At 34.7% G+C, this 72089-nt stretch overlaps 5 protein-coding genes across 5 annotated transcripts; 1 reads left to right on the top strand and 4 right to left on the bottom strand.

Moving 5' to 3' along the window:
• Positions 1-637: 637 nt before the first annotated feature.
• Positions 638-4123, bottom strand: LOC109022260 (ACT domain-containing protein ACR8-like). Its single transcript, XM_019005121.2, has 7 exons — positions 3591-4123; positions 2852-2897; positions 2622-2736; positions 2378-2445; positions 1722-2288; positions 1508-1612; positions 638-1412 (listed from the first exon to the last, which is right to left on the bottom strand). The coding sequence occupies exons 1-7, from the start codon at positions 3668-3670 to the stop codon at positions 1050-1052; spliced, it is 1344 nt and encodes a 447-aa protein (XP_018860666.2). The 5' UTR covers positions 3671-4123; the 3' UTR covers positions 638-1049.
• A 17502-nt stretch (positions 4124-21625) lies between these two features.
• LOC109020759 (protein DETOXIFICATION 56-like) lies at positions 21626-23493 on the bottom strand. Its single transcript, XM_019003280.2, has one exon. It carries the CDS (start codon positions 23171-23173, stop codon positions 21653-21655), a length of 1521 nt encoding a protein of 506 aa, XP_018858825.2. The 5' UTR covers positions 23174-23493; the 3' UTR covers positions 21626-21652.
• A 17840-nt stretch (positions 23494-41333) lies between these two features.
• On the top strand, positions 41334-43048 carry LOC109020760 (AT-hook motif nuclear-localized protein 24-like). Its single transcript, XM_019003281.2, has one exon. The coding sequence runs from the start codon at positions 41907-41909 to the stop codon at positions 42786-42788; it is 882 nt and encodes a 293-aa protein (XP_018858826.1). The 5' UTR covers positions 41334-41906; the 3' UTR covers positions 42789-43048.
• A 2851-nt stretch (positions 43049-45899) lies between these two features.
• Positions 45900-57374, bottom strand: LOC109020762 (kinesin-like protein KIN-UA). Its single transcript, XM_019003283.2, has 19 exons — positions 56906-57374; positions 55712-55812; positions 55498-55620; positions 54579-54764; positions 54209-54430; positions 53948-54101; positions 52544-52693; positions 51941-52029; positions 51429-51632; positions 50506-50652; positions 49348-49482; positions 49096-49227; positions 48850-48985; positions 48645-48737; positions 48285-48410; positions 48052-48177; positions 47056-47199; positions 46712-46840; positions 45900-46617 (listed from the first exon to the last, which is right to left on the bottom strand). Exons 1-19 carry the CDS (start codon positions 57099-57101, stop codon positions 46457-46459), a joined length of 2754 nt encoding a protein of 917 aa, XP_018858828.2. The 5' UTR covers positions 57102-57374; the 3' UTR covers positions 45900-46456.
• Positions 57375-67168: 9794 nt separating this feature from the next.
• LOC108990868 (zinc finger A20 and AN1 domain-containing stress-associated protein 1) lies at positions 67169-69102 on the bottom strand. Its single transcript, XM_035694028.1, has 2 exons — positions 68765-69102; positions 67169-67987 (listed from the first exon to the last, which is right to left on the bottom strand). Exon 2 carries the CDS (start codon positions 67961-67963, stop codon positions 67439-67441), a length of 525 nt encoding a protein of 174 aa, XP_035549921.1. The 5' UTR covers positions 67964-67987; positions 68765-69102; the 3' UTR covers positions 67169-67438.
• Positions 69103-72089: the final 2987 nt, after the last annotated feature.

Genomic DNA, 72089 nt, shown 5'->3' with positions numbered 1-72089 from the left:
CAGCATGCTCTGGATCATCAGCTCTAAATTATTCGACCATAGTCTATAAACATTTTGAAAAGCTATGTCAGCGACGAATCTTAATCTGACACAACTTAATGAAATAAAATATACAAATATTTACATCATGGACGGCCTACCTAAAACCAAAACAAAAAATAAAAATAAAAATCCTTATATATATATCATGCTGAACAGAACAACAAATATTTCATTACAAAACATGATGATGTCTATTCACTTCGATCGTTACCCGATATTGACTCCAGCAAACTGAAATTCGAGGATATTTTTAATTTCTTCCTTCACATCATGTGAACATTTATGAGGTGCATGACGACGGTGGTCGAATTTGATAATTCACGTGCTAGTTATGAGTCCCAACTATATAACTTCCGCATTTATAAATGTCAGCCTATTCAAATTTGAGTAATAAATTTTACAATTCCCGAAAAACTTCAACAAATTAACTATGTGATCGGTAAAATTCTTCGAACTAATTAGGACCTCCAATTTTTAGAGATAAACAAATCCCAAATGATAATTTCAATCTAAGAATATATATATATATATATTATTTCCAACAAATTAAAGAAGCCCGGCCGGAGAGCAAGAAAATTTAATTAAAATATAAATAGGATAAAAAAAAAATGAAGTCAACCATTAGAAAAAGAAGTCATTTTGTACATGTTTGAGCTGTATGAAACAAATACCCTATTAATATCTTCTACCTAATCCTTTCACTCTCCATGCCAGCAACACCAACCCAACACCCTTTTTCTTTTCCACCTTTTCCTACACATGCTATTTCAAAGCTTCCTTCAAATAAAGCAAAGCATTTAACAATGGTAAAGAGCCCCCTCTTCCTTCCAAGCTCCCAAGTGTCTATTATGCAGCCAACCAAACCCAACCAAATATCCCAACTACCATTCACCAAATCCACCTTCTCTCTTTTTATGTACACAAAGCCCAAACCTGAAGCAAAGAATATTAGGCTGCACTCACAGATTGCATTTTTCCACCCTCATTTAGTTAAAAGGAACCCCTTTTTAAGAACAAGATCTGATCAATCCCAAGTTGTACAGATTCCTTCTCACTAAGCTCCCAAGTGATAACAACACGGCCCCACCGACCCCTACCGCCTGCTCTTCACTTTCTGCCTTTTCGGGACAAGCCAATGGCAATTCCTTAACTTTCAAACTACCCAATCCGATTCTCTGCCTAACAGCTTCTATCAGTTTTGGGTCTGCAGGGTTCCCAATTGCATCTGTCACATAAAAGAAGTTCAGAGCCATGTCCCTTTGCGTTGATACCTCGGCTCTCGTCACGTTAAGCCCATTCTCTCGGAACGTTCTTGTAACATCCGCCAAGAGCCCCTGCCTATCCGCCGCAAATAATTCCAGGCGCACTCCCTACAATAGTAAATGATAAACCAAACCCCCTTTTAACATTCTGCAGGCTCACATAAAACATGACCAATTGAAAATGAAATGAAATAGAACAATACCTTCGACTCTCTTCTTTCGATGGCAGCCTTCAGACAATGGATCACACGTTGCCTTTCTGGTTCAGAACTAATTGGGGTCCCATCTCTGTGCCTAATGTAAAATTCCTGCAACGAAAATTAACCAACAAACTTAACGGTTTTGAAGAGAAAGAAGATGCTAATTGTGAAATAAATGCGATTGCCAAGAATAAATATATTTCTATATTGTATGTACCAGATATGCTGCGTCTCCCGCCGTGTTAACAGTAGCATGGAAAACAACATACTCCATGTCTGTCAGCGTGCAAACAATATCAAAGAGAAGCTTGGACCGGTCCTTGCACTGAACATTCACGACCGAGTAACCCCTCTTGGCCCAATTCTGAACTGTTACAACCGGGGAATCGGAACCCAAATTCAAAATCGGCTTCCTCTCATAGTCACGGTCCGCGAACATCATCTGATGCAGTCTCCTCTCGGTGTGCGTGACCACCATAGAAACAGAGGTCTTGGCGCTCCGAATGTCGTTGTCACCTTTGAGTACGTTCCTTAGACGTGCTTCGATTCGGTCTATTTTTTGTGAGTCCTCAATTGGACACCCCGAGTTGCAGTCGTTCACGTATATGAGCGATGCGATTCGGCCATTGTGGGTCCAAACTTTGGCCTCCACTACGTTGCATTGGAGGTCCGCCAGCACCGCAGATACCTCGGAGAGCAGACCGACCCGGTCCGTCCCGGTTAGCTCCAAGGCCGTAAGGCCGTTATAGCCGTTGGTTCTACCACTGTCAATGGTGCCCATGGACTGCCAAGAAAAAAACACACCGATCAATTTCAGTTCACATGTAATAAAATAGAAATTAAAGGGGGGATAAAATTTAATGAGAAACCTACCTGCTCAATGTAGGTGATAACGCTCTCGTCCGTCAATTTGTTTCCGTTTGGATCAGTTACATGGAAAACTGCGGCCAAAGATGGTGAAAACGTTAACCCATGTGTCAGAATCTTTGTGGGAATGGCATCGACATGTTCTTAACTCAGAAAAAAAAAAGGGGAAGATGCTAGTAAGCTCAAAATGGGTGTACGATTGCAAGGACACCATTAATTTATCAAGAAAGAGAGACGAGATTTTTCTTACCATCCATGAACCATCTTCCATCAGAAGAAATGTAAGCCTTCTTTATGGAAAGGTTCAGATCGGTGAGAACCTGCACGGCCTCCAGTAAAATTCCATGTCTTCTAGCGCTATCCACCTGTTAATCAAACAAAAGCGGAAACGACGATTTAGTCACTTTCTTTTTCTTTTTCTTTTTTGTTTTTCCTTTGAAAATTAAAAGCGTGCTTTTGAGGGTTTCGTGTAAGGCTTACCGTAACCACAGTCGCAGTTGGGCAAACGGCATTGTCGATCACGACCCTGAGCGACAGTGAAAAGGTCAAGTCAGAGACAATACCTCTTTTCTGTGAGATTTTGAATTTCAGATAAACAGAAGTCTTTGAAAAGTCGTAAGAATTTTCGAGAGTGAAGAAAGGGCATGGAAAAGTCAGAAAAATTTTAAAACAATCGTATTCACAGATTATTAATTCTTTTTATCTATGGAAATTGGTTGAAAAAATGTGTGTCGCAAGGATTGAGTGTTTGGGAATGACTTTTCAGGAATTTCATGAAGAGAAGGACACCAGGATGGCAGGAAGAGAGCTGAATCTCTAACGTGTTTCTTAAGCAAGGTTTTCCATAGATAAAGAATTTCATTAAAATAAAAGGGAAAGCAGAGAGTCCCAAGTTCAAATTGTCGGTACCAGGTTTTCAAAGGTATATATTTAACTTAAAAATGGACAATAAATAAATAAATCAAACCGAAATCAAAAGGAAGCTGAAAGGTCAATAGCCTGAATGAGCCATAAGCCGTGACAAAAAGAACCGATCCCCAAGACAGACAAAGAAATCATCGCAAAATCCCAATGAGAGACGAAACCGGACGGATAATTGAACAAAAGTTTCAAAATTAGAAACCCAGATAAAAAAGGCAACTAGCTGGGTGCGTATCATAGGTGTATGTTCGGGACTGAACAAAAGAGGCTGGAATTCAAAGAAGAAAAAGGAACTGACCTGGGAGTGTTCATCCGAGTCACGAGCTTTTCGTATTCATCCACACAAGGGGGCCACTCCATCCCTTTCTCTTCTTTCATTGATCACAGGAAAACAGAGCCAAAGACAAAGTACTGGAAGGTCAAAAGCCCCCGAAGAACCGCTTGCTTGAACACTGTAGTTGGGCGTTTAATATCAGCGTCCAAGAAACCTGTGTCTAAACTCTAAACGACGAGAGATTCGAAGAACCAGCAAAGCAAATTCCTCTCCTCCAAAAATACCGCTCTCTTTGGCTATAAGCGAACCAATGCCCAGATGCCAGATACCCCCAAACTCTCACTTCATCGCCTCCAAACCTTCGACCAAATCGCCATTAACAACCCCTACCAAACCTCTCTCTCTCTCTCTCTCTCTCTCTCTCTCTCTCAAGCGCAGAGCACTCCTTGCCCTTAACTCCGAGCCTCCGTGGGGAGGTATATATTTACAATTAGTAATTTATAGAAATAAATATATACGAATATCTTATGATTTTCAAACCACGCCTGATCCCACAAGCAAATTAAGGGTAACTAACGAGGGTCACGTATATAGGCGCCCTGCCCGAGAGTCTGCCCGCTCTAGCCCAATTCTTATAGCTTTTCTTTTCTTGTTTCGTCACTCCCTCCGTAATCCAACGAACCATTAAGCCACGTGCCTTCAGATCCCTTATAGCGGTGGTTCGAATGTCCAGCTCGGATGCCACGCGAGCTTCTCAAGCGTTTCTTTGCGTGCGTTAGAGGAAAAGGGGCAGCCCTTAAGTGCGATTCTTGATGAACGGGAAGGGTCATCCCACGTGGCTTTAGTGGGTTCCCACCCTCATTGAGAAGACTTTGTAATTACGTTGTGATTTTGCCGACGAAAATTATGATTTCTCACGTGATAACTGACAAACACCGCCTCGTATCGGATTTTTCCTCCTTTCCATTGTTTGTTTGTTTCGGCCGGTTTTTCTTTCTTCTTTTGTACTTCTCGTTGTCTCCCTGATATTTGCTGTTGCTTATAACCGTTTTATTCCCTGTCACTACCCTCGTGTCCCTCTGCTAAACCTCCTGCTCTCCAGTAACAATTAATTAAGTAATTTAGCGCACCGGATTCTGTTTAAGATGAGCATCTGTATTGAAGAAGATTCGAATCCTATACGTTCAAATCAAGTTGTGTTAATGACTGGTATAATTGTATAAAGCATATTCCTCTGCTACGTTAACGACCTGAGGGGACAAATCAGCCCAAAGGAGTAATGATACTTACATTTTTTTTACTGATTTTTTTTTTTTAATTTGAATTAAAAATTTTAAAACATCTTATATACTCTAAAAGAAAATAAATTCACGTAGTCGAACTTTGAGCTTACTAACCCCAGTTGCCAACATTTAACTTATCACATACATCGATCTCTCATGCCCAACTTATTTGCTAATTTCGGTTAAAAGCATGCAAAGAACATGAGAGAATATGATAGACATGTTCTGATAACATGACCGTTTTCGTATAAACTTAAGGAAAATGCTACATGCCCCGTTGGGAGCTCCCGCTGGGGCCTGTAGCATTTTTTTATATATATTTTTTAAATTTATTTTTATATAGATATTTTTAATAATTTTAAATATTTTGAAAAATAAAATAAAAACTATAATATTATTTAAAAATATTTTCTTAATTATGAAGTAGAATAAAAATTAATATTTAATGATTTGTATTTTACTTTCTGATTAAGGAAGTATTTTTTTTTTTTACTTTCTGATTAAGGAAGTATTTTTTATTGATTTGTTTTTTACTTTCTGATTAAGGAAGTGTTTTTTAATATATTTTTTTTTTACTTTCTGATTAAGGAAGTGTTTTTTAATGATATTTTAAATTTATTTTATTTTTTAAAAATATTTATAAGTGTAAAAAAAATCTATATAAATTAAAAAATTACACATAAAAAAGTACATGTTAAGCTCAACGGGAGCCCCCAACGGGGGCTGTAATATGACTATTTTAAATATTTAAAAAAAAATCATAATATTATTAAAAAATATTTTCTTAATCATGAAGTAAAATAAAAAATTATAAAAAAATATTTTTTTATAATTTTTTATTTTACTTCGTGATTAAGAAAGTATTTTTTAATATATATTTTTTACTTTTGGATTAAAAAAATATTTTCTTAATAATATTTTAATTTTATTTTATTTTTTAAAAATATTTTAAAATATTAAAAAATCTATATAAAAATTATTTAAATAAAATATATATTAAATAATACTACAGCCCCAGCGGGAGCTCCCAGCGGGGGCTGTAGCACTACCCTAAACTTAAATACGAGAGAATATTATATCATTAAAACTCATTATTATGCTATATTTGACAAGAGCATGTGCAACAACATTTCCACCTTTGTAAGTGAATGAAGTGAATCATGAAGGTTGAGTAGATAAGATTTTATGTGTTTTCAACCACTTAACCCATCTAGGAAGTATCTTCAGTCTAGGATGATTTTAGAACCGGCTTCGTTTGGTACATAAATTTATCTCAATTCATAATCATAATTTTTTAAAATTTTAACATAAAATATTATAAATAATTTAATTTTTTCAAATTTTAAAATAATAATAATATTAAAAAATAATATTCTAACAATATTTTATCATCTCAACTCAACTCAGCTCAACATCTGAACGCAACCTTAAATATCAAGAGTAAATATGTATATAAAATCTATATTTAGTTTTTTATTTTTATTTTTTGGCAATACTAGGATGCCGTTCTAGTGTATTTGGAACATTATTACGTACGAAAAAAGATATGTAAAATTTGACTGATAACTTTCTTAACTATTAAATAAAAAAAATGTTAAACCATCAAATCCAACCATACAAACTGAACGGCACACTATATTTTTTAGAATATTAATTATTAAGTTAATTATAATATAGTTATTATTAATTATTAAGTTAATTATAATATAATTATTATTAATATTAATTTAATTAGAATATAATAATTATTAATATCTAATAAATGTAATAAATATTAATTTAATTTAATAAGAATATAATTATTATTAATATTAAATTGGTAGAATTATAAAATGTGATATAAATAAATTAAATAAAAAATTATTAAATTAATAATATTTTATTATTATATAAAAAGTATATGGCTAATCGAAATTAAATTTAAATAAAATAAATAAATATAAAAAAAATGATATTGATTAAATTTTAAAAATAAATTTAACTAAATCAATAAAAATGCTATTAGTTCCTTTTCGGTTAGTGGTGTTACGTTCTTAGGCCACGAGGCCAGGCCTTTTTAAATGTTTTCCACCTCAAGTGCCGGCGGGAAGATCACCGATTCCGCGCCAAATTGGACAGTGGTGGGTCCATTTGTTGGACGTGGAAAGTACGCTGGCTGGCGAAATATTCGAGAGGGGAAAAAACAGTGGCTCTTGGCACGGAGGAGAAGAAGGTTGTAAAGTATGAGGAGAGGGTCGGAAATTAGCAAAATAAGATGCGACGCGTGGAAGACAGCTAGGACGTCGGTCGATGGGGCCAGCGATGCAATATAACTTTGAATCTCCAATTTTCTTGTTTGGAAAACCCCGCTTTTTTTCTTGGGTCTCCCCCCCTCTTGGTATTGCTTTCTTGACCGTTAAGACTTTGGCGCCAAGATCGAAAAGCGAGATTCACGTCGGGGGGCGGGAATTTTTGGGGAGAGAGGGTGGGGAATGATTCCATACAGCGGCGCCGCATATCTTTCCGCGATACACTCGGGGCAGGTTTTCTGTAGAGTGATTAAACATACGTTTTGAGTAAACTAATGATTACTACAACTAATCCAAATTCAAACCAAAAATATTTTAAACATGTTTTTGGGGGAATGGGTTTCCGTCCTTCCTGCTTTGGGGATTCAATCGCTGGTTTTGCATTTTCAAAGTCACGATTTGGGATCAAAGCCAGCCGGCATGTGACTTTGACCGATTATAACCGTGGCTCAACAGCGTTTTAGACCGTTTGTTTTAACAAATAAGATTAGACCAGATGATTTAAAATTAAGTAAAATGTTATTAAAATATTTTTTTAATATTTTTTTTATTTTAATATTAAAATAATTGAATTATTTATTTTATTTTATATAAAAATTTTAAAAAATTATAATAATAATATGATATGAATTGAGAAGAATTGTAAAAATAAACAAACTTAACTTTTTTTTCTCTTTCGACAAAGGTTTGGTCTGTGGCAATTTCAGGACATGCTTTTTTGGATGTTTTATTATGGTTATAGTAATCTATTAATAAAAAAATAATTTTAACATATTAATGATTTAATAATTTTATTTAAAGAGTGCTTAAAAATTACAAACCAAAAATATCATTTATTTTTTATAGTAATTGACATGACATCGATTTTGAGTGTCTCATATGGCCATACTACAATACGTGGAAATAAAAAAAAGAACCGGGTTTGAAGATCGTAATGCTATGCACTGCTCTATCTGATCTGCTTCGTAAGGATGTCAATGATGAAAAATGGAACGGGTTGTGTTGGATCGATGATTGGGACTTGACAGGCCCGTGTGATCACTCTCGGACGGTTCATGTTAATTGCCACAAAAGAGCAAGCAGGGTGTGATGCAGAGGCAAGGAGGCCGAACAAGAAGCCCAGAGAAACGTAAACACGAAGGAAAGTCGCAGGTCCCCCTTTCTTGCCTTGCAAGTTTTGTGTTCAACTGCTCTGTTTTTGGTAAGCATTCTGGAAACGGAACCGAGTCAATGTGACTTTAGTGTCGGGTTTCAAATTTAATTTAAAATCGTTGACTCACAGACGAATCGTGTCATACCAAATTTAGGTTTCTAAATTTGTAAGATGCTGAAGAGCCTTGACTCGTTCTTTACTATCAGGGTCGTTTGTTTGATAACTATAATTGGCCAATAAAATAGGGTAATTTTCGATGAATATTAGGTACAAATTTTGCCCACTAATAAATATGCATGAAGGTACCTATATAGGGTTTGACACGTAGCCAAGATTAAGATGTAAATTACAGATCAGGGTTTGAAGTCTCCAATCAATCCTTGTGGAGTCTAGATATTTGATTGCTTTGAGTGGAAAAACAAGCAAATTATGATTGACGAAGCAATTAACCTTTTTTCTTTGTTAAAACATACGTAGCAAAATAAGGTTTTAATGGAATTAATAGCAGTACTTTTCTCGATGTTTTCAAGGTTGCAACATCGCCATCCAACACATCCCAATAGTTCCAACATCGATCAAGTCTGCCATCTGGTGAATGATTCTTGTAAGAATGAACTTCCATTAATGTGTAGCGAATTTAGACTAATCTGACCTGTCTAAAGTCTAAACGCTTTCAAGCTGTCCATGATGTGGAGATGTCGAAATCGAAAGGAGAACAAAATACTCATAAAATCTTATCCTAAACAGCTATAACAGCTATGTCTAGACAGATTGTATGTGTGAGCCTCTATAATCAGAATGACATGTGACGTAAAAAACAAAAATATCCTGCTCGACTTGGAACGAGTGGAAGTAGGAGCCCTAACAGACACATCATTCCTTATTAAAATCGAAGTTTTTTAAGGCTGCAAGTAACCTCCTCCTTTTACAAGCAGTATTTTATATTGCCTTTTGCCTTTCGGTTTGTGCAAAGATGCTATTGCAAGGAGTTCCACCAGCTGGAGAACACCTTCGATCTCCAGAATGAAAAGACCTGCAACATGGTGAATGCAGGTGATGAGTTTTCGACAGGAGGTGAGGAGGGGCTGGCCATTATGGGTCTTTTAACTTCTTGTCAGAGGATGCCTAGTTTATTTTTAGGTATGAGATAAGTTCAAATTAAATAAAAAATTATTAATATTATTTTCATTTTAAAATTTAAAAATTTTAAAAAATTTTAAAAATTTTAAAAAATTATAATGATGACATAATAAATTTTCAAAAATTTGAATTTTAGTCAAAAACAAACCAGCCCTATCTATATCTAACTCGGCCACTTTTCTGACGCCAAGAGGGAGAAAAAAGTTTTGCCCATTGATTTCACCAAATCCCCATTCAAAATTAACTAATCATCATTGGATTTGCCGACCAAAAAAAAAACTGAACTGGGAAAGTGACCAACTGTCTACTGTTTTTTCATTGTTTCTTTGGTTATTAAATAAAAAGAAAATAAGAGGACGATGGAAAAAGCTACAAATAAAAAGCGAAAGTGGAAAGGTCGAACCCTAATTATATCCTGATCTATTGCTAGAAATTATCAGGGTCCTTGAGTTCAGACATGGTAATGACTAGTTTACCTAGTGTTTCATCCTGAAGATTAGATCGATGAACGCAAGGGTGACATTTAGAACTTGATTTTCTCATGGATTGACACTTCACAAGAGATGCTGATTTGCCAGCACTGCAACCAAAAATATATAATAGTGATTTGTCATGTGAAAGGACTAAACTTTCTAGAACACCATGAAAAGTAATCTTTTAAGGTTTAAATCCATTGTTGATCAGTTCTCAAAGTCAATCGTCATTTCCTTATAAGACCATTGATTACTTAATTGAGACTTTGACACAATTGGAATATATGTGATCCTAATGATGCTGTGTTTTTCCAACCTGAAATACAATGCAGGTGGACGGATACAACTAATTTGGATTATTAAACTCCCTCCTTTTCAAAGCAATAGAATCTACACTGAGATTTTCCTTTTCAAACGTCTCCCAGATATGTTTTACGTAATGGATTAAATCAGTCCGAAAACGATTTTCAAATTTGCAGCGCTCTTGAAGCCATATATGCACATTACACACACATATGTACGTATAGATATGACATATTTCAACTGATACAATACATTTCACATACTGCACGAGGTACGTACATCGTTATCATGAATGTCACATACTGCACAAGAGCACATGCGAAGCTGCATGGGGCCCATGTAAGGGATCCGGTTGGTGCTGCACATGCACACAGATTTGCAAGCCTCCTAATAATTTATTTTTTTCCTAATTTTGAGCGCTTTGATGCACTAGTCAAAGTAGCCAAGAAAGATCTAAATATTTGACCATTCAGTCATCACATTCTGATCCAAACTGCTGCATCATATCACGGAAGGGTTGCATAGTACAGCTGGTCGGGTGATGTTTATGGGCAGTGGGCCGTGGGGTACGGTACCCATAACTTTGCATCTGCAACTTTTTCTACTTCTACTTCTACTGTTAACCCTCTAGTAATTGCGGCCTCACCTCCATGCCTGCTCACATGGCGCCACATGATGTTACAGTGAAGTTTTGGCCCCTCCCCGACTTTTCTGGGTATTGATGGTGGGCAGGGAAGCCAGGAAGACCCAACTGGGTTATAGCTTCTGGTCTAAAATATTTGAGGTCCTGGCCACGAAAACCTAGTCGCTATCTGCTTTAATTTATCTGTACGTCGCTTTTCGTCATCTTGGAATCATTAATTCTAACATTCGAAGGGAGATGATCGGATTTGGAGTGAATCTAGTAGGGCACCCCTTATTTCCTTTGCACCATCTGATCAGTGTTTGCTGAAATCATACACAAGTAGTTACATGATTTGCCAACTTTAAGGTTCTCATGGCCAGAGTAGGGCTTTAAGTAATTCAGTCCGGGTCAGCAAAACCGACCGAACCAAAAAGGGACCGAATTGGACTGAATTATGAACAGGTCTGTCTCGGTTCCAAAATATGTGAACTGATGACATTCGGTCCGGTCTTGAGATCTACAAATTTTGGATTGGACTGGACTGAATTGGACCAAATCCCGATATGTATTTTTTAAAAATATTTTTAATAATTTAATATATTATTTTTATATAATAATTATATAAGTTAATGATATAATTTTCATCTAATTTATTATCATTAATTATATAAAATATAAAATAATATAGACTATCAATTAATAATAAATCATAAATTATGTGATAATTTATGTCATTATATATAAATAGTTAATACATCATACATTCAAACATACTCTACTATTTACACTTAATTAAAATACTTAGGTAATGTTTTTTAAAAACTTGAGTTGCAAGCAAGCATGAATAATCTAATACAATGACATTATTTGATAGTCATTAACATTGGCTAGAGCGGGGTGTCGAGCGTAGCTCAAGCAAGCATTAGGGTTTGTGTCTCGCTCGAGCTCACTGTCGTGCGAGACTCGAGCGCACCTCAAGTAAACTCATGGTTAAAGCTGCGCTCGAGCGATAGTTGAGTGAACTCACTGTTTCTTTATTTTTCAGTGAAAAATTATATTCTTAAGCCTCATACACCACACACCATCATTTTTATGATTTTTTTAATTTTATTCTCTTATCAAATGTGTGGTATATGAATTATGAGTAAAATAATTCAATTATTTTAAGAATAATAAAACCAAAAAAAACTTTAAAAAAATTTAAAAAAATAAAAAAAATTATGGTGTATGGTGTATGGGCTTATGAATAGCAATGCTCTTTTTCAGTTCCAAAACTAGTCTCCACCCCAAGAATTAATAATTATGCATACTAAACAGTAAAGTCTAAGTTAGTAAATAGTAAATATCAATATCATATATATAATTATAGTAAAATATATTTTTAATGAGTTAGTTACATAATCTATATTAATAATTCACTTAATTTTAATTTAATAATTTAAATAATTATTTCTATTAATTTATTTGAAAAAAAAAGATAAAAAGATAAAAAATAATTAGGCCGGTCCAGAAAAAATGATGGACCGTATTCACTGAACCGGATCGGACCATTTTACATCCTTAGGCCAGAGCATGCTATAGAATTTGTTTGAAAAAGATAGATAAAAAGTAATAAAAATGCCCTCATGTATGTTATATAGAGTTTGCTGGATATGCACTGTACTTGCTATGCACTCGGATGAGTCGGATCCGCAACCAAGGAAATGAAGAACGGGCTTTAAGAGCATTGGCATTGGCTTCATCAAAGTCATCTTCAAAATTTGATGAAAATTACATATTTTGCATAAAATCTAAGACTTCCTTAGCCAAAACTCCACATTAGATTAGTCATTTGATTCATCAAAATAATAATATAATATTATTTTTTTAATAATATTATTTTTTAATTTTTTGGAACTACACTAACTATATGTTAATTAATAATTTAATTTATATTTAAATTATTGTTTCCCAACTAATTTTTTTCCTCAACTTAATTATCCAACAAATACATTTTTTTAATTAATTTTTTCTTGAAATAGAAAATCAGTTAGAAAAATTATTAATTCTTATTCAAATAGAAATTTAAAATATATAAAAAAAAATCATTCGGTTACACTTTACTCCAATGACAAATGGGAGGAAGAGTGTCAAGTCATTTTGCTCCAATAGCATTCAACTTGCAAGATTAAAACACAATAAAAAATACATTTGCTTGATGAATAGTAACACTTCAAATTTGAAGGATACTATGAATTTACTGTAGCTCACAACTTCCCATCTATCCTTTTGATGAATCCAATGCAGCTAGATTTTGATCAAATTCATCAAATTTTACATTTGGCTAGGCTTTTGATGAAGCCAATGCCAATGCTCTAAGGATAAAGAAACACCTCCGATATCTAAGCCAAATGTGCCACTCAATCTTTCTCATAAAATACAAAGGTGATGTCCGCGTACCTGGCGAGTAAACGTCGAAGGATATATATAGAGTGAGGAGGGACCTCTTTTTAGTTTCGCAATAACCTGATCTCTTATTTGAAACAAAGTCCGGACTTCTCTATTTGTTAACCGGATCTTATCTGATCCTCGTGAGATTTTTGGGGTGCCCTAGCCAGCACGAGTTGGATAAAATCTTCTTGCGTGGGCTACGCAAGTCATTACTACAGTCCACAACCTGTATATGGCGTTCACCTGAAGCCCATCTTTCTGGTCCTGGGCACCTGGGTGGTGTGATTGGGCCCTTTGGGTTAGATAGAGGATTTTGACCCCTTTCATGCACTTAGAGGACTCTCAATGGTTTGTCTATCTTATTTTCTATTATACATCATTAAAACTTTTTTTTTTTTTTTTTGGCTAATGACTTTTACGATATATTGTATATCAACTTATCTTTTTTTTTCATGTCATTTAAATAATAATTTTTTATTCTTTTTAAATATCTCCTCCAACTACCAATAAATTTGCAGGAAGAACCTTTTATCTTTTTATATTTGTTATATATTTTTATATCCAAAATATGTTTTAGATTATGAACAATAAGAAGAATTTGGTTAGATGACGAAAATCAAAGTAAGAGTAAATTAAATAAAAAAAATGTTTACACGTTGGTGGGTATACATATTTATTAGCACTGCTTGGATCTGGTCCTACCTTAAATAAAAGATGACAGCTGGCTTGGCCTAATATTAGGTTCATAAGCTTGGGCCTAAAAAATAACAGACTGTTAGGATTCCATTTCCTCCCTCGAAACATGTCCAATCAAATGTAGCTTTGATTACTGGCCCAAACATATCCAATCCAATTCTCTCATGCTGGTAGCGTGAACTAATAACTGATGAGAATAGCTTCACACACAGGTGTATCCGTTGTTCTCCAAACAACGGCAACCAACGGTAGCCGACCACGTAGGATACACATCTTCACGTTGGTGGAGTGCGTTGCTGAGGAAAACAAATCCCAATAGTCACTTGGTGGAATGTGCAGAGAGTGCAATGTATACTATCTCTGCCATTATTCTTTTTCAAAAGATGCTAAGCAGGGCCTACTTCAATGGCCACTCGGACTGGTAATGGCTTTTAATTTTCATTGTCCCTCAAATAACCAGGCAAAGAGTGGTACTCAACCATCTGGTACTTCACCTTCTTCCACAATTTCTTCCATTTCCCTTCCTTTGAAGAACGTGTCTGATGATTCTCCAATGCTCCAGAAGATAACTTTAAATCTTCACCGCTTTGATGGGCTTCATCCGCCCTTTGATCAACCTAGCAGACAAAACTAAATAAAACAACCAAAGAACGGAACAATGCTCTGTTTGGTTGCCGAGAAAACCCAATAAAAGGAGAGAAAGAAAACCCAATATTCTAAAGCTTTTAATGGTCAATAATTCTTGGTGGTTGGAAAGACCCACGAGATTTATGAAGAGAAGAGATTCTTCAATCAGATGCAGAGCTGCCAAGGCATGATTCTTCTGTAAATCATGCGTGGGTATTTGCATTTGAAGGGAAGGGATGAAGTTCATCGAAACAAATCTGTAAAGGGAAACCCGTTTCTGGTGTGGTCAGGTAGTCTTATATTATGTACTCAGCAGATGTGTCATTTTATTATTGGTTTCCGATAAACTCCCCTTATAGGATTTACCGGTCTAAAGAGGTACTCATAACTGATCATATACTTCCAGCTTTTTGTTAGTTATAATATCTCAATTTCACTTGTAACAATGGAGATTGCAAAAACTGGAAGAAATTTCTGGAAATTGCAAACATGTCAATAATTTCTGGTTAAACCACAAACCTGAAGACGTTGTAATGAATTGAATTACAGTAATAAAATTTGAGTTAGTCTATATATAGTCTCCAAAATAGGAATTATTCATACAAATCTATACAATTATATTTAAAAAAATTTAAAATTATAATAATATTTATTTTTATCCTATTTATTAATGAAATTGTACACGGAATCTTTGGAGACTGCAAAAACAGTTTAGAATCAAATTTTGACTCTAAAATGAAAGCACTTTGTGTTTGGATGTTGAAGTGAGTTGAGTTGAGTTGAGTTGAGATGATAAAATATTGTTAGAATATTATTTTTTAATATTATTATTATTTTAAAATTTAAAAAAATTGAATTATTTATTATATTTTATATTGAGATTTGAAAAAGTTGTAATGATGAATTGAGATGAGTTGAGATGAGTTTGGGATCCAAACAAAGCCTCATTTGGCTAATTAACTATATTTAGTTGTTAAAAGTGATTCAATTTTTTTTAAATTAATTATTGATAAATCTATTTTTTTTTAATTTTTAATAAAAAAAATAAAAGAATTAAATTTATCTCAATTTATTTTATTTATTTAATTTATTTACATTTAAATACATCTCAATAAAATTTATAAAATAATATTATTCAATATATTTACAAATAAATTCAGATAATCTAAAATCACCTATGCATTACCTTCTCAACTAACCACAACCGCCACCTTCATCACGACCATTCAATCCTCTCAAGTACAACAATTCCACTGTACAGTTATGATGCACTGCACTGTACAAAAACTAGTCTGGCTTCAAAGTTTTTGTGGGCAAATGGAATCACACTTTTCAAGGTGCGTGAAGAAATAGTCAGGTTTCTTTTTTTTTTAATCAAGAAATAGTCAACTTACTTGGGAAAGCTGGCATGTATTTTTTCAGTCCGGGTGCGACTACTATGCCGCCCATTTTGACCGCTGGCTTACCGTCCAGCGTAATTTTTTTTTTTCACATTTTTTATAATATTTAAAAAATAAAAAATATATCAATATATTTAAAATTATTTATTTAATTATTAAATAAATAAATAAACGGTCAAATAAAAATGTCAAATTGAACGGACATAATAGTATTTTTCTTTCAGTCCCGAGTCTTGCTTGACTGACTGGGGTGTTGACCAGAATCTAAAATCTGGTAAGTTCCTGCTGATTGGTAGTTCTTTTACCTAGTCTTGCTTTTTCAATACTGTAGTTTAGAACATAAAAAAGAATCCAATATTCAAGATGCTTGGGCGATTCCAAATTTTATGCAATGCCTAGTCATTATCAATTTTACATTTTCGCTAGAATTTTAAGTTTTAACTATAATATTACTTTTTAACTAAGTGAATTTATATTAAACTAATAGTTTTAAAATCAAAATAATAATATAATATTATATATTTTAATATTATTTTATAAAAAAATCATTTGTAATATTTTGTCAATACATTTTATATATTAATTAATAATTAAATTTTTACTTAAAATAAGAAAAAAATAGAATTATATGTTAATTAATATTTTAATCATAATTTAATTATTATTAATGAAATATAATAAAGTAAAAAATAGCAGACTATTTATCAAAATTGAAATGGATAATATAGACTTTAAAATAATTAGATAATATAGACATTAAAATATAATGGTCATTGGAAATTATTAAAATATTACTTTGGTGAATGAATAGCGCATAGCTAAAGATGGCTAGAGAGCTTAATTTACTGTAGGAAAATGCTACATGTCCCGCTGGGGGCTCCCGCTGGGCATGTAACATTTTTTTATCTATTTATTTTAGTTTTTTTAATATAAATATTATTAATAATTTTAAATATTTTAAAAAATAAAATAAAAATTATAATATTATTAAAAAATATTTTTTTAATCAAGAAATAGAATAAAAAATAATATTTATTTTACTTCGTGATTAAGGAAGTATTTTTTAATAATTTTTTTTTACTTTATGATTAAGAAAGTGTTTTTTAATGATATTTTAAATTTATTTTATTTTTTAAAAGTGAAAAAAAAATCTATATAAAAAATAAATTAAAAAAATACACATAAAAAAGTACATATTAAGCCCAACAGGAACCCCAGCGAAGCTGTAGCATGTCCATTTTAAATATTTAAAAAAATCATAATATTATTAAAAATACTTTCTTAATTTTTATAATTTTTTATTTTACTTCGTAATTAAGAAAAAATATATTTTTTTACTTTCTGATTAAAAAAATATTTTCTTAATAATATTTTAAATTTATTATTTTTTTAAAATATTAAAAAATGTTAAAAAATCTATATAAAAAATTATTTAAATAAAAAATATATAAAATAATCCTACAGCCCCCAGCGGGAGCCCCCAGCGGAGGCTGTAGCATCACCCTTTACTGTAACTTATTTGTTAAACTTTAATGATTTGACTAGTTCAATATTAAAAATTTTATTGATGCCTAGTCAAAATATAAAAATATATTGATATTTTACTAGTCCAATATCAATGTTCTAAGGACTAGCATCCCAAGATTGCCTTTGCCAAAGTCAACACTGTATTTCTAATTTCGGTTTCTTTTTAAAAATCTATTCGTGATGAATCTTAGTTTTATCAAGTAGTTGCTTCCTTGAATGTATTGACAAAAGAGAAAAAAAGCATAATAATTGTATATCATTTTATTCCATATGGGTCCATCGGATTTTAGGAGTATGTAAGGATAAAAAGTTAGAATCATGATAGGATTATTATTCTATTATTTTTTATCTATTATTTTTTTTGTTTTTAATTTTTTTTTTAAATTTTAATTTTACTTAATGATTAATGAAGTGTGTATTAGTAAATTTATATATTTTTTAATGATTAAAAATGTTAAAAAATTTAAAATGTACTTAAATAGTAGATGGATAATAATAATAGAAAAGTAGATGGGTAAACTTAAAAAGTTATTATACGTAATGGACATCGTAGAAAACAGGAGCTTCCATTTCAAGGTTTCATTTAAGAGGTCCTTCAACCAAGACTGCTATTTAACTTTTCTCTTAACTTTTGCTTTCGTTTGTGAGATGGCTGCCTCATTCTCTCATGAGTCATGTCTATAAGAATAATTCTTTCACATACTGATACGTGAAAATTGAAAAATCTTACTCACAACCGCCCTGGAGAACTCTTGCAGTATTGCGTCTGATGTGGCAAATGTAACGATATTGTTTCTATTCCCTCGAAGACAGAAGGAGCTCTGGTGGCCTTATTTATCATTTCGCCCCCATTCTCACAAAAACTACTATTTTCATTGTCTTCGTCTTCTACATCTCCACGAAACCCCATCGTGTTCTCTCTAAAGTCATCGTCCCACAAAGCCATAGTCCACCGCAGCATAATATTCGTCTTCTACACAATGGATTTTGATTCTAATGGATATTTTTCGTAAATTTTTTGCTTGCATTATATGGTTGACTGAAGTGGATTTTTTTAAAAATACATGATACACTTACTTTGTTCTACAACAACCATTTTGGGTTTGGAAGCACTCACAGCCAGCCATCATCAACAAACAGTGATTTATCTGGAAAGATAAAAAAAGAAACAATAGAAATACGTTGAAAATGAGCTCGAGAAAAACCTAGGAAATTGGTTTGACAAAAATCTGGATTTGGGTTTTGGAAAAAAAAAAAAAAAAAAAAAAAAAGGAAAGGAAATGGGTTTGAAAAAGGTATGTTAATGATGAAATCTAAGAGATCGAATTTTTTTTCTTGGTGGAGAAATGTTTCAACGTACCAAGTTCATTTGTTTTGATAGGCAGCTCCCTTAACCATCCTCTTGTTCTATCTTAAGCCAAATCCGATCAAAGGCCTCGCTTTATGCTGTTGTTAAGAGATGGGAGAAATATGAGGAATAGCCCAATGACCAGCTATATCAAAGAAGAAAAGAAAGGCCCTTTATGATTCATTTTCACGTAGGCCTTCAGAAGAAGTTGCTTGAGAATCAGTTGTGGGTGGAATGCCCTATTGCTCTGGTTAGAAAAATTCAGTTTTTTCCCACTTTTTTCTTTCTTTACTTTTTAAGTTCATTTTTACTTTTTTATTTTGTTCACTTTCACATAGGCTAGCCGGTTATCCCACGTTTGTACGTACCGGTTGTACCTAGTAGTTTTGGTGAAAATTTGAACATCACCCTACTAGGATACTGTATCGATCTACCCTACAAAATTCTTTTTATTGGAGACAGTTCTGCTATGTCGTGTATTTTGGAATTTGTGATTATGTTGCCAATGATCCCCGAGACCAAGAGATTTAATTGAGAAAAACGAATGAAAGACGTAAATGCATTTTTTTTTTAATAATTTTTTATACATTTCTAAATATTTTTAAAAAATAAAATAAAAATACCAATTAACTAATAGTCATCTCCTTAACTATTAAGTAACAAAAATTAAAAATTCAATCGGTCAATTTCATTAATCACTTTTATCTATCCAACTATCATTTCCCAATTCATAATGCTCAACTGTCTTGATTGATTAATTTGTGACTTGCAAGTGATGTTGGGGAGGTTAAGTTATGTTTGGATGTCAATATCAATTCAACCTATCTCAAATTAATTATTGATGAGATCCAATACTTTTTCAACTTTCTATAAAAAAGTTTAAATTTATCTCAACCTATTTCATACATTCAAACATATATCTAACTTATTTATATTTAAACACGTTTTAATAGAACCTACAAAATATTACTATTTACAGACCAACTCAGATAATTTGAGATTAACTTAGCATCCAAACACTGCTTCTTGGCTTATGGTCTAAGGTGGAATCACCGGGTCATAATTAGATGATGGCTAACCTTGACTTTAGTGATGAGAAAGTTAGGACTGTTCATCTGGCCAACCCGGAAACCCGGGTATACCTGGACTGGAACCTGGATTGGGTTAGCCCGGGTCAAGCCTGGGCTAGAATCCAGATGAACCCGAGTTTACAACCCGATACCTGATTTTTTTTCCTTTTCTTTCGTTCGTTCGTTACAATCATAATATTGTACAAGAAGGGACTGACCCATCACAATGCTTTGGCAAGGAACATAGATTTTGGTTGCGTTATGTTTATACATGCACTCATGACTCATCTATGTTTATTCAATCCAGTATCGCACAATACATAATGCACAGAATAATTGTCAAAATCAGCTAAAAAGGTCTGCCTTGTGCCTGACTCACGTATCCACTCTCCTCGTGAAGAAGTTGGGTGGGATGGAGAGAGGGCCCAAAATCAGACTTGAGCGAATACTTTCCTTCGAGTTTGGGGTCCAAAATCAGCTCAAATTTTTTCATATTAGACACCGTGTGGCCTGACACAGTCCAACATTTTTTGCTCGTTCTTGGGGTGGTTCCGATCAAAAGGCGCCTGCCAGTGATGAGTTCATAAAGGAAAACACCATAGCTCCAGACATCGATTTTTTATGTAAGATGCCCAGGTTTTTTAATCCGAGTTCCGGCCCGAATGAACAGTCATAGAGAAAGCCAATTAAGAGTTGAAGCCTATTAAGTTAGAGTCTGAATCTGTAGATGATTGATAAATACATTGGAATGTTGAGCTGAGCTGAGCTTATCTGAGTTGAGTTATTTATGAATAGTAATGACTTGAGTAGTGGAGGGAGTTATGTGAGGCCCATCTAAACTGAATTTAAAGTGTGCTTGAATGTTAAGATAAGTTTAGTACTTTTTACGAAAAATTGAAAAAGGTTGTGGGTCTTATATATAAAGATGTTTTAAGTTGAAAAATGTTATGGGTCCTATATATAAGAAAGTTTTGAGTTGAGATGAGTTTAGTAATTTGAGGATACGTTTAGTTACCAAACTCATCTCAACTCATTATTACAATTTTTTCAAATTCTAACATAAAATATAATAAACAATTCAATTTTTTTAAATTTTAAAATAATAATAATATTAAAAAATAATATTATAACAATATTTTATCATCTTAATTCAACTCAATTTAATATTCAAACGCAGCGTGAGAGTTAGATGTTTAGATATTAGACTCAACTTAGAGTTAGACTGAACTCAACTTGGAAACCAAAAGTAGCCTTACTCGATGTTGTTTATTACCATTGAGCATTGGTGTAATTCTATTTTTTAGTGGTGCATCAATGATTACGGTTGTGCTTTCCTTTGAAGTGTCAAGTTCTGTACGTTATGGAAACATTAATTAGGAGTCTAGGACTTCACGGACGGCTTCCCTTTCATGCATGCGTATGTAAGGTGTCCTCCCCATGGACACGATTCTAATTGAATGGTTGTTTCCAATGTCCCAATTTGTAAGATACCGAGCTATGTGAGACGTCGTTGATTAGAGCATGTTGTGGAGCTCATATGCCAACTAGATTAGCGTTATGACAACCATCCATTTTCGTTTGTGGTCTTAATACTTTCTTGCTTGCCGGAGTTGTCATTTCTAAATGGGTTTATGTTTTTAGTCGAACCCATTCAATTAATTCTTTTTTCGTTTGTGTTTGATGGTAGAGGCGTTCATATTACAAATACGTTTTCAAGTTATTCTCATACTATGGCATAACTAACGGGTTCCACACTACTGTGATTTCCATCTACCTTGACGGTGTCTTCTTGACGGGCAAGTAATTGTGCCTTGCCCGCTTCTTCATCCCAGTCAATTCTTGTGACAAAGATCAACAGCAAAATCAAACAGGCAACCATCCCGACCAAGAACCCTATCAACAGCCCGCTGAGTCCAAGTGCGGCCTTGAAGGCTAGAATCACACCCAGAGGCAGAGCCAGAAGGTAGAACCCACCAAGATTGGCATACACGCCCAAACATGGCCTCGCTGTTCCACGGACAATTCCTCCACACACTGCTAACGGGAAATTCACCACTTCCACCAAAGCCATTAGCAACATCGTCTTCTTTACACCTCTTATGATCCCCTTGTCATGGCTAAACAGGGGTCCCCATATTCCTTTGGCTGCGACCATCACCGAGCCACCTATGCAGCCCGAGACGATGCTCACTGCCAGAGTCCAATAAGCTGACCGATAAGCAGGGCCAGCTCGGTTTGCGCCAAGCTCATTCGACACACGTGTTGATGCACACGTGGCTAGTGATAGCATCACGGAGTAGAGCAGATAGTCGAAGTTCAGCACTATTGCCAACACTCCAACTGCCTGCTTGGCATTTTCTAGCCGTCCTGTGAGCAACATTAAAATCTCATAGCACCACCATTCAAGGCAGGTAGTGAGGCAGCATGGCCCGCAGAGCTTGAGCAACCTGAGGAAGTCACTAATGCCTTGATCCCACCACCCTCCATCCTTCCACCTTATCTCCTTACTATTTTCCATCAGAAACACATACAAGGCAAGTAGAATCACCACCATAAGATCGGTGATCCAAACTGCCATTGAAACTCCTTCAAGACCCTTGGCTTTTGCAAGTAATATGTTGATGGGTACGTGAAAAGCTAACGCCAGAGCGGAGCTAAACATTATAGGAACCGTTATGCTCTGTGAGCTCAAGTAGGCTTTGAGTGGACATAGGAATGAAGTGACTACCAAATCAGGGAGGAGATAGATAAGATAGCTCTTTGCTACAATTGAAATGTCTTTTTGTTGTCCAAAAAAGATAAGAATCTTGTCAACATTGAGCCACAAGAACGTTATGGGCAGTGTTGTGAGTAGTAACAAGATGATTGACATGAGAAGGGTCTTGCGAAGTAGTTTAAAGTTTTTGGCTCCGAATGCTTGACCACACATGGGTTCCATGGCGCCACAGAGCCCGTTCAAGACAGAGAAACCGGTGACATTAGCGAATGTGAACCCAAGTGCTCCACCTGCCAATTTGAGCTCCCCAAGCCGTCCTAAAAATGCTGTTGTGATTGTTTGTTTTGCAAACCATGCGAAATTCATGGCTATCAAGGGAAGAGCAATTCCCCTCTGCACTTTTAGCTCCAAAAGCATAACTTCTGCAAGGTTGGCAGGCCATTTTTTAGTTGGAGGTGGTGGAGATGAAGGTGGCTGAAAGATTTTCTCACTCGGGTACTTCTCGTCCAATTTCGGGGATGCAGACATTATTGCTTGGCACGATGACTTGGTGGGTTTGCTAGCTACATATATATTTTCTTTGCTGAAAGATGAGAACTTTCGCCTCTTTTTTTTTTTTTTTGTAAGTTTAGTTATGTTTGGCAGCGGTTTGAGTGCATGGGTTTCGTGAGTGAGAAGTTAGTTCTTCCGATAGAGGATTGGCTTTTGTAACGGCCAATTAAGGAAGAGAGAGAGTTGTGGGTGGATTCTCGTAGTGCGTGATGAGAATGCCTGGCCCATATCATGCTTAAAAATCCCCTCCTGAATCAGATCTTGTTAGATTTTGGCACGCTGAAAATTCAGATCTTGATATGGATCCTGAACGTTTGTAATGGGGTGAAATAGATATTTGAATAAAAAATAAAAAGGCAGCAAAATTTAACAGTACTATATAAAATCAGGAATTTTAAAAAAATATAATTACCATAAGATCGATCATTAAGGTTAATTATCATACTATATATATATATGTGGATAGAGAGAAAAAGTAGTACGTACGTAGTATGCGCAACAGACATTATTTTTTCTACTTTTGGTCCCTTGGACTATAATATATAGCGCACTAGATCAACAAAAATCCAAGAAAATGCACATGAATTAAAGTACTAGAAAACGACTCGCGGGGCTCTTACGTGGATCAATCATCATACGTATCCATCTTTCTCATCTCCATTTATAACGAGTGCATGCACTTGGGTTTTCCACTTGTTCCCCGGCCATTTGTTAAACAATATTGGATCTTTCTCTCTCTCTCCTGCCCATATACATCTCCGGAGAGAGAGAGAGAGAGATTTGGGGGGTCAAGGTTGTGACACGTAGCACCTGACTTACTTGGACTTTAGCTTCAACTCTTTCGAGGCTCAAAATTACAAGTGATATGTGTTGATCAAGTTCCACGAGATATATATAATATTCTACGATGCAGTTTCTTTATGCAGTTGATCAAGTCTCACGAGATTCTATAATTTTGCATGCTGTAATATTCTCTATGCAGATTTGCAATGTTAGGTTGATGACTACGAAATCAGTATCCCAACTCAGTTTAGTGATCTGGAGTACTCTGAATTCACAAGGATCTAAATTTGGAGAGGAGGGAATTTTAGTGTAAATCCAATAGAACACGATAATTAATATTCTAATTAATGCAACTTTCTTATATATGACTTTATAAGCTGGAATGTATGCGAATAAATGTTAGAATATATATATATATATATATATATATATATTATCTGTGTGAGTGCCTATAAGAAATGATATTTTTGGAGTTTTAGTTAGGGTGTGCAAGTTTCATGATTTTTTTTTTTAAAAAATGGATAAATCTAGAAACTACTTAAAAAAATTATTTTAAAATAAAAAATCTTATTTTTTTAAAGTGAGTGCGCAGATCAACTTGCATACCATAAGACTATATTTAGAATTAATATATATATATATATATATGGAACGTACCAAATAGAATGTTGGACTTTAACATAACCACAATATTAAACAAGATATATATATAGTGATTTAATGATCAGTTTAGTAATCTTAGTGTACATAAAAATAAAAATAAAAAAACTAGCTGGAAGGGCGACACTCTTGGTACCACCTGAAAAATTGGTACAATCTTCGTCAATCATCAATCAAAAGGAGAGAGGCACTAAGTTTCTTTTTTCTGAATATATCAAAAGGAGAGAGGCACTAAGTTTCTTTTTTCTTTTTTAAATGTTCGAGTACTCTCCAATAAAAGATCAATTAATGCACCGATCTGTGTGAAGTGGAAGTTGGCACTCGGTGACAAATTAAGGTTGGGTGACAGATCATGATCAGTCCAAATACAGTGGATGAGCATTATCTTGCTAAATATTATCGAGTGGTCCACCCACCAATCAATATTCACTTATGAGGAATTGTTGATTAGTAATCATGATGATAACCCATCGAAGTACCGCTTTTATGCAAAAGATGAATGTTGCTCCATCAGTTTAAAATTAAGACAAGTGATAGTTTAATATAACACCAAAATAGAAATCTCGAACAATTTATCAATTTAAACTTTGGTGCTCATGACATGAAGCATGCATGCTTTGAGCTGAAGTTCTTGAAGTGAGCCTGCATAGAACATGTCCCTCGGGAAAATATTTTTACCATTATAAAGAGATCTCATAAAAGTAAACTCATAAATTGATATGATTTGATGTAGTATGTTAGATTGTAAAGCTATTTTTATTATAAATTAGATTTAACATATCATATGAACCTATATTAATTTATAAATTTATTTATAGCACTTCTTCCACTATAAATATGCACTCGTACTCCAAGCCGGAAGGCTTTCATCATGGATACATTGCACAACACATTGTACAATAATATTTTATAAAATGATATTATTTTTATAAATTATTTTATAAAAATATCTTTCATTTAAAACATAGTTGTATAAATAGTTATGAACCTTTCATCATGAGTCGTTTCAATCTTCCTTTCCTAACAAAAATCATCTTCTGATCGGTACAAGTTTCGGTATAACGTAATCGACACCATCCCTAGCATCGATCCCACCCACAACCTTTCGAGTCTTTTTTTGGCAAATACTTATTGATATTATAAAATACTTTTAGTGGAAGATCGTAGCGTTCCTCTTTACTTTGTCTGGCCAATAAAGATGGGTGCTTGATGACAGTGGACAGGACATCTTTCCATAGCTATCTGGCGAAAGTAAGTATAAAGGCTGAAATTAATGTCTTCATTAGAATATTTAACGTACACGACTCTCAAAATGAGGATTATTGGAACATACAAAAACGACATTTTGTAGTTTGTACTCTCATATTTCTGGAGTAGTCTCATTTTCCCGCCCCCCTCTCTTGATTAATATTAATGTTACCCTTCCCAAATAATACGAGTCTTTGCATATATCATTCATTGCAGACGACAAACTGGAAAGTTAACCTCCTAAATTGTGCTTTAAGATCTGCACGCTTTAAGATTGGGTTTACACAATGCTTGGTTAAACTCATATAGTCAAGTTAGTTTGTAGATTTATTTTTATGAAACTTCTTTATAGTTGTAGCAATTATCTACCCAAAAGATTAATAATACTTACAATTTAAATGCTTTAAAACTCGATATAGAATCTAGTTTCCACTTAATATACAACCAATTGAATTTAGCAATGTAAGCTTTTATAACCCTTGTGATCCACACTCCAACCAGGTACATACCCGAATATGTGGAAATGATGAGGATATTCTTTTTTGTCAATACTGATTGAACAAATTAAGACTAAGATTTTGTTTAGTTACACAGATGAGATGAGATAAACAATCTATAAATAATAGTAAAATAATTTGATAATAGTAGTGAAATGGTTTGAATTAAAATTTTTATAAAGTTTTGAGAAATGAGAGATAAAAAGTTGAATAAAAATATTATAATTTTTTTATTTTTTTTTTAAAATAGACTTCATTCATTCATAAAAGCAAAGTTACAATTTAGACTGATACATATAGGGAAAAACCCAGATTATAAGCCAACTACTCAAGATTTGGATTCGACCAATACACAAATTCATTTATGACTGGTATGGTTTTAACTTCTATAACTCTCTACAGACAAACAGTCTAAGAGATCACACTCTGTCTGAAGCAGAGATTTCAAACCCCATCCTCTAGAGGAGGAAATAACAAAAAACGTAAATGATACATAGGAAAATAGCGAAACATAGTTTGGAAAGCTGTAGATACACATTTTCAACCTTAGAAAAAAAAAAAAAAAAGCAAACAAAAACTAGAGAGAATAGGGAGGAGGGAGGAGGGATGAGGGAGGGAGGTGCCAAAGCTCCAACCCCCCTCCTCTGGTCCTAGTTTTTTGAGGGGATTGTGCTAGAGAGAAAAGGGAGAAAGCGAGAGCTGTGCTAGGGTTTTTTTTGTTCTCTTCCAAGATTTTCTTCTAAATAAAAATATTATAAAGTTAAAAGAACGTTAGAGTATAATTTTTTAATATTATTTTTATTTTACGATTTGAAAAAGTTGATTTTTTTTTTTATTTTATTTAGAAGTTTGAAAAAATTATAATGATTAAGTGATGATTAGATGAAAAAGTTAAAAATTTGAAATTAAAAAATATTTGTGCTTGAATAGTGTTTAGATGTTGAGATGAGATGAAAAGAGATTAGGGGTGTGCATCCGACTTGGATTTTTTTCTAGTTCGGTCTGGAACTCGGAAATCTAAGCAAATCTGAGCGGTTATCCGTTTGGATCCTATTATGTATCCGATTATTTAACTGGTTATCCATAATCAGATATTTTTTTTAAATAGAATTTTTGTTTTAAAAAATGCCCGGGTTGTAACCGGTTTTACTCGAGCAAGTATCCGTACGGTTTTAAAAATCCGGGTACATATTCGAATATTTCTGAATATCCAAATTCATATCCGGATGCACAGTTCTAGATGAAATGATGAAAAAAATTTGTGGAACTAAACCGGGCCAAAAGTATAATAGATATGCGAATGAGAATGCCTAGTCTACTCAATATAATACTCGATCCTGGAAGACATTCATTCCCGTAAGAGACTCGAACACACGTAGATTGTGGGCCTAGTGGCATAGACACAAATCGAACCATAAGCTTCATTTATTCTTTTGGGTAGGCACTTCGGGTTGGGCCTACTTTCTACCATAATTTCCGTGTGCTGGGAGGGAAGTAATGACGCGAATGGGCCTTGGTTCGTTTGGAGCATATATAGTTTAATCCAGGCCCAGAGAGAGATCAAAGAGAGGATATCATGCTGGGTTGGGCTATTTTTTCCCTGTTACTATGTCTTTCAGTCTCTTTTTTTTTTTTTTTTAAAGAAACAAATTTCTATATATAAGCTCAATATATGTGACCATACTGCTCATGATTTGATGTGAGTATTGAGTGTTGTAGGATTTATATGATGTATTTATCTCTTTTTAAATCAGACTATATATATATAATATGGATATCATTATTTACAAAGGAATGTTTTGTCTTTAAACATGTATTTACCTCATAACATGTTGGAAAAATTAACACACAAACTCAAAGAGACATGATGAGGAGATAATAATTTTTCAATCTCCAGCACAGACAACAAAAGGACTATAAAATTTTATAAGGTATCTAATTCTCTACAAACAACACACATATATATTATTGTTTTCATTCTGATCTTATTGTTTTTGGTTCCTATGGATTGATCTCTAGTTAAAATATTAACAAATAGCATCCCCTAGATATCATGATCATCATGATCTTTTAGGCTATATATATATATATATATATATATATATATATCAAGTAAATATTATATATATTTTAAATATCACTAAAATTCCACTTTTAGTGTGCATGGGACAAGGCATAAAAACATAATAGTTCATTTTGAATACAATATTTATCCGTTATCATCAGCTTCTTTCCCTCAATAAATTAATCCCTCTAGCTATATGCTAATGATGAATACAAATATTCATGTCTCTAACGGGGGCACAAGTGCTTGGATTAAATCAAGTACTATAAATCATAATTAATGAAACATACTTTAGTTCTACAACTTTCAACAATGTTAATTGTTTAATTGTTCTTTATTATGAAATAATTTACAAGTACAACGTACAATTGTATAAGCTAGCTAGGGCGCTACTCAAGATCGATACATTAATGTTGGATCACTTAGGAATTGAATTCTAGTAGCTAGATTACCTCAAATTAACACTCATATTTTTTGTATGTATGTTCATTATATAATTAACATGTTGGGATTTCGCCCAACCATCATGCTCTAGAAAGATCTCATGTTTACTAGCTAGCTAGGATGTATGTGTGCAATTTAAATTTATTTTTCTAAGGCTCCTAATCATGTGATCAGTTCCATATTTAGAATTCCACTTCGATGTAGATCAAAAGGTGCTATATATGATTTGATCACCATACATCAAGGAGAAAAAAAAAATGAGAAATAATATTTATAGTCATAGAATGTGTAAGTATCGCACATTCTCTTTAAAAAAAATGGTTAAATCTGGGACTAATCAGATGATGAAAAATTATTTTTTTAATAATAGATCTACTTTTTTTAAAAGGAAGTGTGTAGACTAATACAAGCTAAGATTGTATTTAACATTACTATAACAAATCATTGACGATCTTGCAAACAAACGATTGAAGCAAGTAATTAAGCCTCTAAAAATAAATTAAAAAGACGTATATAGGAGGCAAGTAACTATAACGGCATAAAAAGTAGTGATAAGTAATGAGAAATAGCTAATAAACCAATTAATCATATGGTCATTATAATAATAGCATAAACCTGGCATGCATGGCATGGCATGGCATGCATGCATCTATATATATAACCTAGCTAGCTTCAATGTGAATGGGAAAACTTTCATACATACAATTAATGCTGGAAACTTAATTCATATATGGGATAATGCTTGTATATATTTCATGCAATGACTTCCTGCAGAAAGATTCCAAATGATAAACTGCCAATTAATTAGCTAGCCAGGCTGGTCATCTTCCGTTTTGTCGTATCCTTAGTCTCTGATGAACAACAATTCAAAATTAACTAGATCTGCATTAAATGATCAATTAATTAACTCACATGTGAAAGGATTTGATCTTCCTCCGATCGATCCCTTTAATTTGGCTGATGCTATATATGCGCGCAACTGTACAGTACCGAAAATATAGGGCTGACGAGAAAGCAGACACATGAGGCAACAACATTAACACAATGCCAGATTTAAGGTCACATGATGTGCCTGCTTTCACATGGGGACTTGGATTTAATTATGTTTTCCCACCATAATTTCTCTGCTCATGATAATCCCGTCTTATTTTATTTAGCCCTAGTCCATGGACTTGCTAATTCATTCATAATGAATTGTTTATATATATATATATATATATATATATATATATTATATGGAGATGGTGACGATCGAGTACTTGATTTGTTTATTGAAATTACATTAATTAGATTAAGATATCATGTGTTTTAAACTATGATTAAATGATCAGTAGGTAGCTAGCTAGCATTGACACTTTGCAATATGTTATCTTTCATTGGCCTCATCATCATCATTATCAAGAAATACCGCTAGTCGCATGCATTATGACCTCTTTCAAATTAAGAATCTGGCTGATCGATCAGAAGAACTCAACTACTTTCGTTAAACAGTATGTATGTATTCAGTGAAATTTTAATGAGATCATGTAAACCAAACTCGTCGTTAATAATATTCAACGCAAACAATCTGCTCATGTTGATCTTATCATGATTTCGAGGTCTTAATTAACCACGACTTTGAACCCAGTAAGGACAGCGTAGCAATGCTTACTGGCCTTTTAGGAACCCGTGAACTCCTCGTAGCTAGGACAATATATATATAACTGGTGCTCGATCGATCGGAAACTGCTTTAACTTACAACTGATCTGTACGTGTATTTGAAAGCCCACAATTAAGTACGCTAGCTGTTTCTGGGAATTAACTTGAAAGTCTTCATTTATAGTTATATATATTAATTGTGGAAAAGATGTGAGCAGCCTAATTATTAATGTTACTTCATATTAATTATATTATATTATGGTTCATGATTTGATCAAAACTTTGTGACCGGCAGGATATCTACATATCAATTAATTTCCTTCTGATAAGATAGGGCCAGATCAAAGGTCAATGAATTTTAATTTCAATGCTGTCTTGTTCTTTTCGAGACGAGATCATGAAATGTGTGGTTGTAGCTTAATTAATTCAAGACCTACGGTTTGACTTATCAATAAAAATGTTAACATTTGTGGCGTGCATACGAAGATCAAAAATATTATTAGACTGAGAAAACTCAAAACGTAAAATAAATCAAGTTTTAGGTGAAACAACGATAATATTATTAATACATGTCTTTATCCAGTGCATTCATTTTACAGATTGAAAATTTATAAGTTGGTGTAGATAATAGATTCAGTAAAGTGTAATTTATATGATATAATTTGATTTGATAGATAAATTTTATAATTTAAATCTTACAAATCAAATCTTATCATTTAAGTACTGATGTGGATGGTGAATTAATAGAATAATTTTTACAAATTATATCTTTCAGTTTTTTTTTTTTAAATATTCCATGCAGTGAAAAGGCCGAGACATTGATCATGCATGGCGAGAGAAACATCTGAGTATAACTGAGGGCGCTAAAATCCTTGATATAGTTTGAGATGTTTATATTTGGCCTAAAACAAAATTAATCTTATACGTACATACATATATATAAACACACACCTCAAAGCTCTCTTCCGCCAGCAAAGTGAGATATTGAAATGTACATGTTCTTCCGTCAACTCAATTGATCAAGGCTATGGGTCATAAGGAGTGATCTGATCTTATGTTTAGCATGTGCAATGCCTCCAGGAGAGGCTCAAGTCACTGCATATGGACATATAATTTTCAAACAATGTGGAATTTTATATACTATTTATCCTAATTATTACTCAGCATGGGGTATTATCATACCTACATAATTTAGTCTCAGCATCGTAGCTAGGTAGCTTGCTAGCTAGCTAGTTTCTGTATATATGAAGAGGTCACCATATCTATGCCAAGTGCCAACATCGTGAGCTGAACCTTTTGAAATGTCCCATCATTTTGGAAAAATATGCTAGATGGTGTGTCAAGGTAGATCAGCTTAACATTTTTTGTTTCTTTTAGGCTGAAGTCATGATCATTAAGTAGGGGAACAAGAGAAGTCATGTGTATTATAAATTAATCCTTTGAATCCTAAGCTCATTCCCAACACAGCACTCAAATAGAAGTGTTAGAATTTAGTTTGTAATTGCTTTCACAAAAGAGAGAAGCTTGGAGTCGTATGAGTGTCAAAATAATTTTCACACAAATTAATAAAAAACAACCACGTAAGCACTTCAAAAAAAATCAGATATGAGTCCTCATGCACATAACAAACGCTCTCCCTCTCCTTCTTTCTTCCCAAAACTTCACGGCCCCAACTCGGCAAGGAATGAAAGCAGGGATTCTGGGTAGGGCGGTGAAATCGACGTGGGCCTGCGTGGCCTTGAGGGTAGTAGAAGACCTTGGAGTTAACCGGAGGCATCTGGACCATACCTCCGGCGCAGGCGTGCCATAGCTGAGAATCCAAGCACTTCTCTGCCTTCATTCTTAGAATGCGAATTTTGAGAGTTGAAAATCCGCGATAAAACAAAACAGTCTCTTTTATGATTATTATATTGGAGTTTTTTTCAAGGAAACAAAGGCTTCTACTCCACAACGCTTGAAGGAGCTCCAGTCTATAACTCAGTAAATGTTGTGAGCAACCGAAAAAGTTAAAAAAAAAAAACAAGTTAAGCATGCATAAGAAGTGAACCACTTCATTAAATTCACACCGTCGGGTGAGGGCTATCGTTCTATGAAAATAAAAGTCCACTTTTTCACCTTCTTTTCTGAGCATTAAAATCAAAGATAAGCAGCCGTATGATAAGGATAAGACTAAACAGATTCAAATACCAAGTCCAACTCCAGGATAAGAGGATAAGTTCAATGCGGATTCAAAAGACATTCACTTCAAGTCCAATACCATTCCAGAGCATTCGGATGCTACCGTTTCCAGCCCACGTTTATAGGAGATCATGTATATCATAGTTTAAATTTCAAACCTTGTAACTGACTCTCTCTCTTTTGTAATCAGTTTATTCTATATATACACACGCTCATCAGCCATTAAAGGCAGAGAGCATAACAAAGCAAATATCCTTTTGTTTTATGGTATCAGAGCCAACGTGACTAACGTCAATGGCATCCTCTTCCGCTTCGTCTCTCTCAAACACACCCGTTACCCCTCCTAGCATCCAAAGCTTGGTGACCATCAAACTGAGTAGTGACAACTACTTGCTATGGAGAGCACAAATCACTCCATATCTCAGAGGCCAACGTCTTTTTGGCTATATCGATGGGAATCGTCCTCAACCTATCCAATATATTTCAAACCCAGCAGCTGATTCATCCACTACAGCCCCTCCTCTGCTTCTCAATCCAGAATTTACTCACTGGTTTGACCAAGACCAGATTGTTTTGAGTATTCTAATGTCCTCCTTATCGGAAAGCATTCTTGCCAAAGTGGTTGGTGTTACCACGTCTCGAGAGGTGTGGTCTGCACTCGAAAAAATGTATTCCTCTCATTCTCGAGCTCGTCTCTCAACAACTCGACGACAACTCTCCACTGTCACGAAGGGGGGCTTGTCCATCTCAGATTATTTTCAGAGTGTAAAGTCACTGGCTGACACTCTTGCAGCCATTGGACATCCACTTCCAGACACTAAAATTATCTCATATTTGCTTGGTGGCCTAGACTCTTCTTACGATCCTATTGTTACGTCCATTCAAACACGGGATACTCCCATGGAGCTTGAAGATGTCTTTGGTCATCTCCTCAACTTTGAGTTACGCTTACAGCAACATCATCAAGTTGTTGAAGCTACAATTGGTTCTGCCAATGTCGCCACTCGCGCTAACCAATCCCGTGGCCATTCTGGTAAGCCACACTACCCGAATCGTGCCCCATCGTACTCAGGTTCGCGTGGTCATCATAGGGGCCGAGGTGGTCGTCATGGGTCCTCTGGTGGTAATCGACCAATGTGCCAAATTTGTGGCAAAGCTGGACATCTCGCCATCAAGTGTTTTCATCGTTTTGATCAAGCTTATCAAAACATGCCGAACAACATGTCTGCATTTTATACAGCGCCACAAGCCTCAGCTGATACACAGTGGTATCCCGACACCGGCTCCACCAATCATCTGACTAATGATATTCAAAACTTGAATCTCCATGCTGAGACTTATAATGGTGTGGATCAAATTCAAGTAGGAGACGGGGCAGGTTTGGATATTGCTCACATAGGTTCTTCTGAAATTAAATCCTCACAATCTGGTTTTACCCTTCACAATATTTTACATGTTCCACAAATTAAAAAGAACCTTATCTCTGTGAGCCAATTTACCAAAGACAATAATGTATTTATTGAATTTCACTCATCTTATTTTCTTGTGAAGGACGAGGTCACGAAGAAGGTTCTTCTGCAAGGCACGCCTAAAGATGGACTTTATCCTTTCCCCGCATCCATCTCGACCACTTCGTCGTCTCAATCCTTTCTATGTCAACGTGTTTCCTTGGAGGTATGGCACCGTCGTTTGGGACATCCCACCTACCAAACTGTCAAGCATCTTGTGTCTAAATTCTCTCTTCCAGTTTCTTCCAATAAAATACCAGGTGTTTGTTCAGCATGCCAACAAGGGAAGAGCCATCGTCTTCCCTTCCCAGCCTCTCAGTCTATTTCAGCTCATCTTCTAGATTTAATTTTTTCTGATGTATGGGGTCCATCTCCTATTTTATCAACAAAAGGCAATAAATATTATGTTTCATTCGTTGATCATTTTAGCAAATTTGTTTGGCTCTATCCTCTTGCAAATAAATCTGACGTCTTCACCATTTTTACTCAATTTCAAAAAATGGTTGAACGTCAATTTAATCGTCAAATAAAATGTGTCCAAACAGATTGGGGTGGTGAATTTCAAACTCTTAATCGATATTTTCAACAAGTGGGAATTCAACATCGTATTTCTTGCCCTTACACCTCGCAACAAAATGGCTCTGTTGAGAGGAAACATCGACATGTTGTTGAAATGGGTTTATCCCTATTATCTCAAAGTTCTACTCCTCATTGTTTTTGGGATGATGCTTTTCTAATGGCAACCTATCTCATCAATCGTCTTCCAACTGCTCCTCTCGGCATATCTCCTTTTGAAAAATTATTTCATCATCCACCTGATTTTTCTACCATTAAGATTTTTGGTTGTGCGTGCTATCCCTATCTCCGACCCTTTAACAAACATAAGTTGGATTTTAGGTCCAAAAAATGTGTCTTCATTGGCATTAGTAACCTCCACAAAGGTTACAAATGCTTTGATCCTGACTCTGGTAAAGTCTTTGTCTCTCGGCATGTAATTTTTGATGAGTCTTTATTTCCATTCACAACACTTACACTGCCTTCAGTTTCTGCCAAATTTCCTCCTGCAGCGTCGTCCACTATGTTACATGTTCTAGTGTCCTCAAATGACCAATCGGACCCTGCTTTTATAATCCTCCATCATCCCCTATTACGACGTCGCATACGGATCCCCCCGAAACGTCAACGTCCCACTTATCTCTTTCCCCAGCTGCGACGACTGAGTCTTCTCCTCTGTTTTCTATTCCTTCTGAGTCTTCTCCTCTGTTTTCAGTTCCTTCATCATCCACGCCGCCTTTGGATCCTGCTCCATCTGCTGCTGCCTTGCCGACTGAATCGCTTCCGACTCGTTCTCACCCGATGACCACCCGCTCACAGAACAATATTGTGAAGCCCAAACAGTTCTTCAACGGCACTACAAGGTATCCTCTGCCCACTGCTCTCCTCACCGTTTCCACCATTCCTACTGATCCCACATCTTACTCTGAAGCTCACAAATTCTCGGACTGGCGTGAGGCCATGGATGCAGAATTCTCTGCTCTTATGAAGCAAGGTACGTGGTCTCTAGTCCCTTATAAAGCTGGCATGAACTTGGTTGGCAACAAATGGGTTTACAAAACAAAAACGCATTCTGATGGCACTCCTGAACGACGGAAAGCCCGTCTAGTTGCAAAGGGCTGTCACCAACAGCAAGGGTTAGACTATGATGATACCTTCAGTCCTGTCATCAAGCCTACAACTATTCGGCTTGTTCTTAGTCACGCCGTATCTCACAACTGGCCTGTACACCAGATCGACATCAGCAATGCGTTTCTCCATGGCTTTCTCTCTGAAGTTGTATACATGCAACAGCCAGTAGGTTATGTCCATCCTCAGTTCCCTACGCACGTCTGTAAGTTGAACAAGGCATTATACGGATTAAAACAAGCCCCGCGGGCTTGGTTCTCACGACTCAGTGATAAATTGATGGATCTTGGTTTTATTAATTCCCAGTCCGACAACTCTCTATTTGTTTATGTCTCGGATTCTCTTACAATGTATGTCTTGGTATATGTCAGTGACATTTTAATCACAGGATCAAATTCTGATGCCATCACTTATCTTCTTGCCCAACTCAATTGTGACTTTGCTGCCAAAGACTTGGGGCCCTTAAATTATTTTCTCGGCGTGGAGGTCATCTCAGCTTCAGGGAGTCTTTTTCTTTCTCAGAGACAGTATATTCTTAAACTATTGAAACGCACAAACATGTTAGAGGCTAAGCCAGTCTCCTCTCCCATGTCCTCCTCCCAACAGTTATCACTTTTTGATGGCAACCCTTGCCCAGATGAGAATTTATTTCGCAGCGTGGTAGGAGCTCTTCAGTACCTATCACTCACTCGCCCAGATATCTCCTTTGCTGTGAACAAAGTGTGCCAATTCATGCATAAGCCAACCGACATCCATTGGACTGCTGTTAAAAGGATACTAAGGTACCTTAAATTTTCTATTAATTTCGGCCTACTCATCAAGTCTAGTCCTTCAACACAGCTCTCCGTTTATTCCGATGCGGACTGGGCTGGCTCACCTGATGACCGTAAATCCACTTCTGGATACTGCATTTACTATGGTCACAATCTTATTTCATAGAGCTCCAAAAAGCAGCCAACTGTGGCTAGATCAAGCACCGAGGCCGAATATCGTGCTGTTGCTCACACTACTGCCGAGACCTTATGGCTATTATCATTGATTTGTGAACTTCAGATATTTATCCCTTCACGTCCGATCCTATGGTGTGATAACATAGGAGCAACTTATTTGGCGGCTAACCCAGTGTTTCATGCTCGTACAAAACACGTGGAAATTGATTATCATTTTGTCCGTGAAAAAGTTCATAATAAATCATTGGATGTTCGGTTTCTATCTAGTAAGGATCAAATTGCCGATGTGCTCACTAAACCACTGGTTTCTGTTCGTTTCTCCCATCTGCGTGACAAGCTCAACGTGAGGTCTTCCCCGTTGAACTTGCAGGGGCGTGATAAGGATAAGACTAAACAGATTCAAACACCAAGTCCAACTTCAGGATAAGAGGATAAGTTCAATGCAGATTCAAAAGACATTCACTTCAAGTCCAATACCATTCCAGAGCATTCGGATGCTACCGTTTCCAGCCCACGTTTATAGGAGATCATGTATATCATAGTTTGAATTTCAAACCTTGTAACTGACTCTCTCTCTCTTGTAATCAGTTTATTCTATATATACACACGCTCATCAGCCATTAAAGGCAGAGAGCATAACACAGCAAATATCCTTTTGTTTTACGTAGACTCTTTACAGAGACTCAAAACTTTCTGGAAGAGAGGCCTTTTTTGCACTTTTTGAAGCCCCAATTTAGCTAAAAAATAGATGGTAAGCGCAGTCTCTCTCAACAGGAAAAGAGCCTGTATTGAAGTTTGGGATGTTTCACAGATGGAGCTTTACTGCACATTTTGTCTTGATGACAGATATTTCTTCTTCTCCGATCAATCAGAGAAATCAGTCCGACTGTAAGGTGTTCACTGCAGCAGTTTTGGGAAGAAAGAAGGAAAGGGACAGCGTTTGTTCTGTGCATGCGGGCTCATCTCTGATTTTCTAGAGTGCTTACGCACGTGGTTATTTTTTATTGGCCTGTGTAAAAATTATTTTAGCATCCATTCGGCTCCAAGCTTTTCCCTTCACAAAATTTTCGATCGACCATGCTATCATTTAGGGAAAATTTTTTCAAGAGCTTATAGATCAGAAATAAAAGCTTCTCTACTTTCCGACAGTACTAGTTTCCCAACCTTTTCGAAATTCACTTTTATCATTACAATCAAATCTAATTTATCATTCATCAGGGTAATTAAGGTTTTTTTTTTTTATTAATATACATTGTATGAAAAATGTTTATTCATGACCACTTGTTTACATCGACAATAAATAAATTAACAATTATGTTAGGGATGGAAATTCGTGTTCGCATATCCAGTTCGTATATATTGTCAAGTCATGTATTTTTATTTATATAGGTCAACTCGAATACCACCTGTTAAGTTAAACGGATTAGACATTCAAATCCGAAGACGACCCATTTAAATAATGGATTATCCGTTTTGACTCGTTTAATAATTAGTTAGAAATTGGTTTACATGACACAACTCATTTCAATCCGCTTCATGTAAAATGGCTTGAATTAACCTGTATAACTCATTTGACATAATTAACATAATTTTACAGATATAAAAATTAAAATTTATATTTATTAGTAGCCACAATATCTAAAAATAATAATGAAGCTACCTGCTAATAAAGAAATATCAATATTTTTCAAATTTTAACCTATAATAAAACCAATATTGCAAACTAAATTGTAACAAATTATATGAACATAGTCCAGCATATTGAGAAATACCAACATAGTCCAGCATATTATAATATTAATATTACAACTCAACAATAATAAAATTATAATTTTAAAATAAAATTTAAACTGATTGATTTCGGATTAAGCAGGTTGAGATGTCTATTAATTATTAATAGTGTCTTAAAGGGTCAACTTATTTTGAACCAAACCTATTTATATCAAGTTTGCTAATTTTTTGTTAGGTTCATCTTAGATTCACATATTTCTACCCCTAAATTATGTTGCATTAAAATGACGTACGGAGTGGTACCAAAAAATAGAATGCCTAATTTAACATAAAAGTGGACGTATCCCTTCCCGTTGTACGTCTTATTTGCCTTAATGGAAGTGCTGTATGTATATGGGACTGGGTTTTTATGAGTTAGCTGATATTAATACGAGCTATCTCCTTAAATTTTAGGACAAAGAATTGGAGGTTGAAGCTTGGGTAAAAAGGAGATGTATGATCATCAGTAGTTGGGGCCCGCCATGGGAGAGACGACGACTGACAAAGAGCATCTTTTAATGCATGGATTTGCGCCCGGCGGTCATGCGAGAGCTTCTTTCTTTCGGTTTCAGTACTAAACTCTCCGGCGCTCGTGCATGCAGTGGCTCTTTGTGTGTTTGTGTGTGCGTGTCAGCGCCACTCACGCCTCTTTTACTCTCACTCCCATGCATGCACGCCCCCGACACTCTGGATATATCCAGTCAAACCATGCCCACCACCAACCATACACCCTGCCTGTATATGTATTTATGCTCTCTCTCTCCCTCTCCCTCTCTCTCTCTCCTGTGGTTTAGCTCATGGTTAAATCTGTAAGCTGCATTCATTATTAATTAAAATTGAGACAGGTTTTACGTATAATATTGGCCGGGCTCGAGCTTAAATATTGGTCAATCGAACTTTCCGGCTCCTAGTAAGCCTTCAGTTCTCAAGTAATTATTTTAAGGTACTCATTAAACCATACACATACTACTTAAATTTTCCAGGCGTTCTGGAAATAAAATGGCTAGTGTTTATAATATGGTACAGAATAAATCTAAATATGATCCAAGAATATTATTACAATAACTGATGATAGCATGCACCTTTTGATCATGAGTTGCACTGCATATATGCATGGTTCCAGTAAGATCTAGGAAGAAAGAAGCTGCTTTCTCAATCAGCATGCATGTAGTTTATGAGGTATGCTTAGATATATGATCTTCACCACCGTACGATTTCAGTTGACACATTAAAAAAAGCGTCTTTGGTGGAAAAACCTTTCATAAGGACATGAATACCATACAGCTGATCGAATTTGTTAAAAAAAAAACTTACAAACAATATATATTTTTTCGCAGCAAACTAATAATAATAATAATAATAATTAATTCCCATGGCAGCTAGGATCATATATAGATTCATAGATGCTTTTTTAAATCACTGCCTTAACAACACAGTTGAGGCCGGGACCATATATAATTAATTGTGTACGCGTATATATATATATAAAGGCAACAGCTTTTAAACATAAGCTACTAACAGTTTTGGTAAACGTTGTTTTTTGGACTAATTCAAAGAATGCAATTTTGGCCTCTTATGACACCTGTTGACCTGAGCCAGCCGTTCGTTGTGACCCATATTATATATATATATATATATATATATATATATGTGTGTGTGTGTGTGTGTTTGTGTGTGTGTGTGTTGTATGTATCAAAATGAAAGGTGACCGATCGAGTTAGCAATGTTGCCCTAGAGACCAATGACAAACGAGAGTTTCCTTGGTCATGACTAATCTCTAACGAAGGAAAACCTCGAAGAATCGTGGAAAGTAGGACGAATTTCAGTGGAATAGACCCGCAAAGAGAGGAGAAACAGACACGTGTAATGCATACAAGAGCATTTGTGGACCTTATCGTTGGACGTTGAGGTTTTTAATTAGACTTTAAGAGATAAAGATGGAATGTGTAGACCCAAGCGGTTTAATACTGCTGTGGGTCATAGAAAATTGAAGCAAAACCCTATCTCTCTCTCTCTCTCTCTCTCTCTCTCTCTCTCTCTCTCTCTCGCGATCGTGTTAATACATGGCAGTACTCCAATTTAATGTGCCACTGATTATTTCGGTTAAATTACCCAAAGACTACTATGTTTTTCATGGTGTTCTGCTACAGCTAGCTAGCCCCACGCACGAAGACAAACCCCAAGAAATAAAAAACTATTTCGATCCACTGTATTTTGCTTCTTCATTAATAAATCCCTGGTAAACTAAGTGATGACCAAGAACATTAATATATAAAGATCAGTGGTCCTGAGTTTGCATATAGTCAGTGTTTTCACTTCCAAGGTTATAAATTGCGAAAATTTCACTGTTACAAACTTTGAAGACAATCACAACACTTGCTCCGATCCAAACATGCTTATATGGTTCGCATATGAGATTTTTACGTACGTAAATCTGAATTAAAGAGAAAAAAAAAAAAAAAAAACATGGATATATGAAATTAAACAAAATTTGAATGGAAGCTAATTTCAAGTCTAATTCTTTTTGTCTATTTTGAGAGAGAGAGAGAGAGAGAGGATTTGATCATCGAGATCAATCGGACTTGATGCTCCAAGATTTAGAACTATTCCAAGTTTAGATAGCTTATAGCGCAGTTTCCACACACGACCGTGAGGACCCATATACATGAGAGAAAAAAAAAACGTATAAAAAAAGAAAGAAAGAAATTAGAGAGAGAACGTGGAGTGCTGGGTGAAACATAGGGGGAAGGGAGAGATCAAAGAGAGATGTGGGGACCCATCCACCGCCCCTAAGCACGCAGTCTTACCGAAACCAAACCCATCTCTGATCTATTTTGTCAATCTAACCCTAACCCAACACCATCCCCTAGATCAAGAAGAGAACCCCAAACCTATCCTAATTCCCTTCCCTCTTCATCTCTCCCAAACTCTCAACAACACCACCAGGGAAAGCTAGCTCCCCTAAAAGATGGCAGGTTCAGCTATGAATTTGGTGGATGACATCAAAGGTCCACTCATTCTCTCCTTTATGTTGAAGGCTCGTACTACTTAGTTCATTAAACTAGATAAAGGAAGAAGAAAGAAAGCAACAACGCTAGAAAAGGGAAACATCTGAACGTTGTCTTATTATTTATTCCCTCTTCTGCTCCCACTTTCTTTCCTTTGCTTTTGAATTGTAGAACCAATATTACTCCTTTGTCTTTCCATTTTTGTGCTTAGCGTCTGTCTAAGGAAGCTAGTGAGGATCTTGAGATAAGAATTGAAGCTACAAAGTCAAATATCGAATGGATCCAGTTACAGCGCATGGCCATTCTCTTCCCCCTCCTTTCCACACGAGAGATCTTCATCTACATCACCATCAACAGCAGCAATTTCACCACCAACTGCAAAATTCAGAAGATGAGCAAACCGGCAGCAGCGGCCTAAACCGGCCCACAAAACGAGAGCGTGATGAAAACAACAACATCAATACCTGTGAAGGCAACGAACTCGTTGTGGGTCCCGGAGATGGAGAGATCACAAGGAGAGCCCGTGGAAGACCGGCCGGATCTAAGAACAAGCCAAAGCCACCGATCATCATCACCCGCGACAGCGCCAATGCTCTACGCACCCATGTAATGGAAATAGGTGATGGGTGTGATATTGTTGAGAGTGTTGCTACCTTTGCCAGGAGACGTCAGAGAGGTGTCTGCATAATGAGCGGGACTGGCACGGTCACTAATGTGACTCTCAGGCAGCCGGCCTCCCCAGGTGCAATCGTGACTTTACACGGTCGGTTCGAGATCTTATCTCTAGCCGGCTCATTCTTACCACCACCAGCACCACCTGCGGCGACAGGCTTGACTATATATTTAGCAGGAGGACAAGGACAGGTGGTAGGAGGTAGTGTTGTCGGGACGCTAATTGCATCCGGACCGGTTGTGATCATGGCAGCCTCGTTTAGCAACGCTGCATATGAAAGGCTTCCTCTAGAAGAGGAGGAGACTCCGCTGCCAATGCAAGGGAATAATATTGGGTCTCCAGATGCCGTTTCTCAGCAGCAGCAGCAGCAACAGCTTTTGGGAGACGCAAATACGCCTCTTTTTCATGGCTTACCGCCTAATCTTCTCAACTCCATTCAATTGCCAAACGAGGCATATTGGGCTACCGGCCGCCCTCCATACTGATCACAACATTATCATTGAAGGGCATACCAGGTTTTTCACTTTCACATTCATCAGCTCTTCACCTTTCCCAAGACATGATCACCAACATTGTAGCTACAAAGTTTGTTTGTTGAGCATTGCAGGCTTTTACTACTGTTTCTTTTCTTAATTAGCTTTCTTTTTCTTTTTCTGTCTCGCATTTGATGATCATTAGATTATGTGTTTACATGTTGACATGAAGGACTGTAAATTCATGGATTCTTAGAGTGATTTTGATGTTAGTGAAGTCGTAACAAAGTACTGTTTCGTCCGTGTTGTAGTACTACTAGAACCTAGGAGCACAAGAACACATGAGCAACCAGAAAAAAAAAATGGAAGTAGCTAATAAGAATGAGACTTTATCATTCAAGTGCTTTCTTGCCGCTCGATCGCTTCAGTAATTATTGTTCCTTCACTGATTCAGTAGCCACTCAATTACAGAACTCCCTTCCGCTAGCTAGTTAAAAGGTCCTTAAATTGTTCACTTGTCGGACCATATATATATAAACCAATGCTCTAGGACTACTATTTTATGCAGCATTGATCAACGAGAAAGGGAAACGTATTATATGCGTTGGTAGCCTCCTTAATTATTATGAATCTTATTTCTGCTGGCTGTTAAGATGCTGATACGAACAAAGAACTCAAGGAGTGTTGATTGAACCATCTGTTTCAACAATGGGGGCGACACCGCGCTCGCGCCAAGCTCATGATCAAGCTGTGAAGGAATATTTGAGGTATATATGGGCTTAGAGCTTTCACATGAAAGTTTATTTCTACATGTAGAGTTGTGATTAACGAGAGATTTACGATAAATGGGGACATGAAAATATTTAGGGTACTGCTGATTTACACGTGCACGGTTCTGATCAAGCTCCTTTCCGAGGCAAAATTACAACAGCAGCAACAGTACTTCAGTTAAACGGCAACGATAACCACGACGAGAATGTGCCCTCGAGCCCTCGAGCGTTATACTCTCTCTCTCTCTCTCTCTCTCTCTCTCTCGGGTTCAGGGAATAGGGGACTGGATAACCCTTCGAAGTTCTAGCCAAGATTACTCGGAACCCAGTTCATGAGATTCTCTGTATTGAAATTCCTTTGCTTTTTCTCCAAAAGTAACCCGGCCTACAGCCTTACAATTTTTTTAAAAAAGATAATTTCTTGGTTAAAAAAATAAAAATACGTGGAAATAAAAATAAAAATACCGATACTAGACCCTTATAATATATAGGAGAATGATACCAAATAATTAATATAATTTAATGATTTATCTTCATGAATTAAGACTTATTGGAGCCATTCGATCGTCTATCAAATTGCTTAAAACGCCTATCGCTAGAACATTTTACAATAGAAATGTGTGGATTAAAGACTCGCTATGATTTTGAGGTGTTTGTTGAAGGTCTTATTTCCACCATTTTTCATTTTTGAATAGGTTAGATTGATAAAATACCAGCTTACTTATCAAACATGTGTAATATTTAATTAATGATCATGTGAAGTGTAGAATTAGAGTTTGAACTTAGAATATATGTTCTAATATTTTGAAAATGATCACTTATCTCAAAAATTTAAATTGATAAAAAAAATAAAGATTTTATTATTTATGTTTATATCTTAACAAATTCCATAGAGAGTGCAAGCTCTTTTATACACGGGCAACTTGTCTTTGATTTTTCTCATCTTAAGTGAGAATACAAAAATTGCACGTATTATAAGTTGCCATTTCTTTTGGGAGGCTCCTATGCATGGCTAGCTAGGTGCATGCATATGATTGACAAATTACAATAAAGTTTAATTATTTGCAAGAAATTAAGTAACTATCATTGTTATGTTTCGTCTCCACCATTTCTCCCTCTTGAACAAAGGACTTGACATCAGTGTCCTATATTTCAAAAACTACGGCATCTTCACGATCCTTACCATCATCTCCCATATTCTCAACATTAGCTACATTTTCTCTCTTCTTCAATTGTGCCTCTTTTCCATGCCTTCTCTAACTTATTCTCCTTAGTTATAGGTTGTTTATTCTTTCCCTAACAAGTTTTCTCATTGTGGCCTTGCACATGACAATTCCTACAATAGGCGGGTAAAGTTTTGTATGTAACCTCTTGATACCAGCTCGTCGATCTACGTGGGGTACCAATCCAAAAACCCATGGTTGGGTCCTTTGAAGCATCCATTTCAACACACACTTAAGCATCATTGGTCCGCGTCGAACACTTTGCTATGTTATCTTGTTTAATGTACCTCCCTATCTGTACAGAAATACTCTTCAGAAAAGAATCATGATAAAAATTTAGAGATAATCCTAGAAGCATGATCCATATTAGCACAATCGACAATTCCTAATCTTCGTTGAACTCTGGTGTCCAATGTAAGGCTCTATAGGAAACTCCTTCTATATCACAGTTTTCTCTTAACAATGCCTTCAAAAAATCCTCCTCTAAAGTCATGCGTATAAATTCATTCCTAGGTTTTCTCATGGCAGAAACCACAGGTTGGTTAAGAAAACCCCATTAATCACGTATATAAACCCTTATCTGGTATAGTGTTGGTCTTTGTCACAATTAAGAACTTCAAAGCAATAAAATATTTGAATGGCAAAGCCAATCAATCAATTTCTTCCGATGTAAAAAGTACACAAATTTTCCCATTGATTTGTTTCAGCAGCCTAAACGATACTTCCACCTCAGGCAGTGGTTGTGGAGATTGAGATATAAAATCAGCAAAAGATTTTCCTCTAGCAGCCACCGCCAAGGGACCAGAGGAACCCTCAGCGATAGTCATCATAAAACAAAAGTCAAACCCTAGCAGAGCTAGAAATTCTCTTGCCACGTCAGCTCTTACTACAACTTTTTTTCAAGAGATTCTGCTGCATGTATTATTCATCATGTAGACAAAAGATGCAACAACACAACCATCCTTTCGTACGTATAATACGATATGACACGACACGACAGCCACAATGCCAACAGTCCTACTCGCAGCACTTTGCCTATTGAATAGGATGAGAAACATTCAATTAGAGCACGGCCTTGTGCATCAACAATTCAAGAAAGCAAAATGATTGAAAAACGAGAGAGAAAAATGGGAAGATCACAATTCTTCAATAACAGCAAATTAAAAAATATCGTTCTCAAAATTGAACCAGTTCCAATTCCCCCAGAGAACTGGTGGCTGCAGAATTATACATTGGCAGCTAATATCAGACAACCAATGGAACAGAGGTAGATAGAATGTTGATGTTCACAGAAGAAACAAGCATAACCAGAAGAAATTAATATGAGCTACATGAATGGATTTTTTATCATACCTTAATAGATAAAAAAATATCATTTTTCTCTTTCTTTTCCCTTTTAAGTTTTCCTAATTTATTTGATATACAAATCAGGATAGTCCTGCTTGGGTGAAGATGTTGAGTTTATGGGATTAATGAATCGGCGTTGTCGTGTGTAATCAACTTCATAAGACTACAACCCAAGCATGCCCCACTTATAACAAGACTTCGGGAAAGATAGCAGACAGTATCAAACTCGACGCATTCTGCTTGTCTACCTTGAGAAAGATCAATCCTTCAAGCTGGGATCAGTTAATATGTACTTTGCTACACACCTTCATCTGCTTCAAGTATTTCACGATTCTATATATCAATAATCTATCCTTAAACGTCTCATTTCTGCTAGGAAAGCAGAGCTGGAAGTTAATGTCCGATGTGCAAGAGTCCTTATGTCTTCCCGAGAACAGTCTCGCGAGATACGTACCAGCTCCCACAAGGCACCTCCACTAATCATGTCTTTGGCATTTGCTTCTGTAGTGTACGTAGTAATTCAAACCATCTCAGGAAACATTCTATGGGAACTCAAATCTTGTTAAAAGTCACGATCAATAGAAGGCAAACGTACCATGTTGGGCTAGATGACAGAGTGCAAGCTCAATATGACGCCTGACTGGTGAGGCCTCATTGTTAGCATTCTGCACAATCCATGGAAGTGCACCATCCTCAATCAGAAGAGACCTTCCAGTCTTAGTTCCTATACCATAAAGGAACAAGTTAAACCATAGAAAGCGGATGAATTAACTACAAATAGTTTATAAAAACAGCAGGTATTGTTTGAACTTTCTACACAGATGAATTCATAAAAAGAGGAACAAGAAAACTTATGACGAATAAAGATGATAGTTCTTATGTATCACATAACAAGCAGATAGGCTATAAGAACGTGAGGGCTCTTTACAAGATTTTCACCTTGCGTAGATGCTCTTGACTCGCATTTAGCAAAATTTGCTATCCCACGAGCAACTTGTGCAAGAACATCAGGATTTCTGCATCTGACCATTCCTAACAATGCTTTGATACCTCCTTCACCCCTCAGTTTCATCTGTAACTTATCTGGAAGTAGCATATGATTGTTAATGCCAGTAAGTTACAAATGTAAGTTAATGCCAGTAAGTTAAAAATGCAAAATGACTAGCTGAAATGAACTTTATATTGGATAATTGCTATTATCACATCCTAATGGAACAAATGCCCTTGCGTACATTCCACAAACCCATCATATACCTCACAGAAAGATGGCTCTACAGTTCTAACATGAAAAACCCAATTTGATTTTCATTCTCTTTTTCAGAAAGTAAAATTAATTTATTAGACTAGATATCCCAATTAAATCAAATAAGTGGTATACTAGAGAAGAACCTCAGGAGAATACCAAGATAGATGAACTTCATACACGACTATTCTAGTCACTGTTTGGCGGCTGCATTAGGCAAATAGACAACAACATAAACCAGATAACTTTTGACGGTCAGGCAAAGCTGATTCTCTAAATATCTGGTCCATCTTTGAAGACCATATTTAAGGGGAAAATACCAATTTTATCCATAACAATGAGAAGAAAAGAGGAAACAAAGAATAATTTGTGCGCCCAAATTTGTTACAGAAAGCACTCATCTTCTATATTTCTACTGATTTTCTTATGAATTTGTCTTTTCATCCAACCTTAAGTGGTAAAACAAACTGATATTCATAGAAAGTATACAAAAGGATCAACTAACCAGCAAGAAGAATAAAAAGAACAAAAGTCTATGAATCTCTGTCATAATTCACCCACCAAATGTTGGACTAGGGAGTTATAACTTAATCCAATGCAAGTTTGAAGTTGTGAAATCTTGTTCATACTGTAGCACAAACAACTAACAAATTTTTCTAGAAATCAACCTTGGAAGAGGTCAGATAGTTTACCATTCCCACAAAGATTTGCAATGGCTCCAGCAACCATCCGAAGGGTTTGAGGATCCTCAGCATTGGCTGCTGTCATTGACAACAAACTAATGCCCCTTTGATCCATGATAAGCTCCTGATTGGTTTCTGATAGGACACAAGGTTGCACATATAAGGAAAATTATAGCCAAACAAGAAAAATTACCAGCCAAAAGTGGAAATATTTTACGATTAAATGTACTTAAAACATTTACCATTCATTGCAAGATTGGCGATTGCGCCTGCTGCAACTCTATGTATTGTCTCATTTTCTGAGCTCCTAAGAAGAATCAGCAAGGAAGTAAGACCACCAGCTTCTACAATCTTCCCCTGATTGGTTTCTGCACATGGAATGGAATTAGGGAATGTTTGTATCATTGCTGACAAAGAATTGAGTTGAAAATAAGTGCTATTTAAGTCATAACCATATGTACAGAGAAAGCTTGGTTCAATACAGAACAAAATCATATACAATATCAGACATAATATATCATGATGAGAAAGAACGATATTCTACTTCAATTTCAGTGCAGCATCATAAACAAAGTCAAACATGCAGAAGGAAATGCAGACACCTTCAGCAGCAAGATTTGCAACCACTTTCACAGCGTGAATTTGCAAGTCAGCATCTTCTGATTCAAGCAATGACAAGATCTTTTGCAATCCCACTATAAGAACATTGAACTCTATTAGGAAGAAACACCAAGAAAGTAGACAAGAGGGAACAATAAATCATTAGTATCACATAATAATAAATGTCAGAAAAGTCACTGGCTTCACCTTGTTCAAAGAGTTTGGCTATTGAGGCCTTTTCCCCATTTCCCGACTCTTGCTGCTGATGTTTAACATGAGACAAGAGAGAATCTAGATCACCGGGAACTTTACCAAATCCACCTCTATCAAGTCTTCTTCTTGTCTGCAGATAATATATTAATTTAGAAATCAGATTTTAAATGCTATTCTAGTAAGATGCAGAGGCGTACAATCAGATGAGAGAACAGGGAAAGGATTATGGGGACAGAATACCTCATCAGCTTCAAAACTTATTTGCAACAGTTGACTATGTAGGATTGCTATTTCTCCTTCAAGTTTCTCTTTCTGACGTGCCTCATCTTCCAGCATCTCCCGAAGTTTTGAGATCTTCGAATTTTCTGATGTCTAGCATATTAAAATTATCGTTCTATGTGAGATAAAGATAGCATATATGGGGAAAGAGGAAGGCAGACAGAACATAGAAAAATCTGAAAAAAGAATTGCTCTGAGAAACATAAAACATACCTCTGACATTTTCCATTGAGCTAGTTGACTTTTAAGACTATTAACTTCCTCTTCAGCAGCCTTCCTTAAAAGACTTTCTTTTTGAAGCAGTTTTTTAAGCTCAGAAACTTCCTTGATTGTAGAGATCATGGGACTCTGTGAATCAAATTGAAACAGTGGAACATGCCAAGAGAAGGTTTCAAATGTGAGCCGCTTATGGTCGGAAGAAAAAATAAATAAAATGAGAGAGAGAGAGGGAGGAGGGAGAGGAACAAGAATATCAAACTTCTCATATTTTCCACTAACAGATTTAACACAATTTGAAGAGCACACGAAAATAGACAAGTTGACTTCCGCGTTTACTATACGTTAAAAGAGTAAGCAACCTTGATCATACAGACAACTTTCCAAAACCTTTGATATTAATGACTTCACTCTCCCAGTCATTATATAAACTGCATAATAATGATTTTTAGTTCTTACTGATTCAATGGATGATATAGCCAAGAAAGGCATCTTTCCCCCCAAAGACACTCCAGCACTTAAGCTACTGCTCCCCTCAACCATTCCATACTGCTACCGTAAAAATCCTATCATCATATTATTATATGATGCTGAACTTTATGTCTCTGCATCACCCCCAAGGAAGTATACTAAAAACTAAGCACGTAATATAGTTGCTTGAGCAAAACACTATCAAGTTCATTATAGGGCTTTTGTTTCACTTGATTAACAACTAGATTATACGAAGCACACATATTCAAGATTTCCATGAGCCATGTAGTGTTTAATCTTTGCTGTCAATTCAGATCAAATATCAATTCTGTTATTTTTCAAATTTTTGAACTTGAATTGAAGCCAAAATTATTTTCTTGGTCGTAGGAAAGGAAACTTGGGGTAAATTGCAGCTATTGAAAGGTGGCAACTGTAACAGACACAATAGCACAGTGCAGTCAGAACATCTAGTAAATTCTTTATTTTTTCAAGTATTTAAAAAGATAAAATGATATTTATGACAGAAAAAGATAGCTAAGATGTGTTACATATGGCCTCTATTATTGGCCTTTGTGACAATGATATTGAGCATTCAACATCCATGAGCCGCATGATATATGCCATGCATATACCTACAGTATGTACAATAATGATGACAAGATATGCAGTGTATAACAAGATTACCTCTATGTTAGATGTCAAAGCAGAGCCACCATCTTTGTGTCCAACCGGAACTTTTTCAATGCCATGTTTTTGCTGATTATTCACCAATTGCTCTTCAAGTTTCTTTATTGATTCCATATAGTCTTTTTGATATTTTAATCTATCCTTCTTCAGAAACAAAAAATGAGTTGGATTAGCATGATAGTTTCTAAATGAAGTTCAAGTGGCAATATCCCAATTCATATGACAATGGTATTTTATAAAAAATATTGGTCCATAGTCAGGTGATGTAGTGATTTTTATAACAGCCTTTTTCAAAGGTGGATTCCAGCTTAAAGTCGCTCAAAATCAATTGTTCATCTTGCTCCAAGCTAAACACTTATATCAATGTCAAACAGCTTTCTTAAGGAGGGGATAGAATACAATGCACATGTAGAACATGGTCAAAACAAGGTGGATTCCAGCTTAAGGAGCTAAAAGTCACTCAAAATCAATTGTTCATCTTGCTCCACGCTAAACACTTATATCAATGTCAAACGGCTTTCTTAAGGAAGGGATATAATACAATGCACATGTAGAACATGGTCAAAACAATGTAACTTTTAAAGACGTCAATTTGAGCATTATTGCTTTTTTCCTTTAGACAAACACCCAAAGGTATCAATTATGATGCCTACAGTTATTGCATCATGCTTAAGACACAAGCCAAGTCACTATGGCAAGCTTTTGCATCACAAGATATCTCATGGAGGAAAGAACATCTACTCCAATTTATATCTCACAAACAATATGTATATATTAGCACCATAAGCTATAATGTTATATAATTCTCTGTTTCTCTTTCTCACCAACACACACTTGCGTATCCACAAACATATGCACGTGCAGACGTAAGCACATACTTAATTGAAGTTATAGATGGATATGAAAACATAAGTGATTACCTCCAGTGCATCTGCATAGCTTCTTTCAACCTCAGAAATACGATTTTTTGCGTCTGCAGTTATTCGTTTGATTTCATCCTCAAATGATTTCTGCTGCCTCTCATGTTCTGCAATAAGCTTGTCTAATTGTACATCCAGCCTTCTAGATAGACCTTTGTAGTCAAATTCCTCTTTTAGTTTCAACATATTTTCAACCTTCATCGCCTGTGAAATAATGAAACATCAGCACCTTCGAAAACATTAAAAAAGTTTAGAAAAAAAAAAAAAAGAACGCAAAATATTATGCAGTTTAAAGTCCCCCATGGCCATGAAAAATATTCATTGCTGCTAGGAATGACAGTTGAGATCCCAGCACACAAGAAATATATTTTGAAGAATACGACCTGTGGCTGCTATAATGATGTCAAAACTGACTCGAAAGAGAAGTGGCAGACCTCCAGTATGTGGATTAAAGTAACAAGTAAGAGATACTTCAGAATGTGAGAAAAAAAGGCACTGATTTTGGAACCCACCCTTTGTCCAAACATTATGGTACTTGCCGTCTCTCCTCGATGACGTGGGGATGGACCAATAGTAACAACCAATGAAGTTCTTGCTGTGCCTGTCAAAATTATTCAATGTCAGGTAACATATACAGCAATAACAAAATATGTACTGCAGGGTATTTCATAGATAAACAAATAAATTTAAATAAAAATGAACATTTGCATTGTACAAGGCACTTCCAAAGAAGGAATAATATGCCAAAAGAAATGGGCTCCCTGAAACTGTATTTGCAATCATAGAAATCAAATCAAATCATCTTTTGTTTAAAATCTCAGGCACTAAACAAGGTTTCTTAATATAATGATTATATACGAAGCTGGTGAAACCCATCTAAGTGACTCAGAGGTCTACATCCCAGCATTTCTTACAACATTCTGAACCCCGAGAGTTAAGACACATCTCACCATATGATAAACTCAAGAGAGTAATTGGGCTCAAACTCAAAACCCTCTCATTCAGCTATTTGATTTATATAACTTAAGGAAACAGGTCCCAAAATCCCTGGGTCAAAATTGACTTCAATCCAAAACACAAATGACAAAAAGAATTCACACACATGTGAAGCATACCTCCAAATGAATCCCTAAGCAGTCTTGTAAGCTTTGAATCACGAATGGGAACATGTACACTATTCTCTGCCAGTGCATTAATGCACTTCCCCAATGCACTCAAGGAGAGATTAATAGATTTAGCTTCCTCTAGTGTGTGTCCTTCACTTCCTGCCAAAGAAAATACTTTATATTAAAGCAAAAAACTTCAAAATTTGATGGATAGTTTAACAGCACTGGTGCAAGCTCAGAAAATACTATTCAAATTCAGAAAGTTGGAACAACTCCCATAATAGTAGGGTTATGCTAGTGCTCCCAGTTTGTTCCACACCAATCATCACTACAAGTGATAAATTTAAAAATCCATTGTTTGAATAGATCACTAGGCATGTATATGAGTTTTACAAATGAAAAAGGGTAATTTCATTCAAGTTAATCCTCATATAAGATGATTCCCATAGAAAGCATTGGAAAAGTATGAAAACTGTTGACAGGGGTCATGGCAGCCTCGATGGATATAAATACGGGCATTGCCTGTGTGCCTGTTGCATAGGTCTATTAAAACAGGGGTATGCCCATGCAATGCACGAAGTGCCACCTAAAGCTTCAGCCAAACCTAAGAGAGGAAGAATCTAAGTTCGCAAGCCCGGTATCTCAAATGCTGGATTTGCTTAGCTGTCTTTGTTGACACATCAGCCGTAAGTGATTAATACCACCAGCCTTGCAGCCACTGATCGAGTACACCCTGATGTCCACTGCCTCCATAGTTAGTGTGATTGAGATATAGCTACTATCCCACCGATGGCAGGTAACTTGCTACTGGAGAAACAATTAATTCTATCACGAACTTCTGCAATCATCTTCAGACCTCCCTAACAGAAAGCCCTCTATCTATTCTCCTCCCTCAGTCTATCCTTCTAGCTGGAGACTAGTATCCTTGTTCAACACAGACCTCTACATTATGGGAATCCAATCTTCATATTCAGAACCATCCTCAATAATCCTTGGGACCTCTGTGGCTTAAAACCCGCAATTTGTTCTTCTCCTCCCTCATCTTGTTTCACTTACATGGCTCGACTTCCACACGGCATAGTGAATATTTTGCTCAAGCATTTTTCTAGAACACCTATGCTCACTGAACCCCAGTAATAATGTTTGACCTGAACAAATATTTCAGGCTCTTACCCTGTCAGCCTTCAAACAAGTCTGATTTTGAGTACCAAAACAACACTAGAGGGTATGATAAAAACTATCTTTATATCAGCGAGGAATATTGTAACATAATCTAGAAAAAAAAAATTGAAATCGGTAAGGAAGATATTAACATGAATAAAGAGTAGGCACATAAACAAACAACAATAGATAAAGTACCAAGTCATTATGAGGAAAGAGCACTAATCAAGTCCTATAGTTTTTCTCACACACCTGACTTATCAATGCGCTCTGAACCAGCAAGATCAACCACGACTAACTTGCCCTTCCGAATAATGGCAGGCTTTAATGTCTTAATGTGAGCATTGTTACCATTTTCACCTGAAAGGGCCGAATGTTTTCCCTTGACAGACCTCTCCACGTGTACCTGTCCCATTAGGGATATCTGTTAATGTCTTTCTCATTGCCGTTAATAAGCTCCAAGAAATTTCAAAAGCACAAGCATCACAAAGCAAGAAATATGCATTAATCCACCATCAGTATAGCATGACTACGAGAAGATTCTGCATTCAATTTCGTGTTTGCAGCAAAGCGATGAGCTTCCCCTAAGCATAGTAGTTCCACAAAACTCTGCTGGTTCCTGATTTCCACTATGTTAGCCCCAGGTAGTGAAACATCGCCAGTTTTGGGGTCTTCCACGATAGAAATGTTATCATTAGAAGGATCAAGAAGGTCTTGAATACTCTCCATATAAAGCTGCATTAATGCATGGAACTGAACTGTTAAACATGAACTTGGAACAGCATTGGCTGAAAGTTTAGTGTATAATTCAGCATATGAGACAAATTTAAAATGATAACAACGTCATATATCCATAAACCATCTAATAAAAGATTAAACAAACCTGCAGATATGAGACGCAGACAGAATCGGTCTCCAAAGAAACATCTGCCAGAATATCCTCCATAGCACGCACCATTATTCCACGAGCAGCAGTGTCTTCCTCTCCAAGGCATCCAAGAGTATATGTTTTACCAGTACCAGTCTGCCCATATGCCATGATGGTCCCATTGTAACCATCCAGAACGCTCTGGAAAAAGCAAATTATAAAAAGGCATGTCAGTTGGAGGCAGTTCCATTTAAAAGTGAAAAATAAAAAACCAAACATATTCAATTTATATGATAGAGATATAAAACCATTCACTGCTATGAGGTATGTGAAGGTGAAAACAAAAGTACTTTAAAATAAGCAGCAGTCCATAATAAGCAGTTGGTGATTATCTGAGCCAGTTTCATATGCATAATTCAAATAAGTGAATCATAGTTTTAGACGCGATGAATAACAAACATGAAATGTAGGTACCAAAGAAATGAAAAGAAATTTATTTTAATAAATAAAAATAAAACTCACTCAAAATAATACCTTCAGGCACTTCTACTTGGACCATTTTACAAATTCAGTGAAAATAAAATAGCTATATATTCACATTTTTATTGATGATTTGGAAGCCTACATGATCCAATTTCTTTTCTTTTTGTCTCTACAACATCTTGAATACCAAGTTTTTCAATTTTTTTTCACAGCTGGGCTTTTCCAAATTCGTAATATGCAGTATACTTTTCTCACAGGTATTGTAAACTTATTGATTAGACCCATGATTGAATCTTGAACAGCCGAGTGATATGATTAAGTCTCCTTATTATACATTCCCAATGGAATACCAAGTAGAATGGCACAATCAAAGATTGATCCATGCATCACCATATCTTCAATATACAAAACCATAATTCAAATGCATACAGTCCATCACATGTATGTACACCTCAACAACGGGCTTTGCCACGACTTCGTAAACACGTTTTTGTGATGCAAACTCAGTGAGCACTTCATCAAACTCATAAGTGTCCGAGTCCCAATTGTTTCTTCGAAGTTTTAACCTTTTCAGCTGAAATGGTTCACAGAAGGTACAAATTACTATGCTTTGAAAAGTTAATGTAAACATCTAGAATTACATATCAGTATCAATAGAAGAGTACCTCTGGCTGTAATTCTACACAATCAGCAAAATCAGCATCTGCCATCATTTCCTCTGCACTACGTGGTCGCAATCTCACGGCTACACGAACTCTTCCAGGAACTACTCTCAAATAGAAAAACATAATGCACAAGTAAGATTTCCTATTTAAAGAAGCTGGTGTTTCTGAATTTCGTTGGATAAGGAACTTTCTGATTAACAAAAACAAGATGTTGCAGAAATTTATTGAAGAAAATGTCGGCCAAGTCGCTACAGGTAAATAACATCATAAAAAAGCATCAATCTGCTTTAATTATCAGAACTAACCTGTCAATTATCAAAAAAAATTATCAGAACTAACCTGTTACTCAACTAACTTCATAGCTTTAAGAGGAATCTGAGGGTATAAATAAGCTATGAAGGAGTCGTAAAATTTATTTTTAAAAACAACACCCAATAAGCTTGATGCCAAATCTTTACGAAATTTTTATGCCATCCCATAAAAAATTAATTAACGACTTGAACGAACTTCGGTTCAAAAGGACCATAGCGGCTTATAAGTGTGAGGAGGAACAATAAGAGAAAAAGTAACGTAAAAGTGGAATCAGACACACACAACACATGGTTCGGCTACATGTCTATGCCCGCGGAGCTGTAGAAGATTTTAATCAAATGATAATCAAGTATACAGTATGGCAGCCGTACAATAATTTAATACAATATATAGTAAACCCCAATTAGCGGGATCGGATTAAGACCCACAGGTCAAAAAAATTTCCCGGCTGTACCACAAGCCCCCACATTGAAAATTCACAAAAAAATCCTTGTGGTCATCAAACCGAACCATCGCGGACACAGGCTCCACACTTAGAAAAGCCCAACAATAAGGTAATCAACCCCCAGAAAAGTAATTACATAAGAATTCAATCTCCTATAGTCCCAGTTGCTTAGTATATTGGAAGTACTTCTCTTCCTCGCAAGCGCTAACCATATGCAGTTTCGCTTACAATAGCAAAAGTAGCTCAAAATGCAAAACCCGATACGCCAGTACCAACCATCGGAATATGACAAAATTCACATTCCTTAAATAGACAAGTCAACCCATACCAACCCAAAGAAGAAAATGGGTAGCACAATATCTCATTAACCAAGTACAAGAATTTCAAATTCTTGAACCGGCAACCGGCAAAGACAAAGAAAAACCAGACAAGCTCACCTCCGGCATCGTCGTTGGCGGCTCCGGTGGAGGAAACAATAGAGCCGGTGCTGCTCCGGCGGGGCCCGGAAGACGAAAAAGGCTTGGACTTGACAGAGGTCTTGGGGTTTGAATTCACAGAGAGAGGCCTATCCACCTTAAGAGAGCCCCTGTGAGTCCCATTTCTGTAACTACTACCACCACCCGAAGTGGCCATTGTTAACAACAACTAGTGTAGCTTCAATGTGGTTCTTTCTGCTGAGACCATTGTCAGAAAGGCTTCTGCTTGCTTGTACAAGGGGAAAAATGAAGCGCAAAAAGGCAAAATTTATTGGGAAAATGCAGAAGATGAGAGACACCCAGCAAGACCAAGTGTGATACTGAAGTTGGCAAAGGAAATATTTAGTGGAACTGTGAAGTGGACCTAAATCGTGTAGGATGTGACTCAGAGAAACCCGGGATTTGCTTCGAGTTCTTTTCCTCAGTTGAAGAGGGGAGGAAGAGAAACTGAGAATGAGAGTATTTGACTTTTTTCTCCTTTCTATTTTTGAGATGAAAGTACTTAGTGACCCTTGCAGATTTGAAAATCCGTTTCTGAACTTTAGGGTAGAGCTGGAAATTCGAGCCTGTTATGGTTTAAGATATACAGTAGCGAATAACAGGGTTTTATGAAGGCGCGTCGTGACACGTGAAGGGGCAAAACGGAAGTTAGTATGTATCGATTGACGGATCTGCCCCTGACAACCTCACCACGATTGTGGCGTTTGGATGATGAGAATATCTGAATTAAGAAGAATGCTAGATACAGTCTTTAAATAGAGATTCTAATGTAAGTCTAAATTATTTTAATTTTAAAATTTTTTAAAGTTATAAAATTATTCTTTCTAAAATGATATTTTCTATTATTTAATAATATGCATGCACATACAATCTTCACTTGAGGACTGTAAATAAAATTTCTCCTGAATTAATTATAAGTAATAGTATTTTATGGATTCTATTGTGATATATTTTAATATAAAAAAATTATAGACATAAGCTTCCCACACTATATATTCATTTAAAAACATATCATTTTACTTTTTTATTCATATAATGAAAATGATTTTAGATATGTTTGTAAGTAAAATAGGATAAAAAGATAAAATAACATATTTTTTAAGTGAATGTGTAAGGAATGATATTTATAGATAGCAGCACAACTCTTTAATATAAATAAGTTGATAAAATTTTAACTTTTTCTGACAAATTTAAAAAATAATTAATTTGATCAATAATTAATTTAAAATAGATTAAAATGATTTCATGTTATAAACACAGCCATAATAACCGTAGGTGGGCTTTGCATTCAATTTCCAACTTCCAACCGCTGAATTTGTTGGGTAAACATTTGAACCTGTTTGAAAGTACAGGACATGTCTGGATAGATTTACATGATGTCACATGCTCCTCATGCTGTGTTATCGGAATAAAAACTCCTCCATTGTTAATGAATAATTCAAAACTTGATTTGAGGGAATCGAGAATCAACCGAGTTTTGAACACAGCAGAAAATAAAGAAGCCCATAGCCAAAATATTGCCCGAGATTACAATGCAATTTAAAATTTTTCTCTGTAGGGAAAAGAAAAAAAATAAAGTTTCTACCTTTCTGAATATTAATTAATAAATCATTTCATGTTTAGGAAAAAAGTAAACTATATCGAGAGAGAGAGAGAGAGAGAGAGAGAGAGAGAGAGCGCTCTTTTTGCATACAGAGGAACTAAAGTGAACAGAGATGGAGGAATCTACACTATTACGGACAGCCAAATATTTGAATTCAAATATGGAGCGAAGGAGAGGCCGAACCATTTCAAGCGAATATTTATCAGATGAAGAGCCTGGAACAGGAAAGAGAACGAGGAGACATGAAGAAGATTAGAGATTCATAATAAAATGATATTTACATTCTTGAAATAAATAAATTTACATAAAAAATTATTTTTTTAATAATAAATTTATATTTTTTTAAAAAAAATGTTACGCATTATAAAACTGTATATAATATTACGTTTAATTAATTATTAACGTACTTTTGCGTCCACAATGATCAATAACCCACGCGTGACGCGGACATGTTATTTATTTCTTATTCAAATCGATCACGTAACAAAAGTATATCCATCCAAGGCTTAGGGAAAAAAAATACCCACTAAGGAAGAAATTAACTTCTATTTATAAGTATAATATTCCTTTAGAATCATGTATATCTTTTGACTACGTAACAACTTTATTAAGATAAATTTTGAATCATAAAAAAAAAATCATAAATTAACATGTTTTTGTAAGATACATTAAATTATAAAATTATTTTATTATAAAATACATTTAACATACATATCACATAAAATCACGTCAATTTATAAATTTATTTTTATGAAATTTATTTGTAACTATAACATTTTCTCTTTATTAATTCATGTATGCGGATATATTTTCTTTCATTCAAATCTAATAATGATACATCCACCAAATGGCACAATGTTTCTTCAGGTTCCGGACTAGGTCATGAAAAAACTTGACCCGGATGAACAGTCTTACACCCACCTATGCCTAAATATTTGTTAGTCCACGGTTTAAATCAACTTAAATCCATCATTCTATCAAAATGAGAAGACTGTGACATTAGTACTTGACATAAAAGGAAATGCCAAAAGGGTCGTTTGAGAAAGAGATATGAAGACTGAATCCCCTTGAAACGGATCGAATTTATGTGATCAGGCCCATTAAAATGGAATAACTAGGAAGCCTCAGCTCTAAAAAGGATCAGTGAATGAAGAAATTTATGTGATATCCAAATGAAGAAATTAATAGGAAAATGAGCCTGAATTTTCTGAGTGCATGCATGCTTAGTGTCCGTATATGGCTGGCTATATGGTCCGAAGAGATGGGCTGGCATGATGTGAGTACCGATTGAGCGCTCAAATTTTCACATCACGGTTCTTTACCTAAAGCATATAGTACTTAAGTATCCTTTTAGTTCTAGCTAAAGCCTGGCAGCTAGCTAGCCTGAGAAAAAAGGAGAAAGGATTCCTACGGGGCTGCCTTTTATATTATCATCATTATTTCTCCTCCTTTAACTTTGTTCGACAAAGACCAATCAGTTTTTAAAGTTTAGAGTTCAGATCAGCAAGTTGCCATAGACTACAGCTCATGGCTACCTGCATGCATGCAGTACATGGCAGATACCTCAGCAATATCATATAATTTTTCTCCTTTGCATAAACATGAACTGTATGTGAGCAGTGAATGATCAGTGTGTATATCTTGTTCACCAGATTGTCACTTGAACTGGGGGAGTTGCATCCGATCGAGCACTGAGCAGTAAGCCGCAGACCTCCTTTCTGCAAAGGTGGGTGTTGCTCTTTTTCTTTTGTTGCCCACTTGGACATGATGGCAGGGGCCCAGTCTACAGCTACACCAGTACCATATATGCATAATGCATTCGTGAATGGTGACTCATAGGACTTCGGATTCTTCATCTTATTTATTAAAGTAATATTAGATACAAATCTTAAATTATAGACAAATTTTATATAAATTATTTATAAAAAATTAGATCTCATTAATAAATTTTTAATTTTTTTAGGTAGGATTCACTTTTTTATAATGATTTATATAGAGTTTATACAAATCATTTCTCTATTTTTTATGCCTATCAACCAAGATGCTTCGTCACATAACTTGAGCTGTCAAATGAAATATAATAAATTTTTTAATTTTTTAATTTTTAAAATAATAATAATATTAAAAATAATATTTTATTTAATTTTCAACCTTCATTCCAACTTATATCATCTCAACTCGCTATTTAAATTGCATCTTCGTGAAGTATTTTGTCAAATACAATGTTTAAAACTGAATTAGTACTGAAGTATTAGCTAGGATTTACTTATCCGGAAAAAAAAAAGCGTTTTAGGGTTTTTTATTTGTACGGAATTTCTCCGGAGTAGGTTGAAAGTCGCATTCAATCCGTCCAAAGACAATTTTTTTTCCCAATTGTACTTGTAAAGGCGACAATCGACGTGCTGTCGGCTTTAGGCTTTTGGGTGATGCTATAGTCCCTGTTGGAGACTCGGAGCTATAATATTATTTAATGTATTTTATTTAAATAATTTTTAAACTTTTTATATAGATTTTTTAATATTTTTAAATATTTTTAAAAAATAAAATAAATTTAAAATATTATTAAAAAAATATTTTTTTAATTATAAAGTAAAAAAATATATATTAAAAAATATTTTTTAATCACGAAATAAAATAAAAAATTATATTTTTTATAATTTTTTTATTTTACTTTATGATTAAGAAAATATTTTTTAATAATATTATAATTTTTTTAAATATTTAAAATGGACATGCTACAGCCCGTTGGGGCTCCCGTTGAGCTTGGCATGTACTTTTCTATATGTATTGTTTTAATTTATTTTTTATATAGATTTTTTTACACTTTTAAATATTTTTAAAAAATAAAATAAATTAACAATATCATTAAAAAACATTTTCTTAATCAGAAAGAAAAAAAAAATCATTAAAAATTACTTTTTTAATCACGAAGTATAATAAATATTATTTTTTATTCTATTTCATGATTAAGAAAATATTTTTTAATAATATTATAATTTTTATTTTATTTTTTAAAATATTTAATATTATTAAAAATATCTATATAAATAAAAAAAAAACTAAAATAAATAAATGCTACAGGCCCAGCGGGGCATGTAGCATTTTCCTTAGGCTTTTTTCTCATAGATAACTGCTACAAATTTATTGAAGCGACATTTGATTTCTAAAGGCGACATGCTGTGCTTTTTTCTCATAGATAACTTTTACAAATTTGTTGAAGCGACATTTGATTTCTAACGGAACGCTCGCTTCAAAAACTCCTGAGATAGTTATTATTATGTGTGACATTACGTAACACGATTTATAAATCAACGCTATTAATGGGTTTGAATAAAAATAGATTGACATGTTAGGACACGATTTATAAACGAATCAATAACGAGTTAATTCACTTAATGCGAAACCTATCCGTTATGATTCGTTTAGATTTTTACTCACAATCACAATTGTATTATTGTTAGACTGTAATATTGATATTTCTCAATATGATTATATTTTTATTGTTGATATTATAATTTTGAACCCATACTCAATTTATTAATATCAAGATTGTAATATTGATTTTATTATAAGTTAAAATCTGAAAATTATTGATATTTTTTGTTAATGGGCAATCTAATTGGTTTTTTAGATCTTGTGATTACCAATAAACATAGATTTTATTTATTTACTTTTTTTATGAAAATTATGTTAATCAGGTTAAATAGGTTATATAGATTAGTTCGATCTATTTACATGAAACAAATTGAAATGAATAATGTCGTGTTTATACATTTCTGATTAATTATTTAACATATTAAAATGAAAGACACAACCAGACTTATTATTTAAATAGATCGCGTTATAATTTAAAGATCTGACATGTTTAACTTAATGGATCGAATATTGATTGAACCATATGGTGAAAATGATTTGATATTACACAAACATCCTGTGAACAAATTGCCACCCCTAGTTCCTGTGACAAAAATTGTTGATTAGGTCTAGTTTATTTTTGCATATGCGATGAAATGAGTTAATATGAAAGTTAAAAATTAAATAAAATATTGTTAGAATATATTTTTTAATATTATTTTTATTTTAAAATTTGAAAAATTTGTTGTTTATTTTATTTTATATAAAAATTAAAATATATATATAATAATTAGATGAGATAAATTAAAAAATTTTGCGAAAACATTGTTGTATTGTCTATGCTTATTTCCTATGTGCGTACTTCTGTGTAATACAGCATGTTCTATAACAAAAGAGTAATGTTACATATAGTCGTAGAATGAGCAAATATTGTGCAGTCGCTTTAAAAAAGAGTAGAGTTTATTATTAAAAAATTAATTTCTTTTCATGTGGTTCCCATTTTTATTTTATTTTTTAAATGACTGCACAGTACTTACACACTCACAACTGTAAATATCATTTCTCATAACAAAAGCCTTGCAAAAGCAAGATAAAAGTAGTAAGTGTATCATTATCCGAGAGCTAATACCCCACTCACTTAAATGAGATTGTTAAATAAGACAACATAAAATATTAACTAGGATAAAATATGAATTTAGAGAGGTGGAGTTAGTACTAAATCACAAAAATAATTATTTAAAGATAATTCAAATGATACAAAGAGATTATATATAAATATATTTATAAAGTGATGTGGATTTATTAAATCTATTAGATCTATCTTATAATAAAAATAATTTTATAATCTAACATATTATAGCAAACTATATCACTTTATAATTTTACTCTTATGTAATCATGTCTTATCAAAATTATTTTTCTTTAACAAATAAACAAGATGATACGAGGCGAAACGAAACTGCAGTTGGAGTGTTGATATTTACTATTGAGGGACGCATCTCTGCCAGTTCTCACATGCATGATTCGTCCAATAAAAAATGATAGACATATAATTATTTTTATAATTTTTAATATAATTATGTTTTAATTAAATAATAGATATTTTTATAAACTAATTTATAAAAATAACATTATTTTACATATATATTCTCATTTTAATTTATAAGTATATAAAAATGGTTATACAACTATCGTTACTCTTCGTCCTATATCCTTTTGCGACCCGATAATGGAAAATTAAAATAGATACAAAACCCGTCCAATCAATATACCATTCTCTTGATTTATGACCACTCCTGTGTACCATGCATTCTATAAATAATATAGCTATAAAATAATTACATAAAATTAAATTTATAAATTAATATAATTTGTCATAAAATTATTTTTATTATGAAATAAATTCAACAGATCACACAAAGCCAATCAATTTAAAAAATTATGTTTTATATAATCACTTTATCGTTATAGCAATTCCTCTTCTCTTAATTCTTGAACATAGTAGTGATTTGAACACTTTAGTGCGTGTGGCCTGGGGAATGAGAAAAATACTATTTTACGTTTTAGAAGATGGGGAATGCCGTGTTGTCTATCCAATTTTATCTCTGTTATATCCAATCCTACACGTAAACAATTAAATGTACTCTCTCCTCCATCATTATACAAATTACATGCAAGCAACACCCTAGCGGGTAAGGCAAAGATCTCACTTGATTAATTTTATTGGGTTACTTCTAATTCAAACATGCCTCCATGCAGGGCAAGTCCAAAAGAAACTGGGAGATGCTTTTTTCTTTTCTTTAGATTTTTTTTTAATCGAGGCTGTCTGGACTAGCTTGTGCGCACTTCGACAAATCTTACGGGATCTTGAAGTTAAATACCAAGTAAACCTCCAGTAGTCTTAAGGAGACTCGAACTGATGACCATTGTGGAGCAAATCCAAGATCGAACCTACCGAGTTACCCCTCACATCCTCTCTTTTTTTTTTTTTTTTTTTGAGAAAATAGAGATAGAGAAGAGAAAATTAGCTTGCTTGAATTGATTAGTGTCAACTATCAGTCCATTCATGCCAAAATAACGAGGAAAATTGGACAAGGTGCAATCAAGGAATAAATGTTCAGGGGTAGGAGGAGTTATTCGAGATCATGATGGTGAGTTTCAGTTGGATTTTTCTATTCCTATTGAGTTATGCTCTAATAACAATGCTGAGGTTATGGGTTTGCTTTATAGCTTGAGGCATGCTAGGCGTATGGGTTGTGATGTTATTGAGATCGAGATGGACTCAAAGTTGATTATTCACTGGATTAGTAATGGAAGATGTGGTTTGTGGTATCTAGAAGATTACTGAGAGGAAATCATGAACATTCTTAGTCAAATGCAATTCACTAGTAGATACATATATCGGGGGTGCAATGCAATGGTTGATGTTTTGGCAAAAATGAAGGGAAATAATTCTACTTATTATTAGGGCTGCAAATGGGCCGGTCCGGTCCGGCGATGGACCGAAAATTTTCAGTCCATTATTTTTCCGGACTGGACTGGACCGAACACCCAAAGGGACTGGACCGGACCGATTGTCCGGTCCGGTCGGTCCGCCCTCTTTCCTTTTCTTTTTTTTTTTTAAATAATTAATAAAAAAATTTATTTAAAATACTAAATTAAATTAAGTGACTTATTAATGTAGATTATGTAACAAATTCAATAAAAAAATATTTTATATGGTCAATGATAATAAATTAGATGAAAATTATATTATTAATTTATATAATTACTATATAATTAACTAATTGATATTATATATTTATTAATTCATAGAATATTAACAAGTGTTAATAGTATATTTAAAATTTTATATTATTAATAGTGATAGGTTAAATGAAGATATATATAAAATATTGCTAATTTATAGAATATTAACAAGTATTAATAATATATTTAAAAATTTATATTGTTAATTGTACAATTATTATATATAAAATATATATAAAAAATATATATTTTTTAAAATTTTTCATTCGGTCCGGTCCGGTCCGAAAAAACTGTGGACCGTGGACCGGACCGAATGATTTCGGTCCTCTAAAATATGGACCGGATCGGACCGGTCTAAGTCTCAGTCCGGTCCGGTCGGACCGACCGGACCGTTAATCACCCCTACTTATTATTATGCTTTGAAACTTTCTTGGTTGGTTAGAGGTCTTTTAAGACTTGATAAAGATGGTTTGTCATATTTGAGACATAAGTAAGACTTGTTGGTTTTTTTTTTTAGAATTCTTCGGTTTGGGTATTGGGTTTTGGTTATAATTCTCATGTATTTGATTGTTACTACGGTTTTTCTCTGTTACAAGTAAGAGTTTTTTTTTTTAATAAAATCAGAAAGGGATCACTCTTAAATATGTGATCTTCATCTTTTTTTAAAAAAATAAAGAAAAAAATGTTTCTCTGTTTAATTCAATGGCTATTGCATGCAATAGGGATAACATGAGTCAATTAAGGGAGAAGTTATATGAGATGACATTTCATAATAAGATGAATGACCATTTGTCTGCATATTAGGCCTCATTTGGTTAATTAGTTCAGATGAGATGAGATGTTTTGTTAAAAGTTAAATAAAATATTATTAAAATATAAATTTTTAATATAATTTTTATTGTAAGATTTGAAAAAATTAAATTTTTTTATTATATTTTATGTAAAAGTTTAAAAAAATTATAATTATGAGATCAAATAATTTTATATATCCAAATCGGATCTTAGTGTTCAAGAAATATACTTTCGCTCTTTCACCCTCGCCCCACCCTAGAATAACTTTAGGCGGGCAATAGACAAGAAAGTGAGATTTTAGTGCTTTAGAAATGGCTTTCCTTATCATTCTCAAAGACCTCCATCAAAGTGAGATTTTAGTGCTCCATCGGATCAATAGAACGACATGGTGACATTCAAAAGCTTCCAATTAAGGACCAAGACATAAAATTAGATAAGTGTTATAATCACAACAGAATTTTATAAAAATAAACACAAACTAACACGATTTCATATGATCTTTTAGAAATACTTTATGATAAAAATATTTTACAATATGACATATCACATCAAAATACTACGTCAAGTAGTGAATTTACTTCAAATCTTTTTTTGGCTAAAGTATTTCTCAAAATCAAATCCATAGCAGTTCATGACAATCCACAATATCATTCATCATGCATCGAATCGATCGACAGTAGTAACAATGGTAGAGCAAAGGCATCCAAGAAAGACACAAAGATCAAAGTTGTATCGGCAAGTGGGGTAATTAATCCCTCCTTCGAGAAGATCTCATGATCAAAAAGAAAAGTGAAGAGTTGAACCTACTTCAATAATGCACAAATTTATAAACCCCTTCGGCAGAAAAGAAACCTATAAACGTTAACCTATATCCACCTTTATAAAGAACAATTGTTCCGTAAGGTGACACATTTATATCATAAGGTGTTAGGAGCACCTAACCCTATAATACACAACAGTATAAACAAGATGAATAATTCACTTTAAAATTCGTTTGAGAATAGTGACTCGAGATAAAATAATTTTAAAAAAATTGAATAAAATATTAATAGAATACTTATTTTTAATATTATTATTATTTTAAAATTTTAAAAAATTTAAATTATTTATTATATTTTATATGAAATTTTGAAAAAATTATAAAAGGAAATGTGAGATGGTCAAAAATAAAATAAGATGCATGCAGAGAGAAATAAATAGCATGAAAGACGGACACAGAAAAGAGGTGAAGAATCTTAGCCAGTACAAAAGAAGAAAGCCAAACAAAATAAAGCAAAGTGCAAATAAACAAGTCAGTGATCCACCTTGGTCCTTCCTTTATTATGGAATCGTCCAACCCACCCACCACCAAAAACACTACCCATTCAACAGCACGAAAGCAAACCACCTTCCCCACAAACCTCCTAAACAAATACAACTATCAACCCAATCAACCGAAAAACCAACGAAATAAATAAGGCGACCCACGATCAGATCAGAGAACAAGGATTCGGATTTCAGATCCTATGCACCTTATCGGCCTTGATTACTGGATTAGCCTTGGCAATGGCGTCACGACCGCAGGCCTTGAAGTCGAACGTACAATCGTGCTTCTCCGGGTACCGGTGGAGCCCACAGAAGGTACTCTCGCACTTGCAACGGAACCCGGTCAAACCCACCTTCTTGTTACAGGTAAGGCACCGGCTCGCCACCTTTGGCGGCTGCGCTTCACGATCACCGGCAGCACTGAACACCGAAGAAGTTGACGAAGACGACGAAGAGGGTCCCACGCCGAGGCTCTCCGTGGAAGAGGCAGAAGGTAGGACCGGCTGATCATTGTCTGGCCGCGTCGGCGTGGGGTTGAAGGATTTCTCCATAGCGACTTTCGCCGAAGCCGCGTGTTCCTCTTTCATCCGGCAGTCTCTGTAGCACTTGGAGCAGAGATTCATGGTGGCCGCGTTGCCGAAGAAGCCGCAGTTGTTGACGCAGAGCTTCGGCTCCGACGGCTGGTAGCTCGTCCCGTCGTTCTGTTCAGAACTCATCTCTCTCTCCCTCGGTTCGACTACCTTCAGATTAGGAACAAAAATTACACAAGCAAAGAATTAGGCACAAGGGCTTTGAAATTTTCCAAAATTCTGCCTTTGTTCGTCAAAGAGAGACGACGTTGCCGTTGATGTTGTGCGGGGTTCAATGGCTCTTGGGTATTATATAGAGGTTTCGTTTGTCAAAAGTCCAAGTACCGCCATTAAACGAATTGACTAGTATACCCCTACTAAAAAAGGCATGTGGTAGCTGGATGTTTCGAGAGATTTGCACGTGCGAGTTCAAGTAATATTGTTCCAGGGATTTATTCACAATAGACAATGAAAACTACCGTGTCCGTTCAAAACTCGTGAGATTTTTGGAAAAGTACGCGTTAAAATCTGAGAAGACGCAGTTGTCCTCAAGACTTGGTTTTTTAGTTCACGCGGTAGAGGGTAATTTCGGACAAAGTGGACCGAGCTTACTGAGTGAGACGTGTCAGCAGCCGTAACTTAAGACAACTTGATCTGACCGTCCAAATTCATTCAATTCTGACGGGAGGAATCACGCGGCTACGATGAAGTACGCTACATAATAGTTTCCGACATCGATGAACAACAACCAGAAATTTTGGTCGTCGATGAACACGAAGGAAACCCAAAGGATAAACAGAAACAGGGTAAACTTTTAAACTTTTTCAGAAAAACAACTGGATCTGGTTCTTAATCGCACACATCGAGAGAGAAGGTGAGAGAGGCACTACGAAAAATCAATTGAATTCAAAACTCGAAACACAGCAGATATGTGGGGGGATCTCGTACCTTGGTTAGCTCCGATGTTTTCTTTCTCCAAGTATATCCCGTGCGCCTTCACTTCGAATAGCAAGGAAAATAAATTCTGAGCAATACCAGGATCAAGAAGAGTACTCTGAAGAATGAGGAAATTGAGGGAGCCGACCGGCCGAATGAAACCCCCTCTCTCTGCGCCTGCGCCTTTGCCTTTGCCCGAACGCTTTGATAAACACGCCTGTTCCCGAGGCACATCCACGGGGGAATGACAAAGTTGGTGGGACCCCAGGGACCTGTTCGACTACCTCGCTAGAGCATCATAAATGTATCTTACACTTTTATTCAAACTTTTGGCTAACATCACGTCTGTCTTTCTACCCTCTATTAAAATAGACGGAGCTAAATAAAAAGAGCAATGTTATACAATCCTTTATTTTTTATATATTATATATTTTTTTAATTTTTAATTTTTTTTGAATTTATTTTTTTAAAATTAATTTAATTTTTATATTCATTATTTTTATATTAAATATTTGATAAAAAAATTAAAAAAAATATAATGTGTAAAGATTATATAAATAATAAAAAGTTGTGTAAATTTTTTAAAATAAAAATGACTTTTATCTACCGTTAATAGCCATGTTTGTATTGAGCTACTGGTATAGATAATTAGTTAAAAATACACATTATTGTCGAGCCGTGTTTTGTAACCACCTGCTTCGAACAACATCGAGTGCTTGCAAAATAGAGAAATGGGTGGTCGGATGTGTCCGTGACATCTATTATACCAAAATCAAAATGTATTTGCATCATAAAAAATATAGAAAGAGTTAAGAGTTTGTTCATAATAATTAACATATCGCATTTGTCTACTCTTTCTCATTTATACTTATGTTCCTTGAAGGATCTCTGGCTTCTTCATCATTCTAATCATAACCTCCTATTTTAGACGGTATGGTGTCATATTTGTCAGCTACTCGGATGGATACAAAAACTCCATTCCAATTATTTTATTCCTATAAAATGTCTCAATGTAGCTCTAGGAAATTAATTAAAATATTTTAATAAAAGTATGCATTGTTGGCTTGTGTTTTCATGTAAGTTTATGTATTTTTTTATGTTTTATGTAATTTGCAATTCGATTCGATTTGATGTAGGGGTGATACCTACATGGTGCCCACCCCGCATGGGTTTTTCCCCCACCCCGGTGCTGGGGGGCGGGGGAAGAAAAAACCCCATCCACCTTGGCTCGCCCCCCGCCTAAGCCAACACATTGTGTTTAAAAAAAAAAATTTGGTTTAAAAATATTTTTTTAGATCCAAGTTATAATATAATTTAAATAATAAATTAAAATTTATAAATATAAAAAAAAACTTAAACTCATTAGAGTTAGATTTGTTATTGTCTTGGTCTCCTAAATCCCACATTGTTTAAGGATAACTATTATATTACCTTGGCCTCTTATATAAAGGTTAGTCTAGGAAGTCAAGACAATCGAATGACTTAAATACAATTTTAAGTATTTGACAAATTGTGTATATTTATATATAATATATTTATATGTATATATGTAAATAAATAAAAAATTATATATGTAGAGCGAAGCGGGGGGCGGGGCGGGGCGGGGCCCCGCTGGGGTCATCTCGCCCCCACTAGGCCCTCTCCATGCAGGGCGGGGTGGGCCCGCCCCCACCCCTAATTTGATGTATTTTGATTGTATAGGTTACTGTTTTTGAAAAGTATAAAAAGGAAAATGGAATTGATTCAATGAATTTAAATATGCATTAGAAAAATAGATAATAAAAATAATATTTTAATATTATATAAAGAATTATGACTCCTTTGTATGGTTGATTTTGAATACATTAGTCCAAAGGTACTGCTATTCAGCACCTCAAGTCTCAAATGTATTTGGTTTCTTTTTCTTTTTAAATGTTAAAGAAAACACACAAATACATTAGCGGTAATATTTAAAAAAATTAAATGCCCTAGCCGTAATTATTTTTAATATTTTAAAAAATTAAATACTGTAGTGATAATTTTAAACGGTAAACTTCAAAGGGCTACATAATATTTTGCTATTCAAAATGTAAAAAGTAGTACATTTGGCCAAAAAATAGTTAAACCTATGCTTAGTGCTCTTGCGATATAGCTGGTGGGCACAAGGCTGATTTTTACGACGTTGAATGCATATGGGCATATTCCGTTTACGACATTATAATTCTGCGAGGTTGGAGCCGTCGCATTATAATTTTTGTTAGAACACGGATTTCTTATCCTATATTTTAAAATATATCATCAAAATTTATTATTTTTATTTTATATATTAAATTTTACAATATATCATCCATCAACTTATTTATTTATTCTCTATATTATTTAAATATTATTTTTTATTCTTTTTAAATATTTTATTTCTACCAATAAATTTACAATATCCATATATTTTTTTATATTTACAATTCCTTTATATACAATGTAAAATAATTTAGTCATAAACACGTAAAATAAAAATATGTAATCCAAATAAAAATTAAAAATAATATGAAAAAATGAAAAAATTGGTTTAAAAATATTTTCAATATATTTTTTAGAAGAAAATGAAATATGGGTGTTTTAAATTATGAACAATAAAAAAATTTACTTACATGATAAAAATCAAAGTAAAAGAAAATGGGAGAGTAAATGAAATATCAATAATAAAAAAATTTACAAAATGAACAGTATCAGCTACATGTAGTGGGTTACTGTAGCTAATTATATTTTACAATTCCTTTTACATAATCGGAAGAAACTCCTTTTTATAACAATTCTTCAAATAATTTATATTTTTTGTATAATACAAAAGTCATTGAGAGTGCTATTAGTTAGGTTTAGATGTCGAGCTGAATTAAGATAAGTTGAATTTTTTATGAATAGTATGAGTTGAGATGATGAAGTTAATTTTGTGAGATACACCTAAAATGAGTTTAGATGTGTTTGAATGTTAAGATAAATTTATAAGTATTTATGAAAAGTTGAAAAAAATTGTGGGTCCCAAGTGTAAAGAAATGTTGGGTTGAAAATGGTTGTGAGTCTCACGTGTAAAGAGTTTTTGAGTTAAGATGAGTTTAATGATTTGAGAGTTAACTCAATTTAAAATTAGACTCAACTGAACTGATTTCTAATTTCGTATATTTGTTAAAGAATGTGCTAAGGAAAGAAGAAGAGAAGGTCGCCACTGAATTGAGCACAATTCTGAACATCCATACCAATAATTGCCCTAAAACTCCCTTTAAAATAGAATATTTATTCTTCTAAAATATTAGAACCTTTTTTTTTAGAAATAATATTTGCATTCATTGAATATACAGGTGGC

Source organism: Juglans regia, chromosome 9 (assembly GCF_001411555.2).
Source record: "Juglans regia cultivar Chandler chromosome 9, Walnut 2.0, whole genome shotgun sequence".
In the NCBI taxonomy this organism is placed as follows: Eukaryota; Viridiplantae; Streptophyta; class Magnoliopsida; order Fagales; family Juglandaceae; genus Juglans; species Juglans regia.
The sequence above is the reverse complement of the archived record's forward strand: the minus strand, read 5'-3'. Positions and strand labels throughout refer to the sequence as shown.

Coding starts and splice junctions, on each gene's coding strand:
- LOC109022260 (XM_019005121.2), bottom strand. CDS start 3,670: ATGAAAGAAGAGAAAGGGATGGAGTGGCCCCCTTGTGTGGATGAATAC. Junction 2,289..2,377: donor TTATCACCTACATTGAGCAG/GTAGGTTTCTCA, acceptor TTTTCTTGGCAG/TCCATGGGCACCATTGACAG. Junction 1,413..1,507: donor TCGAAAGAAGAGAGTCGAAG/GTATTGTTCTAT, acceptor TTACTATTGTAG/GGAGTGCGCCTGGAATTATT.
- LOC109020759 (XM_019003280.2), bottom strand. CDS start 23,173: ATGTCTGCATCCCCGAAATTGGACGAGAAGTACCCGAGTGAGAAAATC.
- LOC109020760 (XM_019003281.2), top strand. CDS start 41,907: ATGGATCCAGTTACAGCGCATGGCCATTCTCTTCCCCCTCCTTTCCAC.
- LOC109020762 (XM_019003283.2), bottom strand. CDS start 57,101: ATGGCCACTTCGGGTGGTGGTAGTAGTTACAGAAATGGGACTCACAGG. Junction 54,431..54,578: donor TCTGCGTCTCATATCTGCAG/GTTTGTTTAATC, acceptor GCATTAATGCAG/CTTTATATGGAGAGTATTCA. Junction 51,633..51,940: donor CCATAATGTTTGGACAAAGG/GTGGGTTCCAAA, acceptor ATTATTTCACAG/GCGATGAAGGTTGAAAATAT.
- LOC108990868 (XM_035694028.1), bottom strand. CDS start 67,963: ATGAGTTCTGAACAGAACGACGGGACGAGCTACCAGCCGTCGGAGCCG.